Source organism: Gymnoscopelus microlampas (genome assembly GCF_963454915.1).
Source record: "Gymnoscopelus microlampas genome assembly, chromosome: 1".
In the NCBI taxonomy this organism is placed as follows: Eukaryota; Metazoa; Chordata; class Actinopteri; order Myctophiformes; family Myctophidae; genus Gymnoscopelus; species Gymnoscopelus microlampas.
The window spans coordinates 2,392,345-2,464,433 of record NC_139962.1 but is presented as its reverse complement, the minus strand read 5'-3'; the positions used below and the strand labels follow the sequence as shown (position 1 = coordinate 2,464,433).

Here is a 72,089-nt window from a genome sequence, read left to right as displayed (position 1 = left end):
ATTGCTCACGAGACCCACCAGGGCATTGTCCGCACTAAACAGCGGCTGAGAGAACTGTACTGGTGGCCTAAAATGGACGGACAGGTGGATGCTCTCATCAAGGAATGCACTACATGTAGACAAAATGATAAGTCAGCTGTGACCCACAATGCTCCACTGCATCCTGTCCCATTACCTACTGCTGCCTGGGAGAAGGTTGGCATTGACATTGTTGGCCCCTTTGAAAATGCACCTAGAGAATGCAGGTTTGCAATTACGCTAGTGGATTACTACAGCAAATGGCCAGAAGTAGCTTTTGTCACACAAGTTGATACTGCAACAATCATTCAGTTCCTGACAGCAATCTTTTCACGTGAAGGAAACGTAAGAGAAATTGTGAGCGACAATGGTCCACAATTTACCTCTGCTGAGTTCAAGGACTTTCTAAAACAAAGAGAAATCGTGCACCTGAGAGTATCTGTGTACTATCCCCGTGCTAATGGGGAAGTTGAACGGTTCAACAGGGTTCTGAAAGACTGTCTGCAGACTGCTTCAATACAAGGCATACCCTGGAAACCATTCATACGATCCTTTCTTATGGATTACAGAGCAACCCCTCATGCAACCACTGGAGTCAGCCCATCATATCTACTCCATGGAAGGCAAATGAGAACAAAACTCCAGATCGTGGATGTCATTCCTGCCACAGTGGATGAAGGTGCTGTAAGAGAAAGGGTGAAAAACAAACAGGACAAAGTGAAACAATACACAGACGTGAAGAGGAGTGCAAAGCACCAGCACTTCCACCCTGGAGATCAGGTTCGAGTCAGGAAGCCATGGAAAGTTAAAAAAGGAGTGCAAAAGTTCACAGAACCACGGACGGTGGTGAGACAGAAAAGTCCTCACACATACCTGGTGGATGATGGAAGAACCTGGAATGCATCACACCTGTCTGCACTACCGGTGTTGGACACTGGAATGGAAATGGACAGAGAACTGGGGAATCCCCAACCAGGGATTCATGCTCAATCAGCGACTAATGGACAATGCAGACCGTACAGGGATAGGAATTCCCCTACTTGGACCAAGGAATATGTTTTCGGCTAGACCTACAGGGGTCAGAACCGGCCTACATTCGCAAGGGTTTAAAAAAAAAAAAAAAAGAGATATTGTACATTGTAATTCTGTTGTTGTGATTCCTTTTCCTTACCTGCTGATATATACTTATGCCTACTGTTGATTTATTTGGCTTTTAAGTTACCTGCTTAGACAGTGTTACGCTCAGTACAGCATGGACAATGTGTATTGTAAAGGAAGTCAATTGAAAATATTTGTTATGTAAGCTGTTGGCTTTATTGAAAAGGGGAGATGTTGTGTTCATTTATACTTGTATGTACTACTGATATTAGTAAAAGCACCCATCCGCTAGGGGGTGGTAGAGTGTGAGAAGTGAGGAGAAAGGAGGAAGTGAAATGCTTCCCTGTTGTATACATGTGGGAGAGAAGTAAACAGACGGTCCCTTGAATACCTTGTCTTTGTGTTTAATCTTTGCACCTAACTTAACAATATGCTCCTCATTGACTTACATTGTACACTGAAACAGCTCTCAAAGTCCCTCTTTTAGCATGTAAAAGAACGTAAATAAAGTTGATTCAGACAATATAGAACATCATCAAACCCAGTACTGTTTGTTTTTTTGAAAAAAATGTTAACTTACTGTTGATTTTGCTATTTTTATTAGAAAGAAAACCCGGACTGGATCGGCGGATCCGGATCTTCAAATAGTAAAATCAGCAGGAGGTTGACATTTTTATTAAAAAAATAAACAGTAGTGGGTTTGGTGATGTTCTATATAGTCTGAATCAGCTTCGTTTGTGTTTGTTTATGTGCTAAAAGAGTGACTTTGAGAGCTGTTTCAGTGTACAATGTAAGTCAATGAGGAGCATATTTTGAATTATCAATTTCTAATTAATGGAGCAATTATTTTTCATTTCTTGTCCACCTTCGGAGTTACATCATGGCAAGGAAACTACACAACCCAAACCTTGGTCTTGCCCTTTAATGTAAAAACTAAAGTAATACTTTTTTTAAAATATATACTGTATATGTACACATTGTGTGATTTATTTCTCACAATATCAAAGCCATGCACTTTCTGGTGCATCTGCTGGCAGTGGAGTGAGGTCAAGTTCATCTTGGAGGGGCACTGTGTCACTTTTTGATTTGAGCTAAAAAAAAGCATTATTTTACACTTTGGCTATTCAAAAATAGCAGATCTACAAGCTCATAGCGCGGCACTCGGTGCCGCGCTATGAGCTTGTAGATCTGCTATTTTCTTTTAATCGTGAAAGTGTGCAAATCTTTGAATATATATAGTTTTTTATAGCGAACATTTTTAACTCAAATGTTTGCTTCAAAAAACAACATTTTGGGTGGTTCTTGACATGAAAAAAGTTTGAGAACCACTGATATTATAGCAACATAATGAAAAATTAAAAAAAAATGTTAGGATTTAGAAGACATTTGTAGAATCCCCCGGAAGCAAATATTTGAGTTAAAAACGTTCGCTTAAAAATAATATATATATATATATTCAAAGATTTGCACAAAATAATACTCACAATTTAAAATTAAAAAAAGCAGATCTAAAGTGCCGCACCATGAGCTTGTAGATCTGCTATTTTTGAATAGCCAAAGAAATCTAAAAAGGTTCCAGGTCTTAATGGGTTAATAAACCGGATGACTAACAAAAGGGAAAGAACAATGCTTGTATTTAGACAGTGTAGCTTTGTTGTCACACAATCAATACTAATCCATGGAAACCATTGATCCACAGCCTCACCATCAGACCTCCTCCTCACTTCAGAACAAAGTTAAATAAATGGTAAATGGTGCATTTATATAGCGCTTTTATCCAGGGACGTGCACAGATAGACTCTAGGTGGTGCTAGAGCACCTGCCCTTTACCCTTTTGACCAGAAGTGCCCTTTTGAAAAAAGGGCACAGCAGGGTTCTTCAACAGGGGGTCCGGGACCCCTTGGGGGTCCTCAGAGTTACTACAGGGGGTCCGCCAAATCTTTATGTGATATGATTTTTCTTTTTACCATAACCACTCAAAACCTAGCATCCCTTTTCTGGGGAGAACTTTAGTCAAATATAGCAGATCTACAAGCTCACAACGCCTCGCGCTGCGAGGCGTTGTGGGCTTGTAGATCGGCTATTTTTGGCAAAGAGGTATAGGTGTAGAGGGAAAAAAGAGCAGACCAAGTAAACAAAAAAAGTATAATTTCGTGGAGAGCGAAGGTCCGTTTCTCAATGGATTTGTCATCTAGAAGGGTTATTAAACAAATGTAGCCGGGGTGTATTTTTAAAAGGGGCGGGTACAATTTTTGAGAGACCAAAATCCAAAATGGCGACCGTGAAAATGAACTTTTTAATGGTTTGACCTACGAAGATGCACAATACATGGTTTCAGAGCTTATTTTGGTCAAGTAATACATATTTGGTGTTTATATAATGATTTGACCTATTGTTGACCTTCAAATGCAAGATGGCTGCCAATTATGAGCTCCAAAAGGTTTTTCTTTCAAAATCGTCACAGAGCCTTCTTATTAGGCTCTAATGAAAGCACTGCTCATGATGATTGAATAATATACAGTATAAGTACACAGAAGTCATCTCTGAGGTCAATACAGTCAATGTTTGTGTGTAAACAACAGTTACTGAGTTGCAGTTTCCCATTAAATAGTGTAGGCTACTGAGAATATGGTGTCCAGTTCATCCCATCACATAATCCTAGACAGACGCTCTACCAGTTGAGCTAAGCTGTTGGCTGAGAGTTACAGGTTTCCTGGTGGTTTTAACTTGTTTTTCTAGAAGTTAGTCTGCAAAGGGAAGCATCACTAAGGATATCAGTCAATTTATCCGTTGCCCCAAGTTACCGGGGACACTTGACTCGAGTGGGAATCTAACCCACTCAAGTCAAGTCAAGTCAAGTCAAGTTATTGGACAGACGCTCTACCAGTTGAGCCACAACGGCGAGACGTGGATAGTCCAGTCAACAGGAGGCAGCATACCGCGGTAGGGCCACTTTTAGGCCAGCACACATCAAAACAGTATACTTGACCACCAGATGGTGGCAGCACTGCACTGTAATAACAGATCAATAACGCTTTTCTATTAAACTGTTACTATCAGCTCCTGCCCCGCGACACGAGACGGCCGCCTCTGGGCGTGGTGGCGGCAGGGGCATCCCTGTCGATAATGGTAGTGAATGCCAGCCAATGTGATTTCAGTATGCTTTAGCATGTCCATGGTATTGCAATATATAGAGGTGATTCCAGAGATTTAAATTTAGATGTATGGGGGTCGTGGTCTAATAGAAATGGAATAGAGCCTGCACACTGGTAATGCCGAAAAAAGCTCTGCTTTGTATTTATTGAGTTTGTCAACGTTTCGGCCTGTTCAGACCTTCATCATGACCTGATGAAGGTCTGAACAGGCCGATACGTTGACAAACGCCTTTTTCAGCATTACCAGTGTGCAGACTTTATAATACTTTTGTTTGTCTTGCACCTGGGCCAGTAAACTGTTGGGGTGTGTGCACTATCTTTTCCATCCGTGGTCTAATGCCTATCAAAGTAAGGGTCCTTGAAAGTTAAAAGGTTGAGAATCACTGAAACTATTTATTTAAAAAAAAAACATGAACCAGATATTTACTCAGAGCTTTACACACACACACACACACACACACACACACACACACACACACACACACACACACACACACACACACACACACACACACACACACACACACACTATAGGTAAGACAGAGGTAAATATTGTACAGGTAGAACGGCAGGTATGACAGAACTCTTAAGGCATATATGATATTTTTTGCAGCCGTGGGTTATGTGCAAGAAGCAGAAGTCATACGTGTACATAAAATGTGCTAGAAGCAGCCATCATTCACAGTATATAAAAATGTCCAAGAAGCAGAAGCCATACATACAATATGAATGGAATTTCACTTGTCTATGTACAGTACGTACATTTTGCAAATAGCTGTTCAGGATTCTTTACAGTTTAGATTTAGTTCTTTCAGACCTTGTCCATGATCAGGGCACTAAAAGCTGCTGGGAAAAATGGGGGCGGGGGGGGGGGGGGGGGGGGTGGCATATCTCTCATTTCTTCCTCTCTGCTGTCCACCTATCCTTCTCCATGGCATAGAAGGAGGATTGTTGGAATTCCTTCCATGACATCTCCTTTGCCATGCCTTTGTACAATAAAAGCACTTTTGATGGACAGTAAATGTACTTCCCAGAATCCCAGTCACTCCTGGAAACCCAGTATGGATATGCGGACTGTTTGGGCCCTGCTTGAGCCCCTGGCGGCAGAAGCGGCAAAGTCGTCCGCTAGGTTGAGTGTCTGGGAGTTTCCTCTTTCTCTTGGCTTTGGCCTCCACTCTCTGTTTTGTTGAGACCGGAAAGTAACATCTACTCTTCCAGGGAAATAGGACATTCTTCTGTGCATGTTTGCACAGGCCACAGGCCATACATATCCTTAATAAAGGGGAACTTTAAATGTATTTTTATGTATGAACATTTTTTAATTGTTTCGCCCCAAAATGCTACAGGTTGAAAGGTGTTCAAAAAAGCATGCATGTGTAAATATGTTTCATCCAGCTGTGAGATATGTCATGTAAAGGGGGGAGGGGTGCATGGAAGGAGAGGTGGGGCAAATCAAGTGTGATTTTGGCCAAACCTACAATGATTTAATTGTGTTAATTGTCTCAGACACACAGGGCACGTAAAGCTTCCTCAACAGTGTGGATAATAATAAGATATACAAGATTACAAAATGTTAAAGTTAGAAGTAAAACAGTAGTAGTAGTAAAACATTATGATGATTGATTTGACTATTTCTCTCCATCACTGGGGGAGGGGGGGGGGGGAGACCACAGCAAATGTTTATCACACAAGACAATGCAAGCAGACCAGCAGGGAGCCTGACTCTCAGTCTCACATTGTCAACATGAACGGCTTGTTGAATGAGAGTGAGTGAGTGAGTGAATGGAGGAGGGGAGAAATGTACCTACGGAAATTCACTGGCCAGAACAAGTACAGGTGTACAGAACATATAAATCAGTAGTCCAACAATACCTACATTTACTAGTAAAAGCAATCGTATTTTCATGTAATAGTAATACCTATATTTAAACTGAAGTTTATATAATGTAGGTGACTGATTAACATGCAACATGCCACTACTAATGTGCCTCAACAGCTTTGAATGTAATGATCATCTGTGTTTACACATCAATCAAAGCACCACAATGACCATTGTCCATCATGTCCTCACTGTTTTGCCTGATTCACTGCCTTTTTTTGCTATTATTTTAATGTTGTTTTATACTTTTACTTTTCTTTTTTGCTTAATTGTTAAATTAGTTGTACTTTTTCTGTAATTGTATTATTGCTCTGTAAAGTACTTTGAGCTGCATTTCATGTCATGGAAGGTGCTATACAAATAAAGTGTATTATTATTATTATTATTATTATTATTATTATTATCTGTGTTCAAATACCCAACGACAATAATTAACCAGCTTATTTAAATTTAATTTAGAGTCAACAATATGGCACAAATGACTGCAAACAACCGGAGATTAAATGGGTCAAACGTTACAAGTTGGGCATTTTATCCATCCCCAAATAACAAGACAACAACATGCACATGTATTCATCATCATCAGTCAACTTTTCATTCATCCAAAACAAGCAACTTACCTTTGTTGTGTGTAAGGAACGAAATCAAATGCAGTAATAATCATGGATCATCTTCTCTGTTCTCTCACACTGACCGTTCCGTCCGTTCACCCATAGCCGATCTACAAGCTCACAACGCCTCGCACTGCGAGGCGTTGTGAGCTTGTAGATCTGCTATTTTTGGCAAAGAGTTCTCCTCAGAAAAGGGATGCTAGGGTTCAAGTGGTTAATATAAAAAAAAGAAAAATCATATCACACAAAGATTTGGCGGACCCCTGTAGTAACTCTGAGGACCCCCTAGGGGTCCCGGACCCCCTGTTGAAGATCCCTGGTATAATGTATAACATTGTGTTTCATATGTATAGACATACGTACCATGTTGTGCATTCAAGCTATTCAAATAATAGATTAATATATTCATTCATATCCACTGCCATTAGTAAACATACTTTACTAACTGAGAAGAATGTAATACTATCAACAATCTACCACACTTGAAGTATATTTTGATGCCGATACTTTTGTACTTTTACTCAAGTACATTTTCATTACCAGACTTGTACTTGTAACAGAGTGTTTCTACAATTGCAGTATTGATATAATTGATTCATTGATATTCATTGTTAAATAAATATTACAATGTATGTCTATTATTATTATTATTATTATTATTATTATTATTATTATTATTATTATTATTATTGCTGTTATATATTTCGCTAACTTCTTCTCGTTAACTTTTAAATTAGTGAAATGACGTTTGCATTGAAAACAAATGTATCTATTTTTGGTTCGTGCGCATGTGCGTGCTTGTAATAGTGTGTGTGTGTGTGTGTGTGTGTGTGTGTGTGTGTGTGTGTGTGTGTGTGTGTGTGTGTGTGTGTGTGTGTGTGTGTGTGTGTGTGTGTGTGTGTGTGTGTGTGTGTGTGTGTGTGTGTGTGTGTGTGTGTGTGGGGGGAAGGGGGCGGGGCTTGTGTCGTGTTCGTGTCGTGTTTGTGTGTGCACGTCATAGAGTTGTTTGGGTTACGCGAGAGGGCATTCCCGGGGATGCCCTCTTGCATGTACGCATGTCTGCTTGTCCGACCAATCACAGCCCTTGCTGTGTTGTCCCTCCCCATAACTACGCCGCTCTTGCAGTGATCGGCTCACTTCTCAAGGTTTACAGTGGATGCCAGGTCGCTCGATACTAGGTCTCTCCGGTCGATGATAGATTACTATTGGAAACTGTTCTACTTGATTTCGGTTCATATATCACTGATCTACTTTCATTTCGTCGTATTTTGTCTGAGGTGAGTAATATTACTTGATATATACTTTTTTTCCTGCCTTTATTACTTTATTTTTATTTTTTCCCGCCTTTTTTGGACTACATGAACGTTCAGATTTCAAACACAGTTTTTAATCCATGGCCACGGATGTTATAATTATGTACGGGCCCTCAGAAATAGCTGTATCTTCCGTATTGTTCAATAAAAACGCATCTTAATCCGATCGGTGGCCATTTGCTCATAGCTGGCACACTCTATCAGAGTGCAGTACACCTACCAACCGATGGGTAATGCAGTTGAAAGCATGGCGGACATGCTGAGAAAATGGCCACCGATCGGATTAAAATGCTTTTTATTGAACAATACTGAAGATACAGAAGTAACGTTACTTCTGAGGGCTCGAACAGAATTGTCACATCCGTGGCCGTGAGGTGAGAACTTTATATTTGAAATTTGAACGTTTATGTACATGTACGGGCCTTAAATGAATTAAGTGCAAACGCCAGGTTACGTTTGTTTCAGGCCCCAGGACTCTGTTGGTTTGTTTTCATGAACTCATGTCACAATCGACCTGTCCATAACAATTCATTATACAACGCAGAATGCAGCTTTTAATCAACATGGCATTTGTTATATCTTGTCTGTTAAAATCGAGCTTGTAGATCTGCTAAAACTAACTTTAAGCAGCGACGATTGCTCTGAAACTGGGTTAAAAACGAGACTAGTCAGCTAGGCTAACCAGTGCTAACGGCTATAAACGTATGCCTACAACTTCCGCATGGCAGTGACGTTTTAAATGATTACATTATCAACAGTATTGCTATCATGTTTATGTATTTACCAGGGACACAGTGCACATTAATCAACATGTTGGTTTTCACATCCGTGTAATGAACCAGAGTTAGCCAGAAGCTAGCTTTCATCTGTAGTCCCTGAGCAGGCTGTTAAAAGTGCTGATATAACTCATTGGTTCTTCAAAGTGGGGTCCGGGGACCCCCAGGGGTACTTGAGGGGGTTCCAGGGGGTCCCCAGCTAAATGATGGATATAGGAACCAAATGGACCCTTATGGGTCTGTAACTCTGAGAGTGTCCAAATGGAACGTTCCATTTGGACACTCTCAGAGTTAAATTAACATTGATTTTACAATATAAATTGGGGTCCCAGAGATATAAATGCCATTAAATGGGGGTCAATAGCCTAATGGATGTCAAACTGGGGGTCCTTTGAAGTTAAAATGGTTGAGAATCACTGCTAGAGAGCCGTAAAAACCTTCTCTTATGGGGTCCCTGGCTTATCTTTTCAAATGGGGGTCCGTGGGGTAATAAGCGTCTATTTGGGGGTCCTTGACATGAAAAAGTTTGAGAACCACTGGTATAGAGTAACACAAGTTTAACTCTAGAAGGAGATGCTGTTGTAATGTGACTGTTTTACTAGCAGTAAATAGACATTCATTTGACGCACTGTTTGGTTCAACAAGTGTTTATCTGCACCGAGCATTGTAACTGGGTTGACTAATGTTAGAGGACGCCGTGGCTTTGGGGTTGTTTTCATTAACCTGGTTGCTTGTTTCTCTGAACCTGGCAACTGCCATGTCCGCTTATTGTAAGCGGATGGTCGCGCTTCTTTTGGGGCTTGTTTTGGGCTTGAAAAGGACCGTAATGAGAGTAGAAGACGGTACACGGTCGGTCGTACCGTGTCGGTCGCGCATGCGCGCCACTCTCAATTGTATATTAGGATCATCATATTTATGATTATGTGCCCACATTTGTCAATAAATTGTGGAGAAACTGTCGATGCGGAACCAAACTGTCAAGCAATTGTTTCCGCCCAGACACGTTTCACTGTCGCACATGGTAAAAAATAGCAGATCTACAAGCTCACAACGCGTCGCGCTGCGACGCGTTGTGAGCTTGTAGATCAGCTATTTTCAAATAGACTATGTATAAAATAAGGCTAAAGTGGTTAAGGTATGTTTTATAATGTAATACTTTATATCTTAAAAGTAACTAGTAACTAAAGTTTTCAAATAATTGTAGTGGAGTAAAAGTACAATATTTGTCTCTGAGATGTAGTGGAGTAGAAGTAAAAGTATTGGAAATTGGAAATACTCAAGTAAAGTAGAAATACCTCAAAATTGTAGGCAAATAGGTTTTATAAAATGTTCATGAATAGGAATTAATATTCACATTTATATTCATGAATAACTTTGGTTAACTAGAACACTGACCTGACTTACTTAATCTAATCTATGCCCACATCAAGACTTTATTTTAGTCTAAATATTTGTCCCTTCCTGCTCCAACTTAGAAGGACAGAATTGTGTAAAGTGGGCAGGGATCACGATGTAATCTATTGGTTGCTTCATGCCAGTGTTAGACTTGATTTAAGAAGTAGTGCTTTTCCAGTCAGAAGACAGATTGAAAGAAGCTGTCTGATTCAGTACACACTGTGCTTTTTATATCGTCACAATTGCCTTCTGGTGTCCAGATGCTTCAGTTATCACAAAGCAGCTGAATGCCGTAAATAAATCCCCTCTTCTTTATTCTTTGCTTTTTCATTTAGCAAGGATTTTAAGGATGCACGATTTTGGCCGATATCCAATTACCGATTATTTTCTTGGTCAAATGAATCAATACTGCTATTTCTCTTTTCGTCTATTACTATTATAGCCTACCCTGATATGTTTTTCCCTGCATCAGGCTTATTACAGTTATTCATTTAATATTATGTCGCAGATTGAAGGGAAGATGGAAATATTATTTCCTTAGGGCGATCTTAAACACTAAGTGTTTACACCAGTGGTTCTCAAACTTTTTTATGTCAAGGACCCCCAAAATTATATGTATTTGGCCGCGGACCCCCATCCAAAAACATTTTGTTACAGGGACCCCCAGAAGCAAAGATTTGAGTTACAAATGTTCGCTTAAAAAATATATATTCAAAGATTTGCACAACTTTTCAACATTTTTCAAAAATAGCAGATCTACAAGCTCATAGCATGGCACTCGGTGCCGCGCTATGAGCTTGTATATCTGCTATTTTTGAATAGCCAAAGTATAAAAGGTCATAATTATTCTGATGCTATATTTACACATTTTGCTGGGTACCCCCTGGAACACCCTCAAGTACCCCTGGGGGTCCCCGGACCCCACTTTGAGAACCAATGGTTTACACAACATGACCGGAACTTTGGCTACCATAGTCTGTTGGACACCTGTAAGGGGGAGGAGGAGAGTTTGCTTGTTTGGACAGCAGCATAATTCCCCATGTTCATCAGCGGTGACCATGTATCACACAGACTATGAAATCATGTCCGTTAGAGCAGTGGTTCCCAAACCTTTTAGCTCGAGACCCAAAATAAATCTTATGTCTCCCCGTGACCCAAACTAGTGAAAATAGCCGATCTACAAGCTCGCAAGATGCGACATGTTGCGAGCTTGTAGATCTGCTATTTTCACAAATTCTCATTCTGAGATGCTGTGGCTTGTAGACTTAGAATAGGCTCTATGCACAGCAGCCATATTATCACTTCTTTCATAGGTGTTACCAATGATACTAATGAAGGCTCTGTTCCATTTAGTGTAGCACAGTGGTTTCCCACGACCCCCATAACTCTGAGAGTGTACAAATTTACATACATTTGTACACTCTCAGAGTTACACACCTGCAAGGGGCCATTTGGAAGCCCATGAGGGTCCCTGGACCCCAACTGTAGACCCACTGGTGTAACAGAGTGTTTCCAGTGAGCCAACATGCACAATATCAGCACCCTGACTCTGTTTGACCAGAATGGAACAGAGCCTTCATTAGTATCATTGGTAACACCTGTGAATGTCTTCATAATATGGCTGCTGTGAATAGAGCCTATTGCTATCTTAAATAAAAGATACCAATAGGCTGCATTTCAATAAATATATTTTATTGAAATGCATTTCTTCATCACTGCCCCTATTCCTGCTCCATAGGCCAAAAACAAACCAAAAACAAACCTGATCTACAAGCTTGTTTGAGTACCTTGAAAAGCTGTATATCAATTCTACATTTACACTGATCAAATTAGTTTAGCAAACTTTGCAGGTTTGTCCGACTTAATACATGATTAGATTTTATGCTTAAACGCCATGCTTGGCTTGCATTATACGTCCTACATTTGAAGCAAATGGTGTCTCAAATGAAGGAATAGTAACCCCCCTTCCTCTCCAACCAGACATACAAGGAGCACCCGGAGGACCAGAAGCACAAGAAGAAGGAAGCGGCTCTCAAGGTGTCTCAGAGCAGCAGCAGTAGCAGCAGCAGCAGTGGAGGAACCAGCAGCTCTGCCCGCGGCGTCCAGAACCAGCTCCGCTGTGAGCTGTGTGACGTCTCCTGCACCGGAGCCGACGCTTACGCCGCTCATATCCGTGGGGCCAAGCATCAGAAGGTAATGTATTTATTTTATGCTACCATGTATTACCATCATGTGTAGGGATGGGTATCGTTAGGATTTTTACGAGTCCGGTTCCGGTTCCGGTTCTGCTTATCGGATCCGGTTCCTATCGGTTCCATATTTCGGTTCCAAAATGGTAAAAAAATAAGAGGTCAAATGTTTATTTAATAGAGATGCACCGAATGGAAAATTCTTGGCCGAAACGAATACCGAATACAGGAAACACTTGGCCGAAAACCGAATAGCCGGAAATTATGAATTAAAAAAAAATATATATACATTTTTTTTAAAGTTTTTTGTACCATTGCTGCCATGGCTGTACCTCTGTTGTAGAGCTACATGATTATGGCAAAACTTATCATAACTATAATGGGTCCATATTGAGATCAGTTATTTAAAACATTTATTTATTGTGTAGAATTATTGATTTACTATTGTATAGTAATAAAATACAATATGCCTCAAAACATTACCCTGCCATATTCAAGAAATTAAAACAAATATTGAATAGCCTAGCAAAAGGCATTATAATGTCTGCAATTGCATTATTGCACACACAGCCAAAATGCATTAATAATATTAGGTCTGCCATTCCTTCCTTTTGAAGAAGTCACTTTCAGTTTCACACACACACACACACACACACACACACACACACACACACACACACACACACACACATACACACACACACACACACACACACACACACACACACACACACACACACACACACACAATCAAACAGAAGCGTTCACAGCTGGTGTTAATTATTTAGCCCTGCTAAATAACTAACGTTACACCCTCTGACATGTGGATTCTAGTTTTCAAGTTGACAACAGCAAATCTTGGTTACAAAGTTTGCAGGGCAGGCTATTCCTTCCCTTACTACTTCAGTTCAGATGGTGGTGAGTGAGGGGAGGGGGGGGCGATGCGGGGAGGAATGAGGCTGGGCTGAGTGCGCCCGTAGAGAAGCAGCAGTGTGTACCCTTCCATACGGAGAGACGCTACTGATCTATACTTCTCCATACATAGGTGTTTTACCGGATTTGTGATTTTTGCTCAGATTGTGCTGTTTGTGTAGGACTTCTAACGCCTTTGTTTGAACGGCTTTTAGCGCATCTAGGAACCGATATGCAGAACCGAAATTACATATTTTGTTTGGGTACCCGGTACCGACAATTTCTTTATCGGTTCCGTACCGGAACCGTATTTCGGTACCCAACCCTAATCATGTGTCACTTGCTCGCATAGATCAGTTCTTTTTGACCAGCGACACCATTTTACCTATGGATTAGGCTTAACCACGTAAGCACTAATTTGTACTTTGGGATACAAGCTCACAGCTTGTCTTAAGAAGTTTTATACACTGACGATTTTTCAAAATTTGAGAACTTTGATAAACATATTTTTTAAGTCTTTAAACCTTTGCCTATAATGGCATGCCCAAAATGGGTAAGCCAGGATTAATGTGGTTAACTACATTAATCTACAATCTTTCAACGTGTCGCACTATGAGATTGTAGATATTTGTAAAGGGGTAAAAAAGGAGGGGGCCCATTATAGACCCCTGGCTGACACCGATAAACACATTATTTAGGAACATAATGGATTGTAAACGGTCACAAAAGATATTAACCCTCATTCAATATACACACGGCCACATACAGGCAGGCTTACTGGACGTTGTGTACTTGTACATATACATAAACAGAACATATTTGCATATCTGGTTTAATAAAGACATAAGCCAATCCTTTTACAGCTTCATAAGTCATAAGGGGAACATTAGCTTTGATGTGTTTTGGCAATTAAAGCAAAGATGTCAACATGTGTGTTCCCAAATATGAGATTTATGATATGAGAGCATTGGCCGTACTGACGCACGCTGGAATGATTACCAACGTTTGTCTGTGACTGTGTTGTGGTATTAAATCATGCTGCAGTGTTTTTAAGATCTTACCACAATACTGATATTCAGCATGATGTACAATTTTTTTTTTTAAATTTCAATTGAAAAGAAAAGGGGCAATCCTTCTTGAAGGTAAAGCCTTTATTGAATAGCTATAATTTCATTTTAGAAAAAAAAACATGTGTCCACCTACAGAACTCGGCCTTTATGAATTGAATACGCAGGACCACAATGGAAACAAGCCCTCAGGGATTTTTGTGTTATCCTTTTAGCATTATTGTGTAGGCCTTACTGTGCCTCTGTACTTTTTGCAAACTGCTGATATAGAATTCAATCAATCAATGCCACACAGCAATTTGCATGATGCTCAAGCAATGGCTGAACATGGCTTTGCTATCATGCTGCCTAGGATGGCAAATGAACAGTGATATGTTGGATGGATGGATAGGCTTTTAGTTTAGTGGTGTTAGTTAACAAAATTCAGTGTCGTAAACATACATGTCGTTACAATACACAATGTCATTTAGAACATTGGTTCTCAAAGTGGGGTCCGGGGACCCCCAGGGGTCCTTGAGGGAGTTCCAGGGGGTCCCCAGCTAAATGATAGATTAGGCACCAAATGGACCCTTATGGGTCTGTAACTCTGAGAGTGTACAAATTGAACCAAATGGACCCTAACGGGTCCATTTGGTTCCATTTGTACACTCTCAGAGTTAAATTGACATAGATTTTACAATATAAATTGCGGTCCAAGTGATAGAAATGCCATTAAATGGGGGTCCGTAGCCCTAATGCATGTCAAATTGGGGGTCCTTGAAATTAAAATGGTTGAGAATCACTGCTAGAGCCGTAAAAAATCTTCTCTTATGGGGGTCCCTGGTTTATCTTTTGAAATGGGGGTCCGCGGGCTAATAAATGTCAATTTGGGGGTCCTTGACATGAAAAAGTTTGAGAACCACTGATTTAGAAAAGGGTTTGAACAGCTGCTTTTTACAACAAACCCTCAAACGTGTTGCTCTGCTCCGTTCCCCAGGTGGTGAAGCTTCACACCAAGCTGGGGAAACCCATCCCTTCCACGGAGCCCAGCGGTGGTCACCCAGACCTCCTCCTCCACCACGGCCGCCCCCAGTAAGACCCCCTCCTCTGGCCTGGGCAGCTCCAGCACCACCTCTTCGTCCCTGTCCATGGGCACCTCCTCCTCCAATGCTTCTGCCTCCAACCCACAACTCCTCCTACCTGAAGCCGGTCAACATAGTGAGCGGTGGCGGGGGGGGGGCAACAGTCTGTCGTCTGCCAACTCCACCCCGCCCCCGTCAAGAAGGCCTCCGCCCCCAAGATGAACTCTGTCGGTCAGTATTGTCGGTATTTGACAATGACTTCATTCTTCACCTTGTTGCCATTATGCTCTGTACTGTGTTTTTGCTGTATTCCTGTTTGATTAGTATAGCTCTGCATTTAACCAGTTCAACCACATGAATCCTAGCGTCCCTATTCGGGGCTTGTGAGATTGATGAGTGATAGAAAAGGGCGGGGCCAATTACAGACCCCTTGCACACCCATCTAAGTATATAGGGTTTAAGTCATTGAACCCCTATGTACTTATCACACAATGAATAAAGAAAACGACTTCGATTTTCACTTTAAAAATGATGAAACATTTTTGTTTTGACAATTTGCACCTATAATGACGTGCCCAAAATAGGGACACCAGGTTGAAAGTGGTTCAAACACTCATCGCTAATAAAGAGTGAAGCTGGTTTCACAGAGCGTGCTTTGCACTCAAAGGCTGCATGTCAATGTCTGGATAAGTCTCTGCCAACTTGTGTAGTGATGGACGGCGACCAGGCGTGCGTTTCCAAACCTAACATTTCTTGAAGTTCTGTGCCTTGTAGAATAACAAGTGCATAACCTAGTTTAACCATGCAGTCAAATGGCCATTAGTTCACTCCTGGCCCTTGCAAATGGAAACGGTCATTGTTTTCCTTTTTTTTTTTTTATTATTGTGATTTATTGCATTTGTATGCTGTCCATTAGTCAAAGCATCTGTGGACTAGTGACTCCTCAGTAAAATGTAAAATGGAATGTCACAGTTTTAAGTAAACCAATACTAAGAATCTTTGAATGGGATTGTGTGTTAATAGTGATGTTTTGTTTGTTTTTGCATGATCAAAATTTTTATTTGCAAATTCTTATCGGTTAATCAATTAATTTTTTGTGTGTATTTACGATTAGAGGTTGGGTGTTCACTAATGTCTATGGTAAGTTTACGGTAACTTTTGATTGAAAAATAAGGCCCTGCTACAAATAATAACTTCTCTAGCTGTGGTCTTTTGGAGCAGTAAGGATGAAGTCATTAGGAGACACAATTTTGGGTTTTATCGTATTTGTTGGCTGTTCACTTCATCCAATGCCATCTGCAAACTCACAGCACCTTGCATCGCCTATTTTCGCCACTAAATAGGCAATTTATGAAATATTGGAAGAGGGTTTGTGCCCAATAGCAATGGTCTGAGACTAAAGAACCCTACCTCCCCCTTCGCCCCTTGCAGGAGGAAACAAACTGCAGACCACGGCGAAAGCGGATGAGATGAAGGCGGCGGAGATATCCAAGCCAACGCCACCCTCCATGGCTGCCCCAGAGACCAAGAATGATGTCTCCGATTGGCTGACTGCGGCGGCGCTAGCTGCACTGCAGAACGACGTGCAGCCTGTTGGACACGACTACGTTGAAGAGGTATTCTGACAGTTCACTTGGGTGTTGCTTGCCAAAAATAACTGATCTACATGCTAACACGTCGCATCACGACACATTGTTAGCTTGTAGATCAGTTATTTTTGTGAGTATAAATTGTCCTTTTTTTTAGTAAGGCAAAAAAGTGTGCACAACTGCAGCAGCCCAAATAGGGAGACAGCTGTTTTTTGTTTAATAAACCCCACTGGCCATGAACCAGAGGGGAAGGCCAGTGCTGTGGATGTGGGGATGTAATCGTTCTATATTGCACTCCATCAAACACAAGTATAAAAGAGTTAAAATGAAGACTGGCTCTGAGTCTGCCGTACAATTGTATTTTTACGGCGTTGCTCGGCCATACCCTACCTGTCTATGAGAGGGTCTGTGTGTCACAAACCACAGGACCGATCAGTGCTAAACTTTGCATGCACGCTACACAGAATTAACTCCACATTGGAGCCATGCTGTTGGATCCTATAAGAGTTCAAGTTAAAAACCACTGCTATAGAGGGAATTGAACATTTTGTGTTACCCATCTCCTTAGGTCCGCAACGATGAAGGCAAAGTCATCCGCTTCCACTGCAAGCTGTGTGAATGCAGTTTCAACCATCCCAACGCGAAGGAGATGCATCTGAAGGGAAGGAGGCATCGACTGCAGTACAAGGTTGGGACATTTTCATAGGTGCAGGCACAAGTGTTATTATTCCTAATGTAAACCACTCACAAAATGTAAGGAAACTTGAATTTGGGCCATTATATCTCCCCTTTACTAATACCAATCAGTAAAGTGTTATATATCATTTTTATCGGTGATTAGTCACCTTTACAACGAGGTACAGCTTGTAAGCATCGGGCATTCATGGATTGAGCAACACAGGCAAACGTGTGGGTAGCGCCGAGCAAAAATGTGCCAAAATGGCCTGTTAGACTTTTCTGGTGGAATTCACTCTCGTTTTGTCACTGTTCAGTTGGTATTCACCTTTGTTGCTTGGAGCATTTAAGATTGCACCCTCCCACAGTACTAAGGACAAAATGATAAGAATGTTGGCCATACACTTCACAAATTTTACACTCAGTTTCAGGGTCCTCAGTAGCGTGTGGAAGATCAATATGCAGCCACAACAGCTTCGCACCTCCTCCTCATGCTGGTCACCAACCTGGCCACTTTCTGCTGTGGGATGGCATCCCATTCCTCAATGAGGATATGTTGCAAGTCAGCCAATGTGGTTCTGTTGGTCACGCTAAGACGTACAGCACGCCCAAGTTGATCCCACAAATGTTCAATTGGGTTGAGGTCTGGACTCACGGCAGGCCATTCCATCCTCTCCACTCCCAAATTCTGGAGGTACTCTCCGATGATCCTGGCTCTGTCGGGCCGAGCGTTGTCATCCTGGAGGATGGCATTAGGTCCCATATTCTGAAGGTATGGGACCGCCACTGGCTCCAGCATGAGGAGGAGGTGCGAAGCTGTTGTGGCTGCATATGGATCTTCCACACGCTACTGAGGACCCTGAAACTGAGCGTAAAATTAGTGAAGTGTATGGCCAACATTCTTATCATTTTGTCCTTAGTACTGTGGGAGAGTGCAATCTTAAATGCTCCAAGCAACAAAGGTGAATACCAACTGAACAGTGACGAAACGAGAGTGAATTCCACCAGAAAAGTCTAACAGGCCATTTTGGCACATTTTTGCTCGGCGCTACCCACACGTTTGCCTGTGTTGCTCAATCCATGAATGCCCGATGCTTACAAGCTGTACCTCGTTGTAAAGGTGACTAATCACTGATAAAAATGACATATAACACTTTACTGATTGGTATTAGTAAAGGGGAGATATAATGGCCCAAATTCAAGTTTCCTTACATTTTGTGAGCAGTTTATTATCTTTGGCTGATGTCGCTTGCTGATAAGAACTGATCTTCAAGTCATGTTTTAGCTGGGACAACGTTATTTTTAGCATGACATGTTTTTAGACCGAAGCGAGTAATCTACACGACCCAGGACACTAGACTGAACTATTTTGAATGGTTAAACAATAAGTCATAAGTTGATCATGCCGTCATCTGTCCTGACATTTCCTCTTCACCTGGTCTTTTAGAAAAAGGTGAACCCTGACCTTCAGGTGGAGGTGAAGCCTAGCATCCGTGCCCGTAAGATTCAGGAGGAGAAGATGAGGAAGCAGATGCAGAAAGAAGAGTTCTGGAGGAGGAGAGAGGAAGAGGAGCGCTGGAGAATGGAAATGAGGTACGATGAGGTCTTTGATGACCAGCTGATGTTTTTTTGTTTTTTTAACTTGCGTCTCCATTCTGGGGAAAACATCTGCCGAAAATAGTGCAGATGTATTTTCCACGGAGATTTGATGTAGAGGGGAAAACGTGAGGGAACCAAGTATAGACCGCTGGGTGATCCCAGTTGACTAAGTATATAGGGTTTAAGTGGTTCATCAGTGGACATTCTCCATGTCTAATCTGCTGAACTCCCAGGTCACTGTTTTTTTTTTCTTCCCCAAACTGCTGAAACTTTCCAGGAAGAAGAGCACCACTGGGATGACAGACGCCGTATGCCCGACGGAGGCTATCCTCAGGGGCCCCCTGGGCCGCCCGGTCTCTTGGGGGTCCGGCCTGGCATGCCCATCCCTCAGCCTCAGGGACCTGTGGTAGGTCCTGGGTCCTCTGAATGTTTGGGCGGTGTAGCCGTCCCTATATGTGAGGTTGGGACATTGACATTTGCTGAACTGTGATTGGCCACCCATTGTACCCCCCAAACCCTGCACTGTGATTGGCCACCCATTGTACACCCCTTCCACCCACAATGGGTGGCCCCTGGACACCCCCACTGACTCTATTCAGCACTGTGATTGGCTAGCGAGACACATGATGAAATTAATAACCTATAAATAGGACTATGCACTTTAAAAAAAAACTTTTTTTTAAAAGTGAGCTTCCATTACTGTGATGACCACTGTGATGACCACACACCTCCCACTTCACACTGGGTGTGATTTTTGGGGCGGTGTAACATTGAACCCCCTATAGGTGAGTTTTGGACACTGACCAATCCTGCACCGTGATTGGCCAATATTCTACAACGCAGTCTACACCCCTAACCCTTCCATTGTTAATGCAAATCGATACTTTTTTCATATCAGCCAATCACATTACAGCTAGTGTCATCACCACTAACTGTAATGTGATTGGCTGACTTTGCAAATTCAGGACTGTGATTGGCTAGCGAAACACATGACACATGTGCAGCCCTATGAATAGCAGTATGGACTTTAAAAAAAAGTCATTTATCCTTTTTTTAAAGTGAGTCATGTTGTGATGACCACACACCGCCCACTCGGTGTGATTTTTTACTATTTGAATGCAGTCTTGCGTTCTGTTAATCAAGTAACTCGTTGCAGAACTATGTCTTTGTCATTAAAAAGTAATTGGTTACAGAATTGCCTACTGAGAATAGTAACTCTGTGGAATACTCTTACATGAACTAAATTGAAACCTCATTGTGATTCCTTTCTTGTCCTGTGAATGAATAGTTTTCTTTCCACCATTTCTCTTTTAGCCGCCTCGTCGCCCCGACTCTTCAGACGATGGCTACGTAATGACCAAGCATGCAGCCATTTATCCCTCAGAGGATGAACTCCAAACTATCCAGAAGATTGTGTCCATCACAGAACGTGCCCTCAAACTGGTGTCGGACATCATCACTGACCAGGACAAAGACAAGGGCAAGGAAGAGGACAAGGAGAAGGAGAAGAAAGAAGTCGCTAAAGACAGGTGAGGCATCTGAGAGAGCTCAACATCTCTTTGTCTCCTCGTGTTTCTGTGTTTAAACTTCAAACATAAAATATACTTAAAGTACTAGAATGTTTGAAAAATAGCAGATCTACAAGCTCATGAGCTTGTAGATCTGCTATTTTCAAGTAGCATATTTATAAAGTAGGGCTAAAATGGCTTTCAAATAATTGTAGTGGAGTAAAAGTACAATATTTGCCTCTGAGATGTAGTGGAGTAAAAGTAATTACAATAGTATATTTGAAATACTCAAGTAAAGTACAAATACCTCAAAATTGTACTTAAGTAAATGTACTTTGTTACTTTACACCACTGCTAGATAGCCTGCCTGTAGATAGTGCTTTTGTAATAGTTTCTAATTGTAACACTCCTCATACTGCATGAGTTGTAACATTATTATGTTTTCTCCATCAAAGCATGCATGCTGTACGTGTGAAACATCTTGACCGGCAGAAATACATCTGCTTTGAGGGACCACTGTCTTTTACATCATTTCTGGAGTGTGGTGAGTGAAACATTGTTCCACAGCATGCCCTATGCCATTGATGGTGTACAAATTATTGGGGTCCATTTGGTTCCATTTTTACACTGTCTTAACATTGATTTTACAATATAAATTGGGGTCCCAGAGATAGACATGCCATTAAATGGGGGTCCATTAAAAGGGTTGAGAATCACTGCTAGAGCCGTAAAAGTCTTCTTATTATGGGGGTCCCCATATCTTTTCAAATGGGGGGCTGTGGGCTAATTGTCAATTTGGGGGGTCCTTGACATGAAAAATTGAGAACCACTGTCATATGCAACAACATGCTGGGTGTACAGTACAAGGCACAATCCATTTTATTTAGGATAGAGTGATTCAATGTCTTCAGTAGGGCTGTCAATCTTCCTCATATGATTGAATTTTCTGTGGCTATTTTAATCCATTTTTATGACACATTAATACAAATTAAATCAATTGCACAACAGATTTATCAATAAGCTTTTGCAATCTTGTTTTGTCTTCAGTTGCCAAGAAATTTGAAATTCCTAGTACCTCAGACTTAAAAGTCTATGATGACTTGAACACTGAAGTTGACGAGGAGGCGTTTCAGTTTTTTATGAAGAAACCAGACCTTGGTGTGTTGGAGATTTGTTCACCCCAAGACCCAAATCCTGAAGGTGAGTTCTGTTGCTTATCAACATGGAGCCTTATAGCCTCATCCATACAGTCCTGGCTAACCTAAAATGTCACACAGGTATATTTTTGTACTTTGAAATGATCTTTGTTTCTATACGCCCAATGTAAGTAAAAGAGAGAAAGTGTCTGAGGAAGAACTTTGTTGGTGTGTGGATCCTTCCGTATCTAATGTGAGCTTTTTACATTACACTTGCCACAAACATTCCTCTCTTGCTAATCACACGTGTTATGTCAACATTATTGCTAGATTCAGTGAGCCCCTCTGCAAGCAATTCCATTGCCAGCAGCAGCAGCTCCTTTCTCAGCTCTGGTGCAGACAATGACGGGGACTCGGATGACACCATCAGTCCTGCTCCAAGAAACAGAGCTGACCTGACTCGTCTCGCTCAGGTAAGCGTTGCTTTTTTGGGGGGGGAGGTCATGGTTTACATTTTCGTCACCTTAAATATACTTGGCCACCAAATGTAGTGGCCTGTAGGACCAGTGCTTTAAAATATTACTGTCTATCCCTGTGTTTCCCCTCCCTTTTTTTTTACTTCCACTTAGATGGTTGAAAAAATTCTGAAGGACAGACCTGGCGGAGAGAGGATCCTTACCGAGTATGCTCGGACAAAAAGCCTAACGGATACCAGAAGACGCGACATGGTGAAGATATTGGTTGCACACATGGCAAGTGAACATGGGTATGTTGTCATCTAAAAATTATGCACCCAATACACAATTTTGGTTGTACTTGGTGCAGGCCAAAATCCTCCTTTTTGCAGAAGGCAGCGGCACAGCAATACTTTTGTTTGGATCTCATACGTGTGTGTGTGTGTGTGTGTGTGTGTGTGTGTGTGTGTGTGTGTGTGTGTGTGTGTGTGTGTGTGTGTGTGTGTGTGTGTGTGTGTGTGTGTGTGTGTGTGTGTGTGTGTGTGTGTGTGTGTGTGTACTCTGTAGGACGAGTCCTTCAAGGCGTGTTAAAGAGGACTATGCAAAGGGCATCACTGCCTTATTCCCATACCTGGCCGATCCCCAGGGAAATTTGGGCTATGTAAGTACATAAAACACCAGTCTAACGCACATTTACACATGCTCATTAAAACCAAATGACACTTTTCCCCCCTCTTTTCTTCTTGTGTTTTAGGAACAGTATTACAGTCCAGTAGATGGGAGTGGGTTTCTGGCATGGCAAGTGAAATCACTTCAAAAAGAAGCATCAGAGGGACAAAAAAAGAGCAGAAATGTTCAGCCACTGACGGGTGTGTGATTTTGATTGTAGTTAGAATTTAAGGGGGAAGTCACATGTTCACACACACACACACACACACACACACACACACACACACACACACACACACACACACACACACACACACACACACACACACACACACACACACACACACACACACAGGAAGAACCAGTGCAACATGTCATGTTTCCCCCAGTCCACTGTCTAGCAACTGTGAAGATGGATCCTTATAGTAAATGCATATCACTGGAAAGTATTGCAGCAGTATATGTGGTTTCTACACTGTTACAGGTGGTCCAAATGCTGGCGACAGAGCTCCCGTCTGTGAGGAAAACCAGCTAACCACAGAAACCCAGTGTTGTGAGGCCATTGTATATGTGGCTGTATGTATGTATTTATGTATGTGGCTCTTCAACTGCCTTGCATTAACCCACTAAGACCTGAGGAAGCGTCTGTGTCACTTTTTCATTTGAGCTAAAAAGCATTATTTTACACTTTGACTATTCAAAAATAGCAGATATACAAGCTCATAGCGCGGCACCGAGTGCCGCGCTATGAGCTTGTAGATCTGCTATTTTTTGAAAATATATATTCTTTTAAAGCGAACAATAACTCAAATCTTTGCTTCTGGGGGTCCATGGAACAAAATATTTTGAGACGGGGGTCCGCGGCCAAATTCATATCATTTTGGGGGGTCCTTTACATTTTGCAGAATATAAATTATACAGCAGAAAATGTCCTTATGGTTCATCTTGCATATTGCGGCAATAAAAGTGATTCTGGAGGCTACCTAATCGTGACCAAAACATCCCATTGCGATCCGGCTCTAAACTGTTTGCAAACGGTGACTAATTTTAATAGCAAGACTAATAAAGTTCTCTTTTCACAGACTGGGACCAGTGTCCAGGGGCATCTGGACAGCATCACAGAGAGCCTTCAACCCTATCTGCTTGCTGTGGGTACCCAGAAGAGTGTGATTCACAAGTACTTCATTGTGATTGACAAACGTGCTATCCCTTGTAAGTCACCCAGGGGTTGACACTAACGCCTGCCCGACTGCCCGGGGCAGGTAAATAAAATGGTAGGGCAGGTGAAGTTTGCTATCTGGTTGCCCGACGGGCAGGTGCGCATTTTGAGTGGGGATGCAACCGTTTTTTGTTTGGTATAAAACATAACACGAGATATCCGTCTTTAGAGACTTGAGCGTGGCCAGAGCGCTCTGTCTCCCCCTCTCCCTCTCTCCCACACACACACTGAACCTGCGACACGGCGAAAACAGCTAATCTACAAGCTCACATAATACTGAAGACACGGGCACGCAACTAGTTATAAATCACCGGGTTGCAAAATCACGTTTGGAATCTAGTGTGAAGAGATACGTTTGTGAGAAAGTGGAGTTGATGACGAGCATGGCTGCTTGCATCCCACCCGCGATATAAAACAAAAACACCCGCTGACTTTTGTCACATGTGCTGCAGTTCCCTACTTGTCTCTAACTGACGTGTAAAAATACAAGAAGCAGCTTGTAAAGCCTTCCTTATGTCAGTATCAGTTCAAAACGGCAGCGCAAGCCCAGTACCTCCGTCAAAGCTTAACACTTGTCAAGTCAGACGAACGTTAATCTCTCAAGAACAGATTCTGCACTGCGTTGGAATCTGTCCTGAAGGTTCGTCAGAACGTGTACACACTGTGTGGGAGTGGGCGTGCCTTCAGATCAGGAAGCAACTTTACCCAATCAAATGTAGTGGGCGGGATTCACGTGTCCGTCGATCTTCCCTGCTGGAAACTAACCGAAACTAATTTAACAATAGCGTCCGCGGAGCAGACAAAACCACGGAAAGATATTCACATTTGAACTTACTCTTTCATCATAGAAACAAGTGGGCTTATAACCAAAACAATCCATGTTCTCTGGGAGAAGTGGTGTTAGTGTTCCGTGTAGAAATATTGTTAGTGGGAATGAAAATGTAGTCGCACCACCCGGAAGTGGAGCGGTGAAGGCAGACTTAAACCCCTGTTTCCTTGCGCACGTGTGCTTCGTCGGCATTGTCCCAGAGTGTAACTGAGGAGGAACGAACAGCAGAGGTCGCTGTTTTTCCTTTTCAGTTGTACTCTGGGTTCCGAGATTGGACGAACGTAAACCCTTGACTTCAGGTCGATGAACTTCAAAATAAGAGCGCTTTGGCAAGTTATGGAAAAGTAAGTGTCTTCTGGTCTGTGGAATGTAAAATAAGAGCACTGTTGGCCTATAACATGCTGTTTTCACTAAAAATATAAAATAACAAGTGTTAAAGGTAGGGTAAGTGATTTTCTTTTGTTAAAATAAGTGTTAAATTAGCTCTATATTCTGATAGTACTCATTGCTATAGAGTGTTTGTTCAGTAACATGAGTCTCCATGTCTCACCAGCTCTTTATCAAACAACAACTATAATAACAATAATTGATAGGACATTATACCAAATATATTGATGGTGTTGCTTACAGTAAAGGTACCAATAATACAATTGTGTTAATAAATAGTTTAAACTATATCTGCTCTGCTTTGTCTCTACTTATTATTCTTTTTACCATGTGGTTGAAAAGTGAATCTATATGTTTGGTAATGTATTTAGTCACATGTATTTAACATTTACAATGAATACAGATGTGTGTGTTTTTTGGGGGGGGAATTACTATTCACGATCAGAAGGGTTCTTCACTACTAAAGCTGAACAAAAAGTGAAACTTTGGAATGTAACCTCTCATTAATGCCTAAGCCCATACACATATGAACATAATACACAAAAGTTGTTTGTTTAACTGACAATATTTTTTGCCTTCTACAATCTGGTGTTTTAATTTATTTGACGAACTTATACACTTAACGGTTTGATCCATGCAAGAGTCAAAGCTTGTAATTGAAATTGTTGTCAGACTATAATCTCTGCCTGCTGGATGGAATGGACTTCAATCCCTCTACTGTGTGTAAAATTGTGAAGCAATCTCCATGGACATTAGAGCTTATCCAAAACTCCTGCCTGGTGATGACAAGTCTGTCACAATGTAGGCTAAACAATAGTTTTTCATTGTGGTATTGATGCCATTCAGTAACATTGATGTGCCTGATATGCTGGGGAGTATCTATTTTACAATATACAAAATGGTATGGCTTCAACCCAGCTACTAGCCAGGTCGACAAGTATCGTAATGGTTCCACATGTATTATATGGTGAGACATTCCCAAGTACATTACAAGGTATTTAATATCTATTATCAGGCTGGGGAAAATAGGTGCTGAATCTTATACTCACAAAACATGACATCATAATATAAGGAAAACGTGAAATGTCTTCTGAGTATGTACAACTTGTTTGCAAATAGCAGATATGCCATTTATTCTATATACACAGGGTATTGTCTCCTCACAATATCTCAGATCAGAACAATAAGGTGCTCAACATTGTAACAGGGCCTTTTATTTATATGGTATATATTTCACCACGAATGTTTAGCAAAATGTCCTGATTCCCAAATCATACCCCATCAACCAAGACTGTTAATAATGGAAAATTATATTATTGAGCATTGGAACACACGTTTAATTTAATGTTTAATATGTCCATAATGATTGATGAAGAGCATAGAGTTAAAAAAATAAATAAGGGACAGCGCCCTCTATGTCTTGTCCGTCAGACTGCAGATGGACCCTTCAGATATCTTCCCAAATCTCGCGAGAGTGTGTTGCTGGGATAGAGAAAGAGAGAAAAGTCAATAACAAAGTTGATTTCCTCCTCATTTGTGTCTCTAAAAAAAGCCATTTTAGTATGAAAATCTTGTACATATTGTGTGTCTTGTGACAATTGGGTCCAATATTTAGTTCAGTAACCATGGAGCTAAGGAATGGTTCAGAAGCTGTGTTCACGTTCACAAAATAAATATTGGAATTGGTCTATTTGTTCTATTTGATGCCTCTTTGTTATGCATCTTTTGGGAGGCCAAATACAGGCTTATATTTTTGTAACTGTCATTATTCGACTGTTCTCTTGGGATAAAAAAAACTAAAACAAAACAATTAAACGTCAACGGTATAGTTTGAATTACCGGCTTGCTCCTCCGGACGCGAAACGTAACGTCTGGGGGGTGACAGATACATTTTTACACCCACCCTTTGTTATTGTGGTCCAAGTGAAGACGATGATTACTTTTAATTCAAAGTCATGTGTAATAATTAAAAGTAACTTCCCCTACACTGTCTATGAATTGACCTTCCTTCTCTCCGTGTCTTCTGGGTTGCAGTTGGAGGTTCTTCACCTGCTGTCTCCAGAACAGAAGGCTGAGCTGCTACTGAGGCCTGAGGTTGCAGGCCTGGACAACGGGACCCTCAGCCTGGTCTTCCACAGCTTGATGACCGGTGGTCCTGGGCCCACCCCCACCTCCACCCCCGGATACACATACACCTCACATAGCCCCTACTCACCACCATCACCACCACAGAATAGCTTCAGAGAGGTTGCATAGCTTTAAATATTATACATTTCTTTCATCCAATTAAACTTTTACCAGATTGTTGATGGTAATCTTCATAACCTTAAACAATATTATTTTGTTCTTTTTGAAACACTTGCAGGTGGTGAATGGGTTGATGGGAGCTTTCAGACCTGTTGGGAGCCTCGTCAGTGAGTTTGTGTCTCTCACACGTGAGGTACATACAGCGTACATACATATACTATATGCATATGAGAAGCCAATTACTTGTTTTTATATGACTAGTTTATTATGATAATGCATATTACATCTGCTAACCTGACATGACCCTGACATTCCTATCTATCTGTTGCTCTCCAGAGAAATGTATCCGAGATCGGAAGCATGACTCTGACCTGGACCCTAGCTGAGCTGGCTGGCATGTACACGCCACATAATACGTCCATAGCCCAACCAATGGAAGAGTTTGATGTGACAAATGTGGAGGATTGGTTCAACCATGTTGTAACGCCACTATTACAGAGATTCTTACCCCATGGGCAACTCCCTGACCAAATCAAGTATGCCTTCCACCAAGTGTTGTAAGTACAATTCATATTCTTTCATACAGTGAGTAGATGCATGTACAGTCCAGCGTCCATGTCTTTCCAATTATGTTGTGCAGGCTAGTCTTGACCAAAGTCCCAGATTTTCCTGGATGAGCCGAGCTAGTTTAATTAAGAGTGCCGGTGGTGTTAGTGGACTTCTGTTTCCTTTCACATTCAACCCAACACAACACAAAATAATGGAAATCAACACTAGGGCAACGTTTATTTATGGATTAACTCAAAACGTTTCTTTGAATATTACATGCGAGATAGCAAATATTGAGTGAGTAATAACTGGAATTGTTGATTGTAACCTTAAACAAGTGACCCAAGCAAGGCAGGACACAACGATTACAAAAGGAAAGACAAACACAAGCCCTTTACTAAGATGTGAACACAGGGTAGGGGGCTGAACAAAGTACAAATTATTAAAGGGAACTTAAATACAAACCGACACAAGGAATTTGTCACTTTGTGATAGTGAACCTAACAAGACAAAGGTCAACAATGTCCTGATTTTGGAGTGATAACAAAGGTCAGCCTGTGGCCACCCTCTGGTGGCCATCCAGAAATATTGCAGGTTATGTCCTTTGTAAGTCCCTTGTTTTGTCCACTGTCCATTATCTATGAATATGATGCTGATTATTGTGCTTGCTAGTTGAACAGCTATTTGGACATGGGCAATGACACCACTGAGGTCCAGGACACTTGCAGCATCACCCTTGAAGAAAGATCATGTGGCGTGAGAAGGCTTTATTAATTGTTTCTGAAATTCTTTAATTTAAATGTATTACACAAAGGATTCCAGATTCTATTCTAGATGTCGTCGGATAGGAAAGTCATGCCTGTACATCCATTATCCTTCTCCCCATCTCTTCTACCAGCTTACCAACGCAGTGGAAAATGTGGCCCGTTTCATGCACTGTGCATGTACAACTCTACTTTTTCCCCCCTCGTTTTAGAACTTCAGTGAGCTTGCGTCCCACTTCAGAGAAGTGTTTGCTCAGGTGGAGTCTCCATCCCTGACCCAGGAGAACCTGGAGGACCCAGACTTCATCAGGATGTGGTTCCAGATCAAACTGCTGCCTCTGCTGCCTACAGTTCCCATAAGCCTCCTCGACTGCCTCAGCTTTAAGAACTTCACCTGTCCTGTTTACCAAGCCCTGTGAGTTGTCCCGTTTATAAAGGGAATGCTATCTTCTCTAGAACATAACTGTTTCCCAAACATTTTCAGCTTGAGACCTGAAAGATACATTTGGTGACTTCCTGGGACCTAAACTTTTAAGAAAAATCATTATGAATTATAAAGTATGCATATTTAAAAAATGTATTTCTTAAAATCTTCTGAAAATATTTTGTATTCCTTTTCCTTTTCTTTCATTTCTGAAAATCTGTTGATTTAAAAAAAAAAGGATTGTGGGACTTTTGAAAAAACAAAAAACAAGCAGGATATTTACTTTACCTTACTTTAATTCATAAAACCTGGTCTGTGACCCAAAAATGGGTCAAGAGTAAGACCCTACGTTTGGAAAACACTTATAGTCGAAATACACAAAATAGTCCCGGAATAATGATACATTTCTTTGCATTGCTGGGTCCAGAGTAAAAGATCTGAGTCATCATATGCGTCTCATGGATCCTGATCACAACCACAGCCCAGTGATGTACGAACACTTCATCCATTCCTTCTTGCTACATCACAACACGTCCGGTAAGTGAACCAAGTAGCCATAGCTAGAGACAAGCTCAGAGGACCATTTGTCTGCAGATGTACAGGAATTTCTGTTGCTTTCAGAGTACATTTTTGAGTAAAACATTACTCTATTCTAATACTATACTATTATAGCCTACACTGACTTGTGTATTTATCTTCAGATCCTCAGTGTGTCTCCTCATCCAGCCATAGTGCAGAATGGCTGGAGGAGAACTTTGGATTCTTCTCCATGTTCGCCCCCATCACAGACTTCTATGACCTCAACCGTGACTTCTCTGGAGTGAGTGTGGATAATCTGAACATTTTTACTGAAAACATTGATTTGATTGTTTGTACTTGACACTACAATTTCAGTAACTTAATAACCTTTCAACCTGGCGTATATTTTGGGCATGTCATCACAGGATTGCAAGATTTTCAAAAACGTAATAGCTGATTTGCGAGTGTGACATTATAATTCGATTACGTATAAAATAGGGCTTCAGTGGTTAAATCTCATATCCTGCCCTCTCCTATTATGTCCTGTCTGTCTCTCTCTTGTCTTAAACGTGTCCAGATGGAGGTTCTACACCTCCTGACTCCGAAGCAGACTGCAGAGATGCTGCTGGTGCCTACTCCTCCACAGAAAGACGTCATCATCCATGCAGTGTTTGACCATCTGACACAGTCTCAAGGAGACTTTCCTGAGTTCCTGCACCACCTGGTTCTGCTCGCTAGAGAGGTAACCTCATCTGTAGAGCGTCTTATGACAGCTTAAAAAACGTACAGCAAAATATAATAGTAATTATAATAATAATAATTATTATTATAATGCATGGACTTTTATTTTATTTCTTAGGTTAAGCCACCCTGTGATGTCTACCAAGTCATGTGAGTGTGTTGTGATGATGTTAAATGGCTTACATTTTAAAGGGGCTACACCATGAATGTAAAAAAAATATATTATATATAAATATTGCCCCCCAACAACCCTGTGGTCAACAATTGGTATTTTCTTGTGTGCCTGGCGTATTTCATCCAATTAAATGATAACTTCATGAAGACATTTGGAAAGTCTTTTTCCAATGTATTTTGCATTGTATTCTTGCATGTGAGGCTGTTGTCCTTTTACCATAATATTTAATATTGTCTGACCACGTTACCACCAAGATAAAAGTCTTGTAAATGTATTGCATGAATGAACAGGTATCGCAAATAAAGTGATTCCAGTTGCATTTCTGATCTGGTGTCCCGTCTAATATGTCTCTATCCACTAATATGTCTCTATCCACAACGTCAGGCCTATGTCAGTGAGTCGTTCATCTCAGAAGAGAAAGTCCAGGAGCTGGGGCCTGCGTCACACAACGCCACTACTGATGACATCAGCATGTGGAACATCACACAGATTGACACACTGTGTTCTTTAATGGACTCTTCAGATGGGGAGTGGGATTCAGCTCTGGTAAGTATACAAATGATCTTTGATTGATTGATGGTGTTATTGACAAATATACATGCAGTGGCTCAGGAGGACAGTGGCTCAGGAGGTAGAGCGTCTGTCTGTTTGTCTGTCTGTCTGTCTGTCTGTCTGGCTGGCTGGCAGGCAGTGTAATCAGTGTAGAAGTGAGAAAACATAATGCGTTGTGATTATATTTACACGTTTTTGCATGTGTGTTCGTAAATGTGTGCAGTACATGTATATGGCACTAACACATTTTTTGTCACCATCAAGGCCAAGGCCATCATTTCCAAGTATCTGACTAAGGCGGGCAACAGTCTTGGCAGTGCAGAGCTCAGTTGTGTTAAGGGACCCAACCTGTGTTCCCTGGATACCAGTGTCCTACAGACCATCTCAGAGGACACCCTCAGGTGAGGGGTGTTGGGGAGGGAGCCAGTAGTATCGTAAATCATGTTTACTTTAGTATTTCTTCACTACTTGCACACACTTGAACATCGACATTAATCCAAAAAACTATTATTATAAAAAATAAATTGGGAATATTTTGGGCTTTATTGACAGTGTATAGTAGAGCGAGACAGGAAACAGGGAGAGAGAGATGGGGAATGACATGCAGCAAAGGTTGTCGGGACTGGGATTCAAACTCGCGACACTCTGTCAGACTGTATTAGAGCCTATATATGGTATGCGCCTGGACCGCTAGGCCAACGGGCGCCCCACCCAAAACTATTTTTAACCTAATTAACCCTGGCATCCGTATTTTGGGCTGGCAAAAATAAGAATCAATTATTATTTTATAGAAATAAAAGTCCTAATAATAATAATTCATGCATTTTCACAAATAAAAAAGAAAGTAGTAAAAATTAGCATACATTTCTACAAGCAACATCGTACAACAAATTATAAAAGAGTGATGTGTGTGAAGTCGCTTTGGATAAAAGCGTCTGCTAAATGACTGTAATGTAATGTAATGTAATTCCATGACATATTAGCCAAAAGGAAAATAAGATATGTAAGGGACTGAATTTTAGAGACTGAATAAATTACATTTTGTGTTTGAAAATGTGGTAGCACTCTTTTGAGATGTGTGCTGTGTGTCTCCTGGTGTTTCCAGTAATTCCAGTTTGCTGGTAGTGTCCAGCTGTACGCTGGAGAAGAAGAAAGTGCTCCCATAATGGGGTGTTTGGATGAAAAGCATAGTTAAGTCACAATGTTTTGAATTTCTTTTCTTTTTTCTCGTGAGTAAAAAGTCATATAGTGAAGTTGAATTGAGTCCAAAGTAATGGGTAGTGTGGAAGAGAGCTGAAGAAGCGATAGGTAGGGTGGAACTGATGGAGTCAGGGGTGATTTGTGAGAGAAGGGTTCCAGCTAGAGTGAGAGAGAAGATGTGTACGGCTTGGAAATTGTGGCACTGATGAGAAGACAGGAGGCGGAACTAGAGGTGGCAAAATTGAGGATGCCAATGATTACATTGGAGGATTAGCCCAGGTTAGAAGGTTTTGGGATAAAGCAAGAGAGGCGAGGTTTGGATGTTTGTTTGGATATATACGGAGGAGGGATGAGAGGTATATTGGGAGAAGGATGCTGAAGATGGAGCTGCCAGGCAAGAGGAGAAGAGGTAGACCAAAGATGAAGTTTATGAATGCGGAGGGAGACGACATGCAGGTGGCTAGAGTGACCAAGGAAGATGCCGAAAACAGAAGCAGATGGAAACAGATGATGTGGCGCACCCTGATGGGAATTGGCCCGAAAAACGAAGAAGTGAAAACAAGTATTTTTCATTGTATTTTGATGTGATCCACAGATTCCAGGAGTTTAGCCATCAGTTCGACAACATGACCTCACATCAGCAGCAAGTGGTCCTGACGGAACTAATAATCCCTTTCCTGTCCCGACCACAGTCAGGTACTGACTAACTGCAATTTATCTATCTATTTTTACAATCTATTAAAATGTTATATTTTTTACAGGAAAATATATTGACTGTATTTCCAGACACCTTTCAATGCCTTAATGTTTCATTCTGATCTGTCCCCTTCAGACCGAGGCTGTGTGTCCAACAGCAGTGTTTACTGGTTGGAGAACAACTTTGGTGCATTCTCAGGTCTTGTGTCTGTCAGTGAATTCCTGAATCTAAACCCAGGCTTCTCCCCTGTAAGACTTTAAAGTTGTTACATTACATAACAATGATGAATTATTAACTCCAAGAGATAATTACTTTTTAAATATAAAATAAAGTCCAGTGGTGGTGATCAAGTTTTTCTTGACTTTCTTTCCATCTAGCTGGAGGCTGTAAGGCTCCTGTCTCCAAAGCAGAGTGCAGAACTTGTGGTGTTGCCTCTTCTTCCTGAGAATGACGTTGTCATCCACGCAGTGTTTGACTATCTGACCGAATCTCCAAAGGAGAGAGGATTGGCTGAGTTTGTGTCCCACCTTGTTATGTTCTCTGGAAAGATAAAAACTGTGAAGTAATGATAGTAATATAAACTGTAACTATGCACATTTGGTTTAAAATCACAAACTCTATTTGTCATTCAAGTGTATAGTAGTTTTGATTCATTGTTATGAATTTTATTGTGATTTATTTTCATAATGAATGAATGAATTAATGTTTTCACAGAAACAGACATTTGTGTTGGAATTAACAGGTGAGTGTTCTGAGGCAATAACTACAATATCTCAAATATATTTAATGAACAAACTTTTCGTTTTGCAAATCAAGAAACATTTGATATGTTTTCCTTTTCGGCTACCAAAGCACTGCACTACAGCTCCTCCTCAACAACGGACAGATGAATGGACGCTTTTGTGACTTTGGCATTGAAGAATACGCGTGTGCTTCAGTAAGCCACTTAAGTCTCTCACATTGAACGCAACAGTTATTATTTTCCAATTTTGACTTCATTAAAGGTTTCCTGTTTTTTTCTGTTCTGCTTTGTCCATTATCTCCACCCAGGTGTCCATGTTGACAGCACAGGATCTGGCATCAGTGATGAAGTTTAACCAGTCCCCCAGCTCCACTGGTTCCAGACCAGTCTGGAAGCTGTTCCTCTCTATAACGAAAAAACATCACATGGATGCACCTGGGACGTATCATCAGTGTTGTAGCCTGGGGTCATAGGATGTTTCGGGTCTCGCAACATACACCCTCGCCCAGGTGACCCAGCCAGGGTTGATCAAGCCCCGACTTACGTCCCAGGTAGCTACCCACGGTCAGTCCTAAATAGGGAAAGACAGGGCCACTCAATACGTTTGTCCGAAACTACTCTGCCAGGAATGGGGGAGAGGAATTGCTGGTACGTGGAGGGGCTAGGCTCTGTGGATGGCCTCTGGCCTCCTGGCCGGGCTCCTCCTCCGTCTCACCAGGTCCAGGACCTGTGCGTTGCACCAGACTCCCCCGCTCCAAACGTTTCATTCTGGTGTGATGGTGTCTTGGCCCGTGGTGGTACTGCAGGCTCCCTTAGCGGCTTGCTTGAATGGCCCTCCTAAAGGCCTCACCGTGGATTTGTTGGGCTTCTTCCTCACGGAAGACACAGACTGGGGCGCCAACCCAAACTGCTCCCGGATGCCGTCTACATTCCGGCTGTCACCCGTCTCTCCGGTGGTCACCAATCTATTCCTGGTTGTCACTTAGTTTGACTCCCTGACTGCATCTCCAACTGGATTGGCTGAGTTTGTGTCCCACCTTGTTATGTTCTCTGGAACGGTAAAAACATAAAGTAAAGATAATAGAAAATGTAACCATGCACATTAAGGTTTGAAATGACAACATACTTTTGCCAGTAAAGTAAAAGTATAGACAATTGGAAATACTCCAGTAAAGTAAAAGTACCTTCTAATTGTACTTAAGTACAGCACTTTAGTAAATGTACTTAGTTACTTTACACCACTGGATATTTCATACCAGTGTATTGAAGGATATTTCTTTCTCTTCCACAGGGAAGTCATGTGGCTCTGCTGGGGAAATCTCCAACGGTCAGTTTATGTACACCGGATCAAAGTTTGGAGGTTCTGCTACAGGTGTCTGTGATGAAGGGTAAGAACATTATAAATATATATAATAAGAACTAGGGCTGGGACTCGATTAAAAACATTTATCAAATTAATTAGAGGCTTTGTAATGAATTAATCACAATTAATCACATTTTAATCGCATATCAATATTTTACTTGAGAACAGGGAAAGGCAATTTTTTCATACGTCTTTTAAGTACATGTAAAAAAAGTTGATTGGTAGTGACTTTTTTTTTGGTCCCTAACATTCATCGAGCTCTGGACTTAGTAATTTTTTTTTCGTTTCGGTAGTGACACCACTGTGTCAAAAAAAAAAAAAATCCCCCAAAAACCTGTTAGGAGTACGTTTCAGGCAATTTAAAGTTGATTGGTAGTGACTTTTTTTTTGGTCCCTAACATTCATCGAGCTCTGGACTTAGTAATGTTTTTTTTTCGTTTCGGTAGTGACACCATTGTGTCAAAAAAAAAATTGTTCCCCCAAAAACCTGTTAGGAGTATGTTTCAGGCAATTTAAAGTTGTTTGTTAGTGACTTTTTTTTTGGTCCCTAACATTCATCGAGCTCTGGACTTAGTTTTTTTTTTTTTTCGTTTCGGTAGTGACACCATTTTGTCAAAAAAAAAATTGTTCCCCCAAAAACCTGTTAGGAGTACGTTTCAGGCAATTTTTTTTTTTTTTTTTTTTTTAATAATTTTTATCCCACGATTTTGTAACCCACATTTTTTCACCCAGTGCCAATTGCCTATGTAATCCTGGGCACTACCTACCCTCTGCCAGCCTAGGGAGAGCCCAAGCTGAAGCTCATGCCTCCTTCAATGCATGAGGAGCAAGCAGGCCGCTTCTTATCACCCGATAGGGGGGAGTTTCCCTGGTTGGACATAGCGCGTGGAAGGAACACGTTATTCCAACCAGTTCCCTTCTCCTCCATCAGGCGCCCCGGCTGACCAGGGGGAGGCAGTATAGTGACCAGGATTACTACATGTTTTTGTGAGGGTATTAACTACCCTAGGAGACACGGGGAGAACATGCAAACTCCACACAGAGTAGGCCCTTTCACCAACCCCACCTAGGGTATGGGCGCCGATGACGTGGAGGAGAGAACACGCCCCCAGCGCCCAGCGTTTCAGGCAATTTAAAGTTGATTGGTAGTGACTTTTTTTTTGGTCCCTAACATTCATCGAGCTCTGGACTTAGTCATTTTTTTTTCGTTTCGGTAGTGACACCATTGTGTCAAAAAAAAAATTGCTCCCCCCAAAACCTGTTAGGAGTACATTTCAGGCAATTTAAAGTTGACTGGTAGTGACTTTTTTTTGGTCCCTAACATTCATCGAGCTCTGGACTTAGTAATTTTTTTTTCGTTTCGGTAGTGACACCATTGTGTCAAAAAAAAAATTGCTCCCCCAAAAACCTGTTAGGAGTACGTTTCAGGCAATTTAAAGTTGATTGGTAGTGACTTTTTTTTTGGTCCCTAACATTCATCGAGCTCTGGACTTAGTAATTTTTTTTTCGTTTCGGTACAATGGTGAAAAAAAAAAGTCACTACAAAGTACTACCAATCAACTCTAAATTGCCTCAAACGTACTACTAACAGGATTTTGGGAGGACGATTTTGGCCTCCACATTTAGTGCTTTTTTCGGATATAACTTTGGTTTCGGTACAAAGGTGAAAAAAAAAATCACTACAAAGTACTACCAATCAACTCTAAATTACCTGAAACGTACTCCTAACAGGTTTTTGGGGAGACGATTTTGGCCTCAACACTTAGTGCTTTTTTCGGATTTAACTTTCATTTCGGTACAATGGTGTACCGAAACGAAATTTTCGGCACAATGGGGAAAAAAAAAAGTCACTACAAAATACTACCAATCAACTCTACATTGCCTCAAACGTACTCCTAACAGGATTTTGGGAGGACGATTTTGGCCTCCACACTTAGTGCTTTTTTCGGATATAACTTTCGTTTCGGTACAAAGGTGAAAAAAAAAAGTCACTACAAAGTACTACCAATCAACTCTAAATTGCCTGAAACGTACTCCTAACAGGTTTTTGGGGAGACGATTTTGGCCTCAACACTTAGTGCTTTTTTCGGATTTAACTTTCATTTCGGTACAATGGTGTACCGAAACGAAATTTTCGGCACAATGGGGAAAAAAAAAAGTCACTACAAAATACTACCAATCAACTCTACATTGCCTCAAACGTACTCCTAACAGGATTTTGGGAGGACGATTTTGGCCTCCACACTTAGTGCTTTTTTCGGATATAACTTTCGTTTCGGTACAAAGGTGAAAAAAAAAAGTCACTACAAAGTACTACCAATCAACTCTAAATTGCCTGAAACGTACTCCTAACAGGTTTTTGGGGAGACGATTTTGGCCTCAACACTTAGTGCTTTTTTCGGATTTAACTTTCGTTTCGGTACAATGCTGTACCGAAACGAAATTTTTGGTACAATGGTGAAAAAAAAAAGTCACTACAAATTACTACCAATCAACTCTAAATTGCCTGAAACGTACTCCTAACAGGATTTTGGGAGGACGATTTTGGCCTCAACACTTAGTGCTTTTTTCGGATTTAACTTTCGTTTCGGTACAATGGTGTACCGAAACGAAATTTTCGGTACAATGGTGGAAAAAAAACCCTAACCCAGGAGCTGAGACTTACTGGTGGATGGTTTTGTCCTGCTGTTCCTAATGGAATGCCTGATGGCTTTCTTCATTCTCCTCTTCTTCCACTTCTTCACTCCATCCCGCCTAAGGACTTTAAGGAATGCCTTCAGGAACTGTCGCTTAGTTTTCTGCTCGGGCAAAATGAAAACGCCAATCCCAATAAAAGTGATGGACAAACAGACAGACATGACCAAATGCACGAAGCAACAGAAAAGTGGAAATGATGTTAAAGGGATAGTTCAACCCAAAATTACATTTTTTTCCTATCGATTAGTCACCCCATGTTTTTTAGGACAGCTCAAGCGAAGCGAGCTGTCCTCTATGGAGAGAGATGAAAGGCAACTGAGGTATGTGGGATGTAACCTCTGCAGGCTTATAAAGAGAGGAGGTGGCTTAGGCGAAAAAGGGGCGTAACGGGGCGTGATTTGGTCAGGGACTCTCTGTTTGTGGGAAAAAGTGGGCCGGCTTGCTAAAAAAGGGTCTGGTTGCCACCGATTGGTTGCTGCAACTTGGATTCATGCAGGGAGACGCCCCCTCTTTGCTCCAAACACCGATTGGTTGCTGCAACTTGGATTCATGCAGGGAGACGCCCCCTCTTTGCTCCGAAAAATTTGGAACGGCTGCCTGTTGTCACAGGCACTCAGGCACTGCAGAGAAGTAGACACAGTGGTGGAAAAAGTACTCAAATTCTTTACTTAAGTAAAAGTACCAATACTGCAATATAAAAATACTCCGTTACAAGTAAAAGTCCAGAATTAAAAATGTACTTGAGTAAAAGTACAAAAGTATTGGCATCAAAATGTACTTAAAGTACCAAAAGTAAAAGTACTAAATATTTGAAAATAGCCGATCTACAAATATTTGAAAATAGCCGATCTACAAGCTCACAAGGCGTCGCGATGCGACGCGTTGTGAGCTTGTAGATCTGCTATTTTCAAATAGCCTATAGGTATGAAATAGGGCTAAAGTGGTTAATGTATATTTCATTATATCATAGTTTATATCTGAAAAGTAACTAGTAACTAAAGTTTTCAACTAAATGTAGAGTAAAAGTGCAATATTTGCCTCTGAGATGTAGTGGAGTAGAAGTAAAAGTATTGTAAATTGGAAATACTCAAGTAAAGTACAAATACCTCAAAACTGTACTCAAGTACAGTACTTTAGTAAATGTACTTAGTTACTTTCCACCACTGAGTAGACATGTAGACTATAGACTATGGAGGCATCAGAATTTTGTATTAAATTATAGAATGCACCAAAACATTAATAAGTGTTGACTTGAATCTATTTAAGCCACAATAAAGCCCCGCTTTTATTTTTGATTTTTATTTGGGGTTTATTTAGCATAGTTTTAGATGATTTTCTGTGCACATTTCTTCATTTAAGCATCGCGAGCTGCGAACGGCCTTTTTGCATGTAGTTGAAGCGCAAGGGGCGGCGGGGGGGAGAGAGTCGCAGATAGACAGCTGGAGAGTTGAATAACCTCCTCTTCAAATAACCAGATTTATTTACCAAAGTAGCCTATGTAGGCGACCTACATGTTTATGTTTTAGCTTAGACACGGGTAGCCTACAATAGTTGGTAGATGATTGGTAAATTATTAACCATGACAACGACTCAAAGACTTTTATTTTGTACTTTCTTGAACCACAAGCATATCGCTGCACCAGTAGGCTACATGAGAGAGAAAAAGGGGGGGGGACCACTTGATACACAAAAACAAAGCTGGCAATGTATTGCTAATATCCAGGGATGCTTTGTTAGGCTACAGAGTGCAAAGCACTACATTTAGCCAGTGAGAATTGCAGTGTACATAAAGTGCGCTCGGAAAGGTTTATTTTAGGAGCGCTTTGTGATGCACCGTGCAGTCAAATCCGCGGTGTCAATAAATTCCACTGCCCGCTCTTTGATGAGTCCTCCATCCTCCATGAATCGAATACAAACTGCAACTAGTTCCCGTTTGGAAAGCGGGAAATCTTTATACGCGAGTAGGCCTATTGCAAAATATTGTCCAATGTCCACTGAGTTCAGCCTTTATTTTACCAAGCAGGACTGATGCTGCAGCCTGAAGCAGCTTGCCCTGAAAGTGGTTTAGGCGACCGTTCGTTTAGGCGTCCTCGCGTCGCTGAGTTTGCTCTGGACAAACTTTTTTTTTTACGCTGGTGCCATTGCTGCCTCTCTGCTGTCTCAAGAATCAAACATGAAGAGAACGAGGCCACTCAGGCCAGGACATGTGTGTGGTGTTTATATTGTGCGCTTATGTCAATAAACCGGTTCTGTGAATGAGGGACACAGACAGACACATTTCACACTCGAGTGTGAAATGGGATTCTGAGAATACACATTGGCTCAATTGCTCAAAAGACCCAACATCCTCCAGACACGCAGGACGTAGAGAGAGAATGGATGTGTATTACGTTATTTGTCAGCCTTAAGTATAGGGGCGATATTCATAGTAAATACACAAAAAGCTGTCTGGCGGAGTTAAGGCACAGTGGCCCTCATTTATCAACGCGGTGTAGCCCGAATAATGAACGTACGGCGATATCACCGCACCTTTCGGCATTTATCAATATATCCTGACGTGGGCTTCATCCTACTTTACGCTGAGATCTCACGTCTGGTCGAGACCAATTGTTGACGTTGGCTGCGCCCGTTTATTCCATTCTAGACCTGCGGAGCAGACGGTCTGACAGGCATCTGGACACATATATCCACTCCAAAATGTATATCTACACTAATAAATAATCCCTGTGAAAATATAACATTTTATAAAGTAATTTAAACAAACTGCTTTAACAGTCATTCGGTTAGGCTTGCAGATCTGCATGGCTGCGTTGGCTATTTGAAAATAGCAGATCTACAAGCTCACAACAGGTCCCATCACTACGCGTTGTGAGCTTGTAGATCTGCTATTTTCAGCGCAGCAGCGATTCTGCGAGATAATTTTCGGGAGCCCCGAGTCCCCGACATTCTTTTCATGGACAGTGAGGTCCAGAGAGAGAGAGAGAGAGAGAGAGAGAGAGAGAGAGAGAGAGAGAGAGAGAGAGAGAGAGAGAGAGAGAGAGAGAGAGAGAGAGAGAGAGAGAGAGAGAGAGAGAGAGAGATAACCACGATAACGCAATGGTGATTATGAACCACGTACCCAAACCCGTTAAAGGCTGCTTTTCCCAAGCTGAACTATACTATTGTTCAATGAAAAGCATTGTAATCCGATTAGTGGCCATTTTTTCATAATGTATTCGAGTGCAATACACCTACCAACCGATAGGGTCACTCTGTTAAAAGCATATGGCCACCGATCAGATTAAAATGCTTTTTATTGAACAATACGGATGATACAGGTACTTTTGAGAGCCCATATATACATGTAACCTCCGTCGCCATGGGATAAGCACTTTATCTTTGAAATATGAACGTTTATGTAGATGTACGGGTCATAAATGGAGAAAGTGCAAACACTAGGTTGAAGTTCATCCATGACGGTCGTGACAGTCGACCGTCGTGTATCCGTGGCTATTACTCCCTCTAACATTTCCCATGTTTTTAGCAGTGGTGGAAAAAGTACTCAAATTCTTTACTTAAGTAAAAGTACCAATACTGCAATATAGAAATACTCTTGTTACAAGTAAAAGTCCAGAATTCAAAATTTACTTGAGTAAAAGTACAAAAGTATTGGCATCAAAATGCACTTAAAGTACCAAAAGTAAAAGTACTAAATATTTGAAAATAGCAGATCTTCAAGCTCACAACGGGTCGCGATGCGACGCGTTGTGAGCTTGTAGACCGGCTAGGTATAAAATAGGGTTAAAGTGGTTAATGTATGTTTCATTATATCATAATTTATATCTGAAAAGTAACTAGTAACTAAAGTTTTCAAATACATGTAGTGGAGTAAAAGTACAATAGTTGCCTCTGAGATGTAGTGGAGTAGTAGTAAAAGTATTGGAAATTGGAAATACTCAAGTAAAGTACAGATACCTCAAAATTGTACTTATAAGTACAGTACTTGAGTAAATGTACTTAGTTACTTTCCACCACTGGTTTTTAGTGTATTGAAATAATGTCATGCATATTTGTCCAGTGCATAGCCTACTGCAGGCCTTGTTGACTAGATTTAGAATAGATTTTTAAGCTCTTGCTCCTGAAATGATCGATTATTTTTTAAGGGGAAACGCCATCATTTAACATGCAAGTCAATGGGTGAGAAGGACATTGCCAGGCACAAGTGTAGGTAATTAATGTATTTGTGCAAGATGACCCTGCTACTGTATATAAAATGTGTATATTACTCGTTCATCATGGTTCATGTTCAAATAGCTCAATCCAAAATATAATGCTGTAGGCCTAAGTGTTAGGCTGTATTTACGCACCTGCTTAATTGTAATTAATGCTTAAATATAGTTATGACCGGTATTTTTTATCAGATGTCTGATACATTTGATTCATTCCGGACATTGGGACCAGCAGGTTACAATCCTATATCGTAACCCCTGGTATTGACCACATTGCTTAGCAGAGTTCAGTGATGCAAATGCATGTCAAGTTGATCAACAGATTGTATTATTCTCCAATGCAATAACAGTACTGAAATGAAGGCTATAAGGGCAATAATGGGAGCCCTTTCTTTTTTAAAGTAACTTCAAAGTTACTTTTCACAGTAACGCATTACTTTTTGGTGTAAGTAACTAGTAAAGTAACTGAGTTACTTTTACATGACAAGTAACTAGTAATGGTAACTAGTCACTGGTTTTCAGTAACTAGCACACCACTAGCACAACACTACAACGGTGTCTAACCGAGAGTTATACTTCTCCAGTACAACGGTGTCTAACCGAGAGTTATACTTCTCCAGTACAACGGTGTCTAACCGAGAGTTATACTTCTCCAGTACAACGGTGTCTAACCGAGAGTTATACTTCTCCAGTACAACGGTGTCTAACCGAGAGTTATACTTCTCCAGTACAACGGTGTCTAACTGAGAGTCCATGCAGATCACAGTTGACAAATATTATATATTATCGGAGCTATTATTAATGTTATCGGTTTTATCGTGATGACGTCATAATTCCTGATATCGAACCGATAATTATCGGGCCGATACTTATCGTGCACTAATAATTTAATCGCAAATTATTGTCTCCGCCAGGCCGAAGGCATGGCGAGAGAGTATGTTTTACCCCCTGTCCGTCCGTGTGTCTGTGTGTGTGTGTGTCCGTGTGTCTGTGAACAGCTAATCTCTGGCACCGTTGGCTTGATCGCAGTGAAACTGTGCACACACACTCCCTGGATGCCAGAGCAGAACCTCTGCCCCAAATTTTTCACATGGGCCTTTTATAGCGCCACCAGGAGGCTGATTTGTGCAAAAGACATTTTTGGACAGTACTCCTACAGATTTTATCCAAACATCACGCAAATCGGTGCACAGTATCTCTATAGTCATGTGATCAACACAGATCTGCCTGATTTTCCATATTCCATCCTGATTGGCTAAGGTTGGCTTCCAAAGTTTGCAGGATTGGTCCATTTTGAACTAAATGCCTCAAATCATGAACGCAGCTTGTGATTTATGTGAAATTTAACACGCATGTTCCCACTAGGCCGAGGAAGAAATGCCATTTGAAAATGTTCAAATCAGCCTCATGGTGGCGCTATAAAAGGCAGATTTGTGTTTTTAACTATCTGCACCGATCTGCGTGAAACTTTGCACACATACTCCCTAGAGGCCAAGGAAAAATATCTGCCCTGCATTTTTCACATTAGCCTTTTATAGCGCCACCAGGAGGCCGACTTATGTAAAACTTTTTTTTTTTTAGATTAAGCCTTCACATTTTTTCCAAATTTCACGCAAATCGGTACACATGATCTCTATAGTCATGTGATCAAGATGCATCTGTTTGATATTTCATATTCCATCGTGATTGGCTAACATTGACATCTAAAGTTTGCAGGAGTGGCCCGCTTTGAACAAAATGCCGCAAATCATGAACACAGCGTCCAATTGTGGTGGAACTTTGCACGCACATTTGCACTACGTTGAAGAACAAACGCCACCCTTTTAACATTGCCCTATTATAGCGCCACCAGGAGGCAGATGTTTCTTTTTTATATTACTTTTAATTTTGTCCAAACATGCAAATCAGTACACATGATCTCTATAGTCAAGTGATCAAGATGGATCTGTCAAATTTTTTATATTCCATCCTGATTGGCGAATTCCGAAAATTGCTGGCCCACAATAACCTACCTGACCTGGCGGAGACCTGTGCTCCGAGGAGCACTTTTTCTGGTTTTTATATTTTTCTCTGTTGTTGGTGACAACTCTAGTACGACGCCACGACGGCACGACGGTGTCATGAATGCGTCCTTTCACAATATTGTGCGTCAGCGACGCAGGACGCAGGCCTATGAGCATCTCTGCTCAGTGCGGCTGCAGAGTTCATGTGCAACATCGCATGGCTGTGGCTTTACAGTTTTCCTTCGCCGTGTCTGTAGGTCACCCCCAGGGACCCCCAAGGGTCTCCAGGGACCCCTAAGGGGGGGGGACGACCGCGGACCTCCTTTTTTTTTTTTTTTTTTTTTTTCATCCCATGCTTTTGTACCCCCAAAACTATTTTCTTTTTTTTTGGGGGGGGGGGGTCCTGCGCTGTCCATCATGACATCTATGTCATTCTTTCTTGTTTTTATGTGACAGCGATGAAGTCTTACAGGGGAGAAGCCTGGGTTGAGATTCAGGAATTCTCTGACAGACACAAGGGCTGAGAATGGCCCAAAGTTGTTCTGCAGCCAGTAAGCACTGCTGTTGTAGGGGACAGATCAGAACAAAGTATTAAGGCATTCAAACAGAAAAATGGCTGCAAATACCAGTCAAAACATTTTCCAGTAAAGATATCCCATTCTAATTGAGAATAGAATGGGAATATATTTATTTAGCAAATACATTTGAAAATGAGAGCCAAACTGTTATTGAGATATTGCAGTTAGTCAGTACCTGGCTGTGGTCGGGAGAGGAAAGGGCGGATTAGTTCCTTCAGGCCCAAATGCTGCTGCTGTGAGGTCATGTTGTCAAACTGATGGCTAAACTCCTTCAAACTGGTGAATCAAACACAGAATGAGAAATACTTATTTCTTAGCTTATTGGTGAAGCTAGAGAAAAGGCAACGGAGTCATCAAAATCAAAATCATCCCCCAGGAAGAATGAAGGTGCACAGAAAAGTCTATGGAAATCCAGCCAGTAGTTTTCAAGACATCTTCTTTGGGACCAAAGTTACAGATGGACGTATAGATCAAACAATCAACATACAGTAGCCATCCTTAGAGCCCTGCTGCTAGTGGGGCTAAAATACATGCAGGTCAATACTTACACTTGCTGGTATGAGTTACAGCTGAGATTCCTGCTGCTAAGGCAGCGTAGAAACCATGCAGATGACAGGAACCCTCTCAAACCAGAACCACGTCCTGATGACATCACTGTCCCTCAACTGTTTATCAGTCAGAATTGCCACTCTCATCTCATCCAGAACCACAGACGCTGATGGACCAGTCATGGTCATGGACTAGGGGAAGGATTACATGGGTCAATATTTAATATTATTAAATTTGCATTAATATTATGTGAGGATATTTAGTGTATGGAATAGTAGATAAAGATTCCCGCTCTATAATAGAAATATTCTTTCAAATCTTGATAGACTGTTTGCCTGACAGTGATTTTTTTTATTAGCATTTTTATTTCATTAGCAAATCTTTTTAAGATTATCAAAAACATGAGCTTTAAATTTAAATAATTTCAGAATTCAGATGTGTTACTTTTAATTCGTTTTAGAGATTGTTCATTCTGTCTTCACCATAAAAGTTGTTTTCAGTGTCTGGTTAGAGCTACTTTTTGTACCGTGTTGGTAAGTAGATCCAGAGCTGCATCCAACACCCCAGAGGTCTTAGAGAGGAACAGCTTCCAGACTGGTCTGGAACCAGTGGAGCTGGGGGACTGGTTACACTTCATCACTGATGCCAGATCCTGTGCTGTCAACATGGACACCTGGGTGGAGATAATGGACAAAGCAGAACAGAAAAAACAGGAAACCTTTAATGAAGTCAAAATTGGAAAATAATAACTGTTGCGTTCAATGTGAGAGACTTAAGTGGCTTACTGAAGCACACGTGTATTCTTCAATGCCAAAGTCACAAAAGCGTCCATTCATCTGTCCGTTGTTGAGGAGGAGCTGTAGTGCAGTGCTTTGGTAGCCGAAAAGGAAAACATATCAAATGTTTCTTGAGTTGCAAAACGAAAAGTTTGTTCATTAAATATATTTGAGATATTGTAGGCATTGCCTCAGAACACTCACCTGTTAATTCCAACACAAATGTCTGTTTCTGTGAAAACATTAATTCATTAATTCATTATGAAAATAAATCACAATAAAATTCATAACAATGAATCAAAACTACTATACACTTACCATTTGCTGAAGTAACATTGCACTTGGGAAAGAAAGAAAGGGTGAAATGTTTTTAATTTGATGACATTTAGTCAATTAGACTTTAAAATGTGAATATAGTTTCAGGTACCTACCTCTCCACTGTAGATGATTGCAGCCTAAGTATAGACAGAAAAAGTTTTGTTGATTTTTGAAATGCAATGGGAAAAACATAACCACTGCTAATAACATGTGCACATAACAGCATAGTGATACATCACTTTTAACTCAGGTAGATACAGTCGAAGATCTCACCTGGTGGAATTTGATGAAGCAAAGTCAGCTTGTTGTATGTGATGGATGATGCTACACTCGGTGGAAGAGTAAACATGGCCAGGTCCAGTCTGGTGAAACTGAGACCCAACAAGTTGGGGTTAACATAGGCCAAAAATAATGAATTTAAATTATTTCTACTTGGTCTTCAAAAAACAAAATATACTGATAGATCACTTACATTATTTTGTACGACAAGCAGGAAATTTCACCCTGAAAAATGACAAATAGAGTTTGTGATTTTAAACCAAATGTGCATAGTTACAGTTTATATTACCATCATTACTTCACAGTTTTTATCTTTCCAGAGAACATAACAAGGTGGGACACAAACTCAGCCAATCCTCTCTCCTTTGGAGATTCGGTCAGATAGTCAAACACTGCGTGGATGACAACGTCTTTCTCAGGAAGAAGAGGCAACACCACAAGTTCTGCACTCTGCTTTGGAGTCAGGAGCCTTACAGCCTCCAGCTAGATGGAAAGAAAGTCAAGAAAAACTTGATCACCACCACTGGACTTTATTTTATATTTAAAAAGTAATTATCTCTTGGAGTTAATAATTCATCATTGTTATGTAATGTAACAACTTTAAAGTCTTACAGGGGAGAAGTCTGGGTTTAGATTCAGGAATTCACTGACAGACACAAGACCTGAGAATGCACCAAAGTTGTTCTCCAACCAGTAAACACTGCTGTTGGACACACGGCCTCGGTCTGAAGGGGACAGATCAGAATGAAACATTAAGGCATTGAAAGGTGTCTGGAAATACAGTCAATATATTTTCCTGTAAAAAATATAACATTTTAATAGATTGTAAAAATAGATAGATAGATTGCAGTTAGTCAGTACCTGACTGTGGTCGGGACAGGAAAGGGATTATTAGTTCCGTCAGGACCACTTGCTGCTGATGTGAGGTCATGTTGTCGAACTTATGGCTAAACTCCTGGAATCTGTGGATCACATCAAAATACAATGAAAAATACTTGTTTTCACTTCTTCGTTTTTCGGGCCAATTCCCATCAGGGTGCGCCACATCATCTGTTTCCATCTGCTTCTGTTTTCGGCATCTTCCTTGGTCACTCTAGCCACCTGCATGTCGTCTCCCTCCGCATTCATAAACTTCATCTTTGGTCTACCTCTTCTCCTCTTGCCTGGCAGCTCCATCTTCAGCATCCTTCTCCCAATATACCTCTCATCCCTCCTCCGTATATATCCAAACAAACATCCAAACCTCGCCTCTCTTGCTTTATCCCCAAACCTTCTAACCTGGGCTAATCCTCCAATGTAATCATTGGCATCCTCAATTTTGCCACCTCTAGTTCCGCCTCCTGTCTTCTCATCAGTGCCACCATTTCCAAGCCGTACACATCTTCCCTCTCACAAATCACCCCTGACTCCATCAGTTCCACCCTACCTATCGCTTCTTCAGCTCTCTTCCACACTACCCATTACTTTGGACTCAATTCAACTTCACTATATGACTTTTGGTAGCACTTTACAATAGTGACCCGTTATAAAGCATTTATAAACGTTTATAAGTAGTTTGTAGACTATTAACAAATCATTAACAACCTGTTTGTTGACATTCATAAATGATTACTAAAACCTTTATAACTACAGTTACAAATAATTTGTAAAGTATTAGTAAGTAGTGAACTATTCATGAATAAGCCATTTATATACATCTGTAAAAGATTATTAAATCATTTGTAACGACCCATTCTAAAGCATTTATAAACGTTTATAAGCAGTTTGTAGAATATTAATAAATCATTAACAATCTGTTTATTGACATTCGTAAATGATTACTAAAACCTTTATAACTACGGTTACAAATCATCTATAAAGGTATTAGTAACTATTCATGAATAAGCCATGTATAATACATCTGTAAATGATTATTAAATCAACTGATGTTACATAATATATACAAGCTATTGGTAGCTTGTTCATGTTTAACATATGCTTTGTTAAACATTCCTAAAGTATCTATAAATCCTTAGTACATGTTATTATGTGCCCTATAGTAAAGTGAAGACAGTTCATCATTTACAACTGTCTGTTAATGTGTTTGTTCATGTTTAACATGCTTTGTAAAACATTCCTAAAATATCTATAAATCCTTTGTACATGTTATTATGTGCCCTACAGTAAAGTGAAGACAGTTCATCATTTATGACTGTCTGTTAATGTGGACTTTCTCCTTACCTGTTGCAAACTACCTGGCTTTCATGAATGCAGACACCAAACAATTACTAGAATTATCATTCATGTTAAGCAAATGATGCGTAAGACATTCGTAAAGAGTATGTAAACCATTTGTGGTGTTAGGGACCAAAAAAGTCACTACAAAGTACTACCAATCAACTCTAAATTGCCTGAAACGTACTCCTAACAGGTTTTTGGGGGGACGATTTTGGCCTCCACACTTAGTGATTATTTTGGATTTAACTTTCGTTTCGGTGGTGACCAACTTTCGTTTCGGTAGTTTGATTACAAAATGTAAGTTGTGTAAAAAATAATCTGACTATACTAAGTTGTTATTTGTTTGTTTAAGTCAGGCTATACTCTACTCAGAGTCATAAGTTTACAAAATGTACTAAAGTACAGTGAACGTCTGTGCGGTTTGTCTTCATCACTGAAAATAACGTACATGTAAACTGATGTCATGTGCAGTTGGGGTGAAGAAACACAACCATTTCACTCCTAATAATACCTATTTGATTTGACATCCTGACTTGCTGCTGTAGCTGAGGCTTGAACCTGTTGCCTGCGGCTCACTAGTCAGTGACTCTATCCATTCACCTACAGCTGTTTCCTTGGAATCTGTGGTTCTGAAACGTTTTGTTGTCAACCCCCCAAATTGACATGTATTTGGGCAGTGGACCCCAATGTGAAAAGATGTAGTGTCAGGGCCCCCCATGAAAAAGATTTATATTTATGCTGTAACACATTTTTTTTAAAGTTATTTGTCTTGTTTGTTGTTCAAGTCAAAGCACCAGGAAGGCTGTACTTGTCAGCCATCTGTTAGCTCAATGGGTTGAGACGCAGTATTCATGATCCAGAGGCCATGAGTTCAAATCCCATTGATGTCTTTCCTATGATTCTTTCCTTTGCAGACTGGCTTCCAGAAGATCAACTGAAAACTACCAGGAAGGCTATATTTGTCATCCAACTGTTAGCTCAATGGGTTGAGACGCAGTATACATGATCCAGAGGCCATGAGTTCAAATCCCATTGATGTCTTTCCTATGATTCTTTCCTTTGCAGACTGGCTTCCAGAAGATCAACTGAAAACTACCAGGAAGGCTGTACTTGTCAGCCATCTGTTAGCTCAATGGGTTGAGACGCAGTATTCATGATCCAGAGGCCATGAGTTCAAATCCCATTGATGTCTTTCCTATGATTCTTTCCTTTGCAGACTGGCTTCCAGAAGATCAACTGAAAACTACCAGGAAGGCTGTACTTGTCAGCCATCTGTTAGCTCAATGGGTTGAGACGCAGTATTCATGATCCAGAGGCCATGAGTTCAAATCCCATTGATGTCTTTCCTATGATTCTTTCCTTTGCAGACTGGCTTCCAGAAGATCAACTGAAAACTACCAGGAAGGCTGTACTTGTCAGCCATCTGTTAGCTCAATGGGTTGAGACGCAGTATTCATGATCCAGAGGCCATGAGTTCAAATCCCATTGATGTCTTTTCCTATGATTCTTTCCTTTGCAGACTGGCTTCCAGAAGATCAACTGAAAACTACCAGGAAGGCTGTATTTGTCAGCCATCTGTTAGCTCAATGGGTTGAGACGCAGTATTCATGATCCAGACGCCATGAGTTCAAATCCCATTGATGTCTTTCCTATGATTCTTTCCTTTGCAGACTGGCTTCCAGAAGATCAACTGAAAACTACCAGGAAGGCTATATTTGTCATCCAACTGTTAGCTCAATGGGTTGAGACGCAGTATACATGATCCAGAGGCCATGAGTTCAAATCCCATTGATGTCTTTCCTATGATTCTTTCCTTTGCAGACTGGCTTCCAGAAGATCAACTGAAAACTACCAGGAAGGCTGTACTTGTCAGCCATCTGTTAGCTCAATGGGTTGAGACGCAGTATTCATGATCCAGAGGCCATGAGTTCAAATCCCATTGATGTCTTTCCTATGATTCTTTCCTTTGCAGACTGGCTTCCAGAAGATCAACTGAAAACTACCAGGAAGGCTGTACTTGTCAGCCATCTGTTAGCTCAATGGGTTGAGACGCAGTATTCATGATCCGGAGGCCATGAGTTCAAATCCCATTGATGTCTTTCCTATGATTCTTTCCTTTGCAGACTGGCTTCCAGAAGATCAACTGAAAACTACCAGGAAGGCTGTATTTGTCAGCCATCTGTTAGCTCAATGGGTTGAGACGCAGTATTCATGATCCAGAGGCCATGAGTTCAAATCCCATTGATGTCTTTCCTATGATTCTTTCCTTTGCAGACTGGCTTCCAGAAGATCAACTGAAAACTACCAGGAAGGCTGTACTTGTCAGCCATCTGTTAGCTCAATGGGTTGAGACGCAGTATACATGATCCAGAGGCCATGAGTTCAAATCCCACTGGTGTCTTTACTGTGATGCTTTCCTTTGCAGACTAACTTCTGGAAAAACAAGTTAAAACCACCAGGAAACCTGTAACTCTCAGCCAACAGCTTAGCTCAACTGGTAGAGCGTCTGTCCAATAACATGACTTGACTTGAGTGGGTTCGATTCCCACTCGAGTCAAGTGTCCCCGGTATCTTGGGGCAACGGATACATTGACTGATATTCTTCGTGATGCTTCCCTTTGCAGAATAACTTTGGAAAAACAAGTTAAAACCACCAGGAAACCTGTAACTCTCAGCCAACAGCATAGCTCGACTGGTAGAGCGTCTGTCCAATAACATGACTTGACTTGACTTGAGTGGGTTCGATTCCCACTCGAGGCAAGTGTCCCCGCTGCCCCAATTTACCGGGGACTTGACGTTAGTGGGAATCGAACCCAGGACCGCTCGGTCCTGGGTTGTACTGGATTTGAACCAGCACACTCCTACAAGTTATTCTACGGATATCAGTCAATTTATCCGTTGCCCCAAGTTACCTGGGACACTTGACTCGAGTGGGAATCGAACCCACTCAAGTCAAGTCAAGTCATGTTATTGGACAGACGCTCTACCAGTCGAGCTATGCTGTTGGCTGAGAGTTACAGGTTTCCTGGTGGTTTTAACTTGTTTTCTAGAAGTTAGTCTGCAAAGGGAAGCATCACTAAGGATATCAGTCAATTTATCCGTTGCCCCAAGATACCGGGGACACTTGACTCGAGTGGGAATCGAACCCACTCAAGTCAAGTCAAGTCAAGTCATGTTATTGGACAGACACTCTACCAGTTGAGCTAAGCTGTTGGCTGAGAGTTACAGGTTTCCTGGTGGTTTTAACTTGTTTTTCTAGAAGTTAGTCTGCAAAGGAAAGCATCACAGTAAAGACACCAGTGGGATTTGAACTCATGGCCTCTGGATCATGTATACTGCGTCTCAACCCATTGAGCTAACAGATGGCTGACAAGTACAGCCTTCCTGGTAGTTTTCAGTTGATCTTCTGGAAGCCAGTCTGCAAAGGAAAGAATCATAGGAAAGACATCAATGGGATTTGAACTCATGGCCTCTGGATCATGAATACTGCGTCTCAACCCATTGAGCTAACAGATGGCTGACAAATACAGCCTTCCTGTTAGTTTTCAGTTGATCTTCTGGAAGCCAGTCTGCAAAGGAAAGAATCATAGGAAAGACATCAATGGGATTTGAACTCATGGCCTCTGGAGCATGAATACTGCGTCTCAACCCATTGAGCTAACAGATGGCTGACAAGTACAGCCTTCCTGGTAGTTTTCAGTTGATCTTCTGGAAGCCAGTCTGCAAAGGAAAGAATCATAGGAAAGACATCAATGGGATTTGAACTCATGGCGTCTGGATCATGTATACTGCGTCTCAACCCATTGAGCTAACAGTTGGATGACAAATATAGCCTTCCTGGTAGTTCTCAGTTGATCTTCTGGAAGCCAGTCTGCAAAGGAAAGAATCATAGGAAAGACATCAATGGGATTTGAACTCATGGCCTCTGGATCATGAATACTGCGTCTCAACCCATTGAGCTAACAGATGGCTGACAAGTACAGCCTTCCTGGTGCTTTGCCTTGAACAACAAACAAGACAAATAACTTTAAAAAAATGTGTTACAGCATAAATATAAATCTTTTTCATGGGGGGCCCTGACACTACATCTTTTCACATTGGGGTCCACTGCCCAAATACATGTCAATTTGGGGGGTTGACAACAAAACGTTTCAGAACCACAGATTCCAAGGAAACAGCTGTAGGTGAATGGATAGAGTCACTGACTAGTGAGCCGCATGCAACAGGTTCAAGCCTCAGCTACAGCAGCAAGTCAGGATGTCAAATCAAATAGGTATTATTAGGAGTGAAATGGTTGTGTTTCTTCACCCCAACTGCACATGACATCAGTTTACATGTACGTTATTTTCAGTGATGAAGACAAACCGCACAGACGTTCACTGTACTTTAGTACATTTTGTAAACTTATGACTCTGAGTAGAGTATAGCCTGACTTAAACAAACAAATAACAACTTAGTATAGTCAGATTATTTTTTACACAACTTACATTTTGTAATCAAACTACCGAAACGAAAGTTGGTCACCACCGAAACGAAAGTTAAATCCAAAATAATCACTAAGTGTGGAGGCCAAAATCGTCCCCCCAAAAACCTGTTAGGAGTACGTTTCAGGCAATTTAGAGTTGATTGGTAGTACTTTGTAGTGACTTTTTTGGTCCCTAACACCACAAATGGTTTACATACTCTTTACGAATGTCTTACGCATCATTTGCTTAACATGAATGATAATTCTAGTAATTGTTTGGTGTCTGCATTCATGAAAGCCAGGTAGTTTGCAACAGGTAAGGAGAAAGTCCACATTAACAGACAGTCATAAATGATGAACTGTCTTCACTTTACTGTAGGGCACATAATAACATGTACAAAGGATTTATAGATATTTTAGGAATGTTTTACAAAGCATGTTAAACATGAACAAACACATTAACAGACAGTTGTAAATGATGAACTGTCTTCACTTTACTATAGGGCACATAATAACATGTACTAAGGATTTATAGATACTTTAGGAATGTTTAACAAAGCATATGTTAAACATGAACAAGCTACCAATAGCTTGTATATATTATGTAACATCAGTTACAAATGATTTAATAATCATTTACAGATGTATTATACATGGCTTATTAATGAATAGTTACTAATACCTTTATAGATGATTTGTAACCGTAGTTATAAAGGTTTTAGTAATCATTTACGAATGTCAATAAACAGGTTGTTAATGATTTGTTAATAGTCTACAAACTGCTTATAAACGTTTATAAATGCTTTAGAATGGGTCGTTACAAATGATTTAATAATCTTTTACAGATGTATATAAATGGCTTATTCATGAATAGTTCACTACTTACTAATACTTTACAAATGATTTGTAACTGTAGTTATAAAGGTTTTAGTAATCATTTACGAATGTCAACAAACAGGTTGTTAATGATTTGTTAATAGTCTACAAACTACTTATAAACGTTTATAAATGCTTTATAACGGGTCACTATTGTAAAGTGCTACCCGACTTTTTACTCACAAGAAAAAAGAAAAGAAATTCAAAACATTGTGACTTAACTATGCTTTTCATCCAAACACCCCATTATGGGAGATTAAATGTGAAATACATCCACATAAAGATGATAGCCCCAGGTGGGAAAATTCAGTCAAAGGGTATACAGATGGAAGAAGTCTCCAGCTCAATACTTACACTTGCTGGTATGTGTTACAGCTGAGGTTCCTGCTGCTGAGGCAGTATAGAAACTCTCCTGATGCAGATGACAGGAACCCTCTCAAACGTCCGGAGAACCACTTCCCAATGACATCACTGTCCCTCAACTGTTCATCAGTCAGAATCGACACTCTCAGCTCTCCAATCACATCCAGAACCGCAGACGCCGATGGACCAGTCATCGTCATGGACTAGGGGAAGGATTACATGGGTCAATATTGTTTTTTTAGGCTTACAACCTGTTTAATACGTATTAGGGGGCAATATTTATATATAATATATTTTTTTTACATTCATGGTGTAACCCCTTTAAAATGTAAGCCATTTAACATCATCACAACACACTCACATGACTTGGTAGACATCACAGGGTGGCTTAACCTAAGAAATAAAATAAAAGTCCATGCATTATAATAATAATTATTATTATTATAATTACTATTATATTTTGCTGTACGTTTTTTAAGCTGTCATAAGACGCTCTACAGATGAGGTTACCTCTCTAGCGAGCAGAACCAGGTGGTGCAGGAACTCAGGAAAGTCTCCTTGAGACTGTGTCAGATGGTCAAACACTGCATGGATGATGTACATCTTTCTCTGGAGGAGTAGGCACCAGCAGCATCTCTGCAGTCTGCTTCGGAGTCAGGAGGTGTAGAACCTCCATCTGGACACGTTTAAGACAAGAGAGAGACAGACAGGACATAATAGGAGAGGGCAGGATATGAGATTTAACCACTGAAGCCCTATTTTATACGTAATAGAATTATAATGTCACACTCGCAAATCAGCTATTACGTTTTTGAAAATCTTGCAATCCTGTGATGACATGCCCAAAATATACGCCAGGTTGAAAGGTTATTAAGTTACTGAAATTGTAGTGTCAAGTACAAACAATCAAATCAATGTTTTCAGTAAAAATGTTCAGATTGTCCACACTCACTCCAGAGAAGTCACGGTTTTGAAGGCATTTGCAGAATGGGCCTCAGGTCTTAATGGGTTAAGTCCATATCATTAAGGGCAGCTGTGAGTATCATTCATACTGTACTTACTCATAATAGAGGAGAACATCTGGAGGGTAGTCGCTGAAGGTGGTGACATCTGCTTCTTCTTTGATGTAGTTGTACATGCAGGTCAGCTGTTGGTGAGGCAAGCAGCAAACATTGTCTATCTCCCACCTTCATATTATGATTCTCTCTCTCTCTCTCTCTCTCTCTCTCTCTCTCTCTCTCTCTCTCTCTCTCTCTCTCACACACACACAGTGGTTCTCAAAGTATGGTCCCCCATCCTTGAGGAGGTTCCAGGGGGGCCAACATCACCAAAACCACTTTAACCCAATATACATCTACAAGCTCATAACGCATTGCGATGCAACACAGTGTGAGCTTGTCGATCTGCTATTTAAAAAAAATCTTGAAAGATGGGAATAATTTGCCAAGCGAGGCATGGATGTCTCCCGGCGTTGCGCCGGTGAGTTGGCCGGAGGATAAGCCCACGCTCTGACTGCCGAGGGCAGTGACGTAGTTTGCATTGAGGTTGCCACCACTGTTGCCTGCCAAAGCAGCAGCAATCTGCAGCAAATGGGAGATTAAGGTTTAAACACAACCCGTCAGTGTCAAAAGCATGAATGTGTGCGGCGCATGTGTGTGAATGTGTTACCTCTGGGTCGAGGTCTGTGCAGTGTGTTGTCAGGTTGTACAGAATGATCATGCTCTGTGAGGAGGTCAGCTGACTGAAAGATGCACCAGGGGCAAGCCATCGACACAGCAGAGGAAGCCTGGAAGCAGTGAGTGGAGATCGTCAGTGAGCTGACACATTTAGGCACTGGGTTTGATTTGTAAAAATTAAAATAAAAAACACTAAAATAGGGATGCCAGGGTTAACCCATTTAGACCGGGAAAGAATCTGTGTCATTTTTAGATTTCTTTGGCATTGTTTTTTTCAAATCTTTGAATATATATTCTACAAATGTCTACTAAATCCTAAAAAAAACGTATGTTGCTATATCAGTGAACACTTTCATGTCAAGGACCCCCAAAATGATATGTATTTGGCCGCGGATCCCCATCTCAAAATATTTAGTTCCAGGGACCCAGAAGCAAAGATTTGAGTTAAAAATGTTCTCTTTAGAAATATATATATTCAAAGATTTGCACACATTTTCACTATTTTTCAAAAATAGCAGATCTACAAGTTCATAGCGTGGCACTTGGTCGCAATATAAACTTGTAGATCTGCTATTTTTGAATAGCCAAAGAAATCGAAAATGACACAGACGTGTTCCCGGATTGAATGGGTTAAGCTCATCGTTTCACAGTTCAGACTTACAGCAGGGGATTGAAGTTGGGGTCCTGTAGGTAGATCAGTTCAGTGTAGTAGGCGGTGAAGTTGGCGTCCAGAACTGAATGGTTGAGCAGAGCAATGTTCAGCGGGTTTACAGTGAACACCTGGATGACCTAGACAGGATATAAACACAGAGGAGTTAGGATGTCCACTATCCCTCACAATTATATGCATTTCTCATCCGTCCATTCATCTATATATACAATTTGAATCCTGCGCCATGTCGGTTATCAGTATGTACGTATGTAGCCAGTGTGACGTAATCTGACATCACGCCAGTGTGACGTAATCTGACATCACACCAGTGTGACGTAATCTGACATCACGGTCGTCTCTATAAATATGACATCACATCCTACCTATAAATTCTAGGATGCCGTCAGATCGCACCAGTTCGACGGCTTCCATAGTGGGTTTTGGTCATTGGAGAGGTGATGCACGTCACCTCTTTCTGAAGTGGGTACTTTCAAAGCCTGCCGTGGATTTAGGAGAGCACAAAACTCTCTCTCACACTGTGAGGTGCCTGTAAAGTGGCACTGCAAAGTGAACGACGCGTCACGCTAGACGTTCGGGCCGCGTAGCGGCCCGAACTTCTATCTAGTCTTCTACATGCATAAAGTACATACATGCATATCATCACTGTCAAGCAGAAACCTTGTATCTCCACATTTCATCTTTTTAAGTGTGTTCATAGATAAATGCCGTATTTTATACTTTGCCGTATGACAGTGTCACGCAAAAGTAGCATAAATAGCAGATCGGTAAGCTCACAAAATGTTGCATCACGATGCGTTGTGACCTTGTAGATCCGTAGATTATTAGCAAATTCGCCTCTGCCATGCCAAAAATAGGGAGGCAAGGCTGACAGTGATTAAGTGATTTAAAAAAAATAACTACATTGGATCCATTTGAACACTGGTTCTTTTTTCCATTTCCTGAAAAGTAACAGTTTTGGACATACAAGGTTTCCACGCAACAGCGATGATATGTATATTGTACATTCATACAAATATAAACTTTCCTTCCTACTGAGCAATACCTGTATAGAACCAAAAGTATTGAGGTCCTGTAGTGTGAGGAAAGGCATGAAGGGGCCTATGTACTGAGCGAACCAGGCGGTAGAGTTCAGTTCCGGATCGTTGGCATCGTAACACTTGGGCGTCGTTCCTGTAAACACAATAAAATATAAAAAATTATGTACGGTAACACATTTTTGGAATCAAATCTTGAATCCAAACTTGTAAAAAAACACTTTAAAAAATAACAACAAAAACAAATAACAACGATGAAAAAGTGACCTGAGACAAGGTAGGCCTTGATGACGCCGTACACGTCGCTCTCTGCAAAGTCTGCGATGCTGTAGTTGTGTGTGCCCAGAACTGAAACACTAAAGAATTGAACAAAAAATTCAGTCAAAACAGACAAAGCGTGAAATCATGATGTATGACTATGAAAAATGATTTTACATAAAATACCGTACAATGTAATGTAGAACCGCTCATCACAGACACAATAGCTGTGCAGAACTGGAGTACTAAATATCAAGCTTATCACATTTAACTGAAAAGCATTTCTTTAAGTCCACTTACAGTTTTTGGAAGGACAGACAGGTGGCACCCTGTGTGGTGGTGGAGGTGAGCAGGTTCTTGTTGAGGAAGACCAAGTCATCGGTGAGACTGCGATCGAACCAGAAGTTGACCTGTGACCTATCACTGCTGTTGAGAGCCAGGGGCCAGACGCGAGGCAGCGTGGGACGCCGCACAACCGCAGGGAGTCGCTCCTGCAGTCAGCATACAATACAATACGTAAAGTGGGGTCCTTGAGGGAGTTCACAGTACAACGGACCACCATAGAAACAAGCTTTTTATGTTAGCATAACTTTTGACTTTTCACATTTTTTTAAAAATATTTTAGTTTTTAACAAATCTTCTCTTATGGGGTCTCTGGACTGCAGCCAAATGGGGGTCTACGTCCAAATACAAGCAATTTGGGGGTCCTTGACATGAAAATGTTAGAACAACTGCTCTATTCTGTATACAGTATCATGTATACACTATATATACACATGAGTGTCTGCTCTGTGGTTGTGTAGTGCCTACGTTCTCCAGGAACACAGTAGTCTGAATGTAGTTCTGGTAGATCTGGCAGAGTTGTCCCTCATCATCAACAATACGGAGGAAACTGCCAAGGTCTGAAGGTGGCATGGAGTTCAGCAGCTGAAGACACAGTTACAGTAGCATAACGGAAACGTGAGCATTATTCACACAGCAGCCATTTCTCTCATAGGGGCTGTGTGTCCTAGCCTGGTAAACCCTCCCTCCGGAAATCTCATTTCCATTTGATTTCAGAAAGGAGTCTGGTCTGAAACGCCTTTCTCCAATAATCGCTCTGCTCGCCGAGCCGACGAGCCTATCAGCGTCGTCGCTCATTGTTCTGTGATTGACAGCGACAGTTGGCCAATCAGGTGGCGAGTTCGAGTGAGCCCGAATGAACCCGAGTGCAGCCTGAGAGCCGCCGAAAAAAGACGAACGGCAGCCATTGTTGTTTGTGCGAGTGCCTTCACTTCTTACTTTCAGTTTTATAACGCTTTCAAACTTCTTTTTTGAGGCACGGAATTTACTTATAAGATATCGTTTGGATAGAATTTAGTTGTTTAACTTCATATATGTGGTCAATTAATCATGACAGAGCCTATTTAAAAATATAAATTTAGAGAACCGGCAGGGGCGGGGAGTGACACGCATGTATCCCAATAAGGCAACCTATTTTCGGCATGGCCGTCCCAAAAGTCCCGTTGCGTCACATAGCCTGGAGCTCGTCAAAATGAACTGCTCATTGGCTGAAGGGGAAAACGATCATTGGTTGAAGGGGTTGTCAGTCAACGGTATTACTCCCGCCCAACTCCAGCCCACAGCGATTATTGCAGAAAGGCGTTTCAGACCAGACTCCTTTCTGAAATCAAATGGAAATGAGATTTCCGGAGGGAGGGTTTACCAGGCTATGTGTGTCCACCAAGGCGTTTTTTTCCCCTGAGTGCAGCGTATGTTTTGAATTGTTTTCAATAGGAGCGCTGCGTTACCGCTATGCTGGAAACCACAGCAACGTGATGATAACCTGAGCGTCTATTTTGTGCTGCACTTTCAGGTCTTTAGTGTATTTTATCTTGGATTTTTTTTTTTTACAAAAATTGTCTCTGAGATGTAGTGAAGTAGAAGCAAAAGGGGGAAAAAAAAGAGGAAAAAATCCTCAAAATTGTACTTAAGTACAGTACTTGTACTTAGTCACTTTAGACCACTGGTTATCCCCCCCCTCCACACACACACACACACGCACGCACGCACGCACGCACGCACGCACGCACGCACGCACGCACACACACACACACACACACACACACACACACACACACACACACACACACACACACACACACACACACACACACACCTGAGGCATCCTGTCGCTGGGCATGAGCGACATGAACGTGGACAGGTTGGGGAACTGGAATCCCATGAATGAGCTCTCCAACAAACCATAGAAACGGTGGTTGTAGTTGTCACCATAGCAGCGGAGAGGAGTTGATCCTATAAGAACAGGGTAGATAGATGTACAGTAAGAATGCTGCCTGTCATTCATTCTTTCATTCATGAGCTGCAAGTGTTTACTTTGTGGTCGTCCTTTACCTTTGAGAGACTGAATGATGTGATTGTGTATCTCCGTCTGTGTGACGTCATCAAAGTGTTGATAGAATCGCATTCAGGACAGTAACTCTGCGTCACAAAAAGAGAAGGCATACTAAAAGGTCAAATTCTAAAGATATTGTTACTGTGCCACTAGTTTGTAGGTCAACAACAATAAAAAAGTAAGTGTGTCAACCAGGATATATTATATTATAGTATTATATTACAAGATAATATAATACTTTTTACCCCATGATCTCTCACCCACTGGGAATACACCCAATGTTTCCCCACAAAAAACATTCAGCTAAAGGCCAAGGGCAATCCCCCAATCCCCAAGGATAAGAACAGGTAAAGGTGCTCCACTTACGCTTGCTGCTTTGTGGCACAGCTTCTCCCTGCCACAATGCTGAAGTAAGGGCCGACATGGCTCGGTGAGAGGTCAACCAGGAGGGGGCGTAGGCGCACATGGAGCCACGCTTGCACACTGCTGTCTTCCACAGAGGGCTCAGAGAGGTTGGCGCGGTCAAACACGACTTGCAACATGGCAGACCTCACTGTAGCGGGGAACGAACTCTCATGAGCCTGCAGAAAAAGAGAGTAATGAAATGGAGATTAAGTAAGTAATTGGTTAATATTATACATATGTTTTGTATTGATAATCCAAATCTGCAAAGTAACTAGTAACTAAAGTTTTCAAATGATTGTAGTGGAGTAAATGTACTAGATTTGCCTCTGAGATGCAGTGTAGTAGAAGTATAGTATAGTATTGAAGAATTGACATACTCAAGTAAAGTCAAAGTACCTCTACATCTAAATATACCTCTACCGTCTAAATATACTTAATTACTTTCCATCACTGGAAAAGGCAGTTTAATGTTGAAATGTGTCCCCCTCTCACCAGGATGGCAGGCGAGAAGTCATCGAAGAACGCTGTGAGGTGTTTGTTGGGAACGTGGTTCATCACCATGGCGACCTGAGAAGATGAGGTGAGCTGACCAGGTGTGGACGAGACCTCTGCTAACTGCGTCACTGTAAGCTGGGTCAGGGCGTCCATCTGCAACCATGCAAGCATACAACACACACACACACACACACACACACACACACACACACACACACACACACACACACACACACACAAACACACACACACACACACACACACACACACACACACACACACACACACACACACACACACACACGCACGCACACACACACACACACACACACACACACACACACATACAGTGAGTGGATACACAATATCACAAACCGTGTACAGATTTAAAATAAACAGCGTACCATAGAGATTTTAAGACAGGAAACAAATTCTATTCTATAAAAAAAAACTGTAAACAATACCGCTGAAAAGTTGGAGTAGAGCGTCCCTAGGTCACGGAATGAGACAACAGCAGCAAAGGCTCCAAAGTTCTTCTGCAACCATTCTCCACTGGCTGGATATTGTGAACTACAGCTAGGATCTGGACCAAGAAGTACATAATACATCAATGAGGATATTTCATTTTTTATTTAGATTTTGAAATATAGATAATCACTGCTGTAGGATATAAGGTATTCATCAAGCTTGTGCCATTGATTTGCAGTTAGGATGAATGGAAGTCCTAACCTGTGGTTGTGTTCCTGGTGAGGAAGGCCTTGATGAAGTACAGGTACACAGTGACCGGTCTGGAAGGCTCCATCTGTGACTGGTGCTCACCCAAGACCTCAACACTGTGGTTGACAGGTAGCAGTTGAAAGGTCATTCATTATAATGTATTTAGTTTAGCAGCAAAGTGATTGGTAAAATGTTGTATTGAATGAATGTATACAGATGTATGTAACACATACAGTATGCATAACTTCTACACTACCCATGGTGGTCATCTGCCAATGAACCACGCAGCTCAACTATGAACATCTCTAGCATAGGGGCCCTTGAATAGTTACATTCATATTGTTTGAGTTTACTGATCGTTGGCTCTTGTGGCAAAGAACAGGTCTAAGGTACAGCATATACTGTGTGTATGAGTGGAGCACTCTGGTACAACACAACAGTGAAGCTCACAGCCAGGTTATGTACAACAGTTACAGTGTTGGGGGCTATGACACTTACAGGGCTTGGTAGGAGAGGCAATTTAGGTTTTTAGTGGTGAGACAGGACAGGAACTCTTTGGACACAGCTGGCAGGAATGGGCTGAGCCTTTGCTTGAACCACAGATCAATGAACGCAGGTTTCTCAAAGTTGTCTGAGCTGAAGGTGTCCAGTCGGATCTCTCCAATGGAATCCAGAATCAGCGATGTTGCAGGGTTGCTAGGGTTAAATGTCTACAAGGAACGGGGAGATGCAAGCAGAATTCTTCATAAATGTTTATCACAATTTTTTTTCTGTTACTTTTTTGTACTATTTGATTTTATGTATTGTCTGATAAAACTTCTGAAAATAAAGAGTTTTTAAAAAAAAAAGTTTATCACAAGATTTATATTAGTAAATGAAAAAGTCAAGATGAGAAAGGGTAGCCTACTGTTGAGTTAAATATGAGAGACATAATTAGTGGCTTACTGAAGCACAAGCGTATTCTTCAATGCCGTAGTCGCAAAAACGTCCACTCATCTGTTCATTGTTGAGGAGGAGCTGTAGTGCAGTGCTTTAGAAGATTGGAAAATAAAATAAAACATTTCTTACAAAATGATTCTTCATAAAAGAATACCACACTGTGAATTAGCAGACAATGAGCCACTACTCTGCTTAACATTTAATGCTTAAATTGAAATGAAGGTACTTACCTCTCCGGTGTATATTGTGCAGCCTAAGAAAAGAAAATTGGATATAATAAGGATCTGGTTCAATTTTAAGAACACCATGGCTAAGCAAAAATGACCATTGCAAATGAAGTCAAGTGTAAACATATACAGCAGATCTAGAAGATCTCACCTGGTGGAACTTGCTGAAGTAAAGCCAGCTTGTTGTTTGTGACGGATGATGCTACACTCTGAGGAAGAGTAAGCAAGGCCTGGTCCAGTCTGGTGAAACTGAGACCCAAAAAGTTGCGGTTAACATAGGCCAATAATAATGAATTAAATAACTTTGACCTGGTCTTCAAAAAACAAAACAAAACAAAAATATTTATATAAACTTACACTATTTTGTATGATGAGCAGGAAATGTTTCCCTGTCAAATGACAAAAAAAGAGGTCGTCATTTCAAAACAAACATACACAGTTACTGTTTCTCTCATTATCATGCTATAGTTTTTACCGTTCCAGAAAACATAACAAGGTAGGACAGAAACTCAGCCAATCCCCTCTCCTCTGGAGAAGCAGTCAGGTAGTCAAACACTGAGTTGATGACAACGTCTTTCTCAGCAGGAAGAGGCAACACCACAAGTTCTGCACTCTGCTTTGGAGACAGGAGCTTTACAGCCTCCAGCTGGACCGAAAAAAAACATACAGAAAAATATTATTATTATTTTATATTACAGTAACATATATATATTATATATTATATTAAGTAAGTAATTACCTATTACGTGTATGTTTGATAATTTTTCCATGTTATGTGTGTATAAGCTTAAGTCTATAAGTTATAAGTCTTACAGGGGAGAAGCCCGGGTTGAGATTCAGGAATTCGCTGACAGACACAAGGACTGAGAACGGCCCAAAGTTGTTCTGCAACCAGTCAACACTGCTGTTGGACACACAGCCTCGGTCTGGAGGGGACAGATCAGAATGAAACATTGAAGGGATAGTTCACCCCCAAAATGACTTTTTTTCTATCGATTAGTCACTCCACGGAGACTTGAATTCATGGATGTTTTTTTGTTTTTGTCACATCCTAAGCCAATAATTTGATGACCGGCAGCAGTTCCGGTAGGACACAAAGGGTCTCCTTTATGTCTGCTACCGGAACCGCTGCCTACCGGTCCACTGGTCATCAAATTATTGGCTTAGGAATGCGACAAAAACAACAAAATATCCATGAAGTTTCCATGGGGTGAACTATCCCTTTCAAACAAAAGGGTGTATGAAAATGTCAGTCAATAGTAAATTATCCAGTAAAAAGAGCCCATTCAGAGCCAAGTATAGACTCATTATTTATTATTGAGATAATGTAGTTAGTCAGTACCTGACAGTGGGCGGGACAGGAAAGGGAGGATTAGATCCTTCAGGACCAAATGCTGCTGCTGTGAGGTCATGTTGTCAAACTGATGGCTAAACTCCTTCAAACTGTGAATTAAACAAACACACAATGAGAAATAATCTTCTCTATGACGGACTTATTATTCTAGAATCTAGAGGAAAGTTATCATTGTGAGTATGACTTAACCTTATGGGGACCTAAACTCTTAAATCAAACAACATGTCAGATCAAACCAATATTCAAAGTGAATTACATTTGCACATTAATGTGATTGGGTTATAATGATGAATAATAGCCTCCAGGTCAATACTTACACTTGCTGGTATGTGTGACAGCTGAGGTTACTGCCACTGAGGCATCCCGATGCAGATGACAGGAACCCTCTCAAACGTCCAGAGAACCATTTCCTGATGACATCACTGTCCCTCAACTGTTCATTAGTCAGCATCGATAGTCTCATCTCTCCAATCACATCCAGAGCCACAGACGCCGATGGACCAGTCATGGTCTCAGACTAAACAAAGGATTACATGTGTCAATATGATGTTTGACTAAATTACTTTCAGTGTTTGGTCATTGTTGTATACCAATTAATTACACAATTTAGCAGTTTAATTTGAGTTTATTTCAGTGTCTGGTTAAAGCAATTTTTATACCGTGTTGGCAAGAAGATCCAGAGCTGCATCCAACACCCCAAAGGACTTGGACAAGAACAGCTTCCAGACTGGTCTGGAACCAGTGGAGTTGGGGGACTGGTTACACTTCATCACCGCTGCCAGATCCTGTGCTGTCAACATGGACACCTGGGTGGAGAAAATGGAGAGAGCAGAACAGAAAGAAATGCAGGAAATGTTTAAAGAACTCAAGATGAGAAAATGTTCTGTTGTTTAAAATATGAATGTAACAAAGGGGGACACCTCTGTTTACTTTTATATAGAATATACTGGTTGAGGCGGCGAATATGGACTAGATTCCGGTCAGAGAATCAGGGGAGTCTGGAGAAGGGATTTCTTTCCAATCGTTTATTTCTCTCCAAAGGGCATTGGGTTATTGGTCTTACAACAGTATGAATGTGTGAGGGTGAATGTGTGGTATCGTTTCATGGACGCACAAAGGATAGGGGATCAAGGAACAAGGGAACAGGAAGAAACATACAGAGATCTTCGTGTCTGACTGGTCCTGCTTATGTCAAACACTCTAACTAAATAGACTGTCAGTGGTAAGTACCATGTCAGGCCACTAGGCGTCGCTGACAGGCTTTCTACAATTAGGGACTTAAGTGACTTACTGAAGCACAAGCATATTCTTCAATGCCATAGTCACAAAAACTTCCACTCATCTGCCCGCTGTTGAGGAGGAGCTGGAGCTGTAGTGCAGTGCTTTGGTAAAGGAAAGGAAAAAAGGTTCAATCATTTCCTACATTACAACAACATGATTATTTATTAAATAAATCTGAGAAATAAAATTCACCTGCTAACTCCAAGACAAATGTCTGCTTCTGTGAAAACAGTGCAAACGAATTAAGGATTGAAAAAAATAACTAGAGAATATGTTCTGGGAATGTAAGTGGTTTGGAAACAATTTCTGTTCAAAGGGATTTAGGAAGGCATGGCGTCTCTGACGCGTGTTTTTGAAACACAAAACTGGTAATGACATAAGTTCCATGTGTTGATGCCTGAACATAAGGACAGATGCTCCTATATACATACAACACTCTTGATGAAGGCACATTTATTGCTGATATTGTTCAACTTGACTGAAAAAGTTAAACTATAACTGCACTTTGACCATACTGTTTTATGCATTTTCTCCATACTCTATCTTCTATTTGTTTCTTGATACATTTTTCTCTCTTTAAATGCCTTATGTAAAGAATATTGATATTGCCTTTGTGTATGAAATTTTCATTTACAAATACATTTGGCCATACTTGACAATGTTTCACAAACTACTAGGTCAAGAAAAGTATACAACACTTACCACTTGCTGGAATAAAGTTGCACTTGTGGGAAAAAGGGGGGGAAATAGTTGTGAATTTGATGACATTTAAATAATACTCTACTTAACGTTTAAAATTTGAAAACAAAATTAAGTCAAATACCTCTCCACTGTATATGATGCAGCCTAAGAAAAAAAGTGCAGATATTGTAAGGCCTTGGTTCACTCTTAAAACACCATGGCATAACAAAATGACCATTGCAAATCAAAAGTAAATGTAACAGCTTAATTAACCTAAGTTATATATCACTTTACGTCCTTTCGATAGAAGATCTCACCTGGTGGAACTTGCTGGAATAAAGCCAGCTTGTTGTATGTGATGGATGATGCTACACCCAGAGGAAGAGTAGGCAACGCCTGGTCCAGTCTGGTGAAACTGAAGATCAACAAGTCGGGGGTTAACTTCAGCTAATAATAATGAATGGAATCCCATCTACCAAGTCTTCAAAATCCACAATATATTGATGGATTGACGGATATACACTTACATTATTTTGTATGATGAGCAGGAAATGTTTTCCTGAAAAGTTACAAAAAGACGTTATAATTTCAAACCAAATGTGCACAGTTACTGTTTCTATTATCTTTACTTGACAAGGTGGGACACAAACTCAGCCAATCCTTTCTCATTTGGAGATGCAGTCAGGTAGTCAAACACTGCATTGATGACAACGTCTTTCTGAGCAAGAGGCAACACCACAAGTTCTGCACTCTGCTTTGGAGACAGGAGCATTACAGCCTCCAGCTGCACATAAAGAAAAACAAGAAAAACTCATTGCTGGATTGTATTTTATTTAAAACAATCTAGTAATTAATATAGGTCTAATCATTCTTTGGTGTTTTATAGGTGATGAGGTCTTACAGGGGAGAAGCCTGGGTTGAGCTTCAGGAATTCTCTGACAGAAACAAGACTTGAGAAAGGCCCAAAGTTGTTCTGCAACCAGTGAACACTGCTGTTGGACACACAGCCTTGGCCTGGAGGGGACAGATCAGAATGAAACATATTCAAACTGAAAGGTATCTAGAAATAATACGTTTTCCATACGATCTGTTATTGAGATATTATAGTTACCTGACTGGGACAGGAAAGGGAGGATTAGTTTCATCAGGACCAAATGCTGCTGCTGTGAGGTCATGTTGTCAAGTCTGGTTAGAGCTACGTTTTGTACCATGTTGGCAAGAATATCCAGAGCTGCATCCAACACCCCAAAGGACTTGGAGAGCAACAGTGTCCAGGCTGGTCTGGAACCAGTGGAGCTGGGGGACTTGTTACACTTCATCACCGCTGCCAGATCCTGTGCTGTCAACATGGAGACCTGGGTGGAAAGAAGAGCAGAAAGAAAATACAGAAAATGTTTAAAGAAGTCAAGATGAGGAAAGCTACTGTTGAGTAGAATTGAGAGACTTTAGTGGCTTACTGAAGCACAAGCGTATTCTCAGCAGGAAGAGGCAACACCACAAGTTCTGCACTCTGCTTTGGAGACAGGAGCCTTACAGCCTCCAGCTGGACAGAAAGACAGTCAAGAAAAGATTATCACCACCACTGGATTTTATTTGATAATAATAAGGTAACTATTTGGTCTAATCATTCTTTAGAGTTTTTTTTTATGTGGCAGCGATGAAGTCTTACAGGGGAGAAGCCTGGGTTGAGATTCAGGAATTCTCTGACAGACACAAGGGCTGAGAATGGCCCAAAGTTGTTCTGCAGCCAGTAAGCACTGCTGTTGTAGGGGACAGATCAGAACAAAGTATTGAGGCATTCAAACAGAAAAATGGCTGCAAATACCAGTCAAAACATTTCCCAGTAAAGATATCCCATTCTAATTGAGAATAGAATGGGAATATATTTATTTAGCAAATACATTTGAAAATGAGAGCCAAACTGTTATTGAGATATTGCAGTTAGTCAGTACCTGGCTGTGGTCGGGAGAGGAAAGGGAGGATTAGTTCCTTCAGGCCCAAATGCTGCTGCTGTGAGGTCATGTTGTCAAACTGATGGCTAAACTCCTTCAAACTGGTGAATCAAACACAGAATGAGAAATACTTATTTCTTAGCTTATTGGTGAAGCTAGAGAAAAGGCAACGGAGTCATCAAAATCAAAATCATCCCCCAGGAAGAATGAAGGTGCACAGAAAAGTCTATGGAAATCCAGCAGTCAGAATTGCCACTCTCATCTCTCCAATCACATCCAGAACCACAGACGCTGATGGACCAGTCATGGTCATGGACTAGGGGAAGGATTACATGGGTCAATATTTAATGTTATCAAATTTGCATTAATATTACGTGAGGATATTTAGTGTATGGAATAGTAGATAAAGATTCTAGCTCTATAATAGAGATATTCTTTCAAATCTTGATAGACTGTTTGCCTGACAGTGAATAGGGCATTTTTATTAGCATTTTTTTTCATTAGCAAATCTTTTTAAGATTATTAAAACATGAGCTTTAAATTTAAATAATTTCAGAATTCAGATGTGTTACTTTTAATTCGTTTTAGAGATTGTTCATTCTGTCTTCACCATAAAAGTTGTTTTCAGTGTCTGGTTAGTCTCGCGTCACCAGACTACTATTCCACAATCTCTGAATGCTATATAGAGTCTGGAACTCCACTTCCCGAAAGCTGTGTAACGGAAGTTGTTCAGACCGGAAAGACATTCGACCAATCACGACGCGGTGCCCGCGGACCTGTAGTCCTAGTGGAAACAGAACCGAGGCGGAAGCATAGTCATAGGAGCGGTAGATTCATGTTATTTGTGCGAGGATTGTTTATCACAGAAAACTGAGAAAGTTATCATGGAATTAACGCCGAAAAAAATGTGAAAGAAGACACTAGTAGACATAAACGATGTTTATGAGATTTGTTGATTCCAGTCGGACTCCTTTGCGTCACTGCACAATGCTGAAACGGACGTGGGTAGGGGAGGGGCATCCACTTTCCCCTTACACATGATCAGAGCTTCCGAGTCCCAGACTGTATGTCGGAAACATTTGTAAATTGTGGGAGGCAACAGTCTGGCCACGCGAGACTAGTGTCTGGTTAGAGTTACTTTTTGTACCGTGTTGGCAAGAAGATCCAGAGCTGCATCCAACACCCCAGAGGTCTTAGAGAGGAACAGCTTCCAGACTGGTCTGGAACCAGTGGAGCTGGGGGACTGGTTACACTTCATCACTGCTGCCAGATCCTGTGCTGTCAACATGGACACCTGGGTGGAGATAATGGACAAAGCAGAACAGAAAAAACAGGAAACCTTTAATGAAGTAAAAATTGGAAAATGATAACTGTTGCGTTCAATGTGAGAGACTTAAGTGGCTTACTGAAGCACACGTGTATTCTTCAATGCCAAAGTCACAAAAACGTCCATTCATCTGTCCGTTGTTGAGGAGGAGCTGTAGTGCAGTGCTTTGGTAGCCGAAAAGGAAAACATATCAAATGTTTCTTGAGTTGCAAAACGAAAAGTTTGTTCATTAAATATATTTGAGATATTGTAAGCATTGCCTCAGAACACTCACCTGTTAATTCCAACACAAATGTCTGTATCTGTGAAAACATTAATTAATTAATTCCTTATGAAAATAAATCACATTAAAATTCGTAACAATGAATCAAAACTACTATACACTTACCATTTGCTGAAGTAACATTGCACTTGGGAAAGAAAGAAAGAGTGAAATGTTTTTAATTTGGTGACATTTAGTCAATTAGACTTTAAAATGTGAATATCATTTCAGGTACCTACCTCTCCACTGTAGATAATGCAGCCTAAGTATAGACAGAAAAAGTTTTGTTGATTTTAAAAATGCAATGGGAAAAACATAACCACTGCTAATAACATGTGAACATAACAGCACAGTGATACATCACTTTTAACTCAGGTACATACAGTCGAAGATCTCACCTGGTGGAATTTGATGAAGCAAAGTCAGCTTGTTGTATGTGATGGATGATGCTATACTCGGTGGAAGAGTAAACATGGCCAGGTCCAGTCTGGTGAAACTGAGACCCAACAAGTTGGGGTTAACATAGGCCAAAAATAATGATTGAAATTATTTCTACTTGGTCTTCAAAAAACAAAATATACTGATAGATAACTTACATTATTTTGTACGACAAGCAGGACATTTCACCCTTAAAAATGACAAAAAGAGTTTGTGATTTTAAACCAAATGTGCATAGTTACAGTTTATATTACTATCATTACTTCACAGTTTTTACCTTTCCAGAGAACACAACAAGGTGGGACACAAACTCAGCCAATCCTCTCTCCTTTGGAGATTCGGTCAGATAGTCAAACACTGCGTGGATGACAACGTCTTTCTCAGGAAGAAGAGGCAACACCACAAGTTCTGCACTCTGCTTTGGAGACAGGAGCCTTACAGCCTCCAGCTAGATGGAAAGAAAGTCAAGAAAAACTTGATCACCACCACTGGACTTTATTTTATATTTAAAAAGTAATTATCTCTTGGAGTTAATAATTCATCATTGTTATGTAATGTAACAACTTTAAAGTCTTACAGGGGAGAAGCCTGGGTTTAGATTCAGGAATTCACTGACAGACACAAGACCTGAGAATGCACCAAAGTTGTTCTCCAACCAGTAAACACTGCTGTTGGACACACAGCCTCGGTCTGAAGGGGACAGATCAGAATGAAACATTAAGGCATTGAAAGGTGTCTGGAAATACAGTCATTATATTTCCTGTAAAAAATATAACATTTTAATAGATTGTAAAAATAGATAGATAGATTGCAGTTAGTCCTGACTGTGGTCGGGACAGGAAAGGGATTATTAGTTCCGTCAGGACCACTTGCTGCTGATGTGAGGTCATGTTGTCGAACTGATGGCTAAACTCCTGCAATCTGTGGATAAAATCAAAATACAATGAAAAATACTTGTTTTCACTTCTTTCTTTTTTTTCGGCCAATTCCCATCAGGGTGCGCCACATCATCTGTTTCCATCTGCTTCTGTTTTCGGCATCTTCCTTGGTCACTCTAGCCACCTGCATGTCGTCTCCCTCCGCATTCATAAACTTCATCTTTGGTCTACCTCTTCTCCTCTTGCCTGGCAGCT

The 72,089-nt window shown here is 41.0% G+C and overlaps 2 protein-coding genes and 2 long non-coding RNA genes across 4 annotated transcripts; 2 read left to right on the top strand and 2 right to left on the bottom strand.

The window, feature by feature from the left end:
- Nucleotides 1-28,189: 28,189 nt before the first annotated feature.
- Nucleotides 28,190-29,275, top strand: LOC311047785. Its single transcript, XR_014601048.1, has 3 exons — nucleotides 28,190-28,344; nucleotides 29,017-29,092; nucleotides 29,235-29,275. It is a non-coding gene; the product is annotated as an uncharacterized lncRNA (long non-coding RNA).
- A 42-nt stretch (nucleotides 29,276-29,317) lies between these two features.
- LOC311048313 (uncharacterized protein) lies at nucleotides 29,318-55,463 on the top strand (the record flags this gene model as incomplete). The annotated part of the gene is made up of 6 exons (XM_084061538.1): nucleotides 29,318-29,515; nucleotides 29,952-30,061; nucleotides 30,226-30,344; nucleotides 30,621-30,785; nucleotides 31,776-31,912; nucleotides 55,361-55,463. Exons 1-6 carry the CDS (start codon nucleotides 29,412-29,414, stop codon nucleotides 55,461-55,463), a joined length of 738 nt encoding a protein of 245 aa, XP_083917664.1. The 5' UTR covers nucleotides 29,318-29,411.
- Nucleotides 55,464-61,240: 5,777 nt separating this feature from the next.
- On the bottom strand, nucleotides 61,241-66,335 carry LOC311048252 (uncharacterized protein; the record flags this gene model as incomplete). The annotated part of the gene is made up of 7 exons (XM_084061401.1): nucleotides 61,241-61,459; nucleotides 61,776-61,931; nucleotides 62,243-62,361; nucleotides 62,508-62,611; nucleotides 62,994-63,205; nucleotides 65,675-65,747; nucleotides 66,307-66,335. 7 exons carry the CDS (start codon nucleotides 66,333-66,335, stop codon nucleotides 61,241-61,243), a joined length of 912 nt encoding a protein of 303 aa, XP_083917527.1.
- On the bottom strand, nucleotides 63,666-64,051 carry LOC311048939. Its single transcript, XR_014601139.1, has 3 exons — nucleotides 64,019-64,051; nucleotides 63,813-63,910; nucleotides 63,666-63,687 (listed from the first exon to the last, which is right to left on the bottom strand). It is a non-coding gene; the product is annotated as an uncharacterized lncRNA (long non-coding RNA).
- Nucleotides 66,336-72,089: the final 5,754 nt, after the last annotated feature.